Consider the following 69,549-nt stretch of genomic DNA (forward strand, 5'->3'; position numbering starts at 1 on the left):
GACAGCATCAGGCCCCCCATGGGTGAGCAGACACGGGCTGCACTGGAGTGAAGCCCACAGCCTCCGGTGGCTCACAGGAGCAAAAAAACATGCAGCACACTTCCTCATGGCGTGAAAGTGGCTCGTGGGATGAACACGGCTTGGGCAAGAAGCAGGCAAGATGAGAGGTAGGAAGGTAAGGTTGGGAGCTGGGGAAGGGCAGATGAAGAGGGCTGGTGGAGAGCAGGGAATGGATGTGGGGCCGAGCACCCTGCGCTTCGCATGGGATGTCCCGGTTCACAAATGCCCTCTGGTGGCACCGTGCACCCTGAATATTGGTGACAGACCCTGCATGCATGCACGCTCTGGACTCCAGCCTGTGCACTGTGCTGCGCAGCTACACTCACAGCTGCCTTAACAGAAATGCTGCTTCCAGGAGTGCCAGCAGGACAGACATATGCTCCCTCTCCAGTGGTGTGGTGTGGGGAACACCCTCTCTGAGGTCATTGCTCCCTTCAAGGTGTGCAAACCCCCAGGGATGTTCCCAGTGTCTTCCTCTCTCTCCCCTTCCCACCCCCCCAACTCTCCCCTACTGTGAGGCATGCTGAGCAGGTGGGTGGGTGAGCATCACTGGTGCATAGAACCGCACCATTCAGGCACATTTCTCTGTTTTTCTCCAGCTGTTGTTGCAGCAGTGTGGAGCAGTGTATTTCCACAGGGCAGGGTCCAGAGGCAAGGACATGGCTCTGTGCTGCCTGCAGGTCACCCTGCCGCAAAGCCATGAGGCTGAGTGTCCCAGCATGGCTCCCTACTCTCGGGATTTTGCTCTGCAAGGCCACTGCTTGCCACTGTGTGGGTTGCAGAGCTCTTCTGCCAAGGTGCTGCTTTAGGAGGAGGGTTGGGAAGGGCTGACCAGCTGGAGGGACAGGTAGCAGGCAAGGCAGACAGACAGCAGAGCAACAAGTGAAGGGAGGCAGAAAGCTCTGGAGATCCAATAGCAACATCAAGCTGCCCTTTGCTGAAAGTCCAGAAATCATGGACAGCACTGTCTCCATGGGAAGAAGTCTCATGAGAGATGAGGCAACAAGCTTTGTCTACAATTTGCAATGCTCATTGCTTGAAATAAAGGCTTGAAACTGGTCCAGCTTTGCAGAGTGCAAGACTCTCATTTGACATCATCTTACAAACCTAGAAGCCTTTTTGCACAGTTCCTCTTTACTTTCTGCTGCCAACACTGAATCGGTTTTGTGGGGTGGTCTTGCACAGTGCAGCAATTTGGGAAAGGTGCCGAGCAACCGGGAAATAACAGGTGCTGACATAGACAAGCTCCTGCTTACTTCCTTGCCTCCTGAGTGGTGACAGCAAGTCCTGCTGCAGAATGAGGGTGCCCCATACATGTGATGGGAAAGGTGCATAAACCTGTACCTCCTTATCAACCCTACGGGGCCGATTCCCCCTTTTATTTTGGTTGCAGCCAAATCTGTGACAAGTGCACATGTGCATCTTGTTGGGATGGTGCTAAGCTGTGTCTCAGGTCCCATTTTGTGTGCTTGCTCACCTTGGCAGAGAATTGAGAGTAATCCTCTGCAAGAGGCACACGGTCAGACCTGTCAGAGCACAGGGAGGTGCCTGCAAAGCTTTGGGGGTGTGTGGGTTGAGGAGTAAGAGAGGAAAAAAATAACTTCATCTGCACGGAAACTCTTCACCAGGCAAGAAGCCATATTATTCCTGCAGTTACATTCATCTATGTGAAGAGAAACTTCCAAACTTTCATTGTTACAGTCTTTGGCATTTTTAACCTGAATAGTTCCTTTATCTGTTTCGAAGGGTTTTTTTTGTTGTTGTTGCTACGTACATCATAGATCAGCCCAAGGTATGGTGCCATACACATTCCTTTCTATCCACCAAAATAAGGTTAAATAGGCCTTGCAAAAATTTGGCTCCAAAGCCAGCTCAGGTTGGCTCACTGATGCACTTACAGAGTTCCTTGTGAGGCTCACCTTCTGTTGGTTTGGGTGGCTCCTGTATGCCCCTATAGCATACAGCCTGAATCATGTGTTACAGCAATTTAAACACAAATCCATTACAAGGGTCTTCAGGCTTTGTACTTGTCATTATCAGCAGGGCATTTCTTCTTTATGCACTGCTTTGCCTCCTGGGACAGACAGCAGCAAGCATAGCATCTGTCCAGAGGTGCCAGGACCTGACTGGGCCCTTGAACAGTGTATTTTCCAGAGCAGAATCTCAGATGAAGGTTGCACCCAAAGGTGCAGTTTGGTGCCACTGTTGAGCTCATTTTGCTTGACAGGTTCACAAAGCAGAAACTTCACATTAGCGTCTGGCTACTCAAAAGTAAGCTGCTTGCAATACTTCTAGTTCTGCTCTGATCCACCAGTACAGTTTTAGATGGCCATAGTGTGAGAGTAAAAAAAACCCCAAAGATGTCAGTTAACTGAAAATATTGCTATCTCAACATAAATGAGATGTCTCGGGGACAATTTTGCTCTGCAAACTGCAAAGTTCACTCTGCAACTTTTATGAGGAATAGAAACCAAAATGGCCTGGAAGAAACAGGAAAGGTTCCACTGCGTGTGAGGGTGCCCTTCTCTTCAATATTTGTTGTGGCTCCCTCCTGGTGTTCATTTGTACATACCCAAGTAGTTAATAGGTCATTCGGAAAAAATGTTACCTGCACAGTAGGTGGGCTCTGAAGTCAGAAGTAGCAGGCAACCTCAAGGATACACAGTACTGCTTTTAGTATCTATGCCTAAGACCTGTTTTTTCGTTCTCTGGCAATTTAGCTAAAGGGAAAGTGCTGAGCAGTGTGTGTGCCTGCACATTCACTGTATAAACAGCACACTGGAGAGAATTTCATTCCTTGAGTTTTCTCCACATGGATGCTGCATCCCCCTGGACACATAGAAGAAAGTGGAGACAAGTGTGAATGTTACCAGCAGCAATGTGGAAAGTTGGCCAGGCATGACTGGGTGACCCTGCTGCCAAAGATCCATGCAAATACAGCCTCACTGAACAACACCCTCTCAATGCACAGTGAAACAGAAAAGTTTCCCTGATCCTCTTGTACCACATCCCTTTTTACATTAATTCATCCTGGGCTGGCTTTGGGGGCTTTAGCAACTGGCAGACTGGGAAGACCAGGCCTTTCCTGCAAAAGCCAAGACACCTCCTCCACAAATACTTGCCAAGAGTAGCTGTCATTTTGATGGGGAGAGCCGGCACATGTGCTACCTGCTTTACTCCAGTGTGGTGCTAAACACGGGATGATGAGCATTCAGTCCTACACAAGATGGAATTAGCAACACTCTTCTCAAAACACATAAAACACTGAGGTCCAGTGTTTTGCTCATCCAGATGAACGAAACATTCATACAGATTCGTTCATCCAGAAACAAACTCCAGGGAGAAAGAGACTCCAAAATCAGATTCTTTTGTAAATTACAGTGGGTGCAAGTTCCCAGATAAACAGTAGAGTAGACATTGGCATGCTTGGGACAGCCGATACACCTGCCCCTGCTGCCAGCATCCAGGTTAACTGTGTCAGCTCAGAGCAGGGGGGCACAGTCCCACAGCAGTCCCAGCCCAGTTGGCTCAGTTCTGCCCATCTAGCCCAGGCACACAGCCTCATCCCCTCCCTCGTGCCAGCACGGTGGCTTGGTTTACCCCATGCTGACCATTTAATGGCTAAAAAGTGAATCCATGGTTTTCTGCTGTTTTGTCTGCTGCAGTGGTGATTTGGATAGCTGTCTCTCATGTGGGAGCATGTGGAGAAAGCAAGGTCAGCACTATCCTTAAGCTGCCCAGAAGGTGCAGGGCATTTGAGGATCCCAGATGCATTCACAGTGTGTCTTGCAGTCCAGAGGTACGAACAGGCAGGGAAAAAAACAAGGGAGAGGAGAGGCAGGTGTCCTTGGGTTGGGGCAAGATGCAGCAACTTCTGCCCAGCTACAGTGACCCCAGCTGACAGTTAAAGCAGGGGAAAAAGGTAAGGAATGGGATGCTCCCCCTAGCCTGTTGCACGTCTGAGGTCCAGCACACAGCCTGGTTTGGTGGGAAGCTCTAATCTTCCCCAGAGCAATGATGTCTTAGCCCTGATGCTCTGCTGGTGGGAGTGTCAGTAGGCAGAAGGACTCATCCATGTACTCACTCTGTGTTCTGCTCTCATAGCTGTCGGTGTCACTGTGAAACTTTTGAACCATCAAAGAAATAATGAATGTTACTCACTGCCTGCCACGTGGGACTATTTACCCACAGTAACAAAGAGAGGAGGGAGGCAGCCAAAGGTGTGGTTTGGATCCAGAAAGTCCGGTGAAACTGCTAGGAAGTGGTGATGACTGGTCCCTGCCTCTGTTATGCAGGGAAACCTCCTCAGATATAAGGCTTTGGCTCCCCTATATATCCAAAGGAAAACTTCTCGACACCTGTATCTCTGGTTTTGTTTTTTTTTTTTGCATGCAAAGGAGAACAAATCAGTCCTTCTCCCTCCTACTTGTGGGAGACCTCAGGGTAAGCAAAGATGCAGAATAAGGACTATCATCGTCTCTGTAAACACCATCTGGAGGCAAGGAGGGAGCTAAGGATGAAAATGAGTGTGGTAATTGCCCCCTCGTGCAACAGAAGGATGAACCATGGACTCTGGGCTTGGGCTGCAGGAGCAAGGCAGCACTCTGCTTCTCTGGTACACTGCAGTGTTTGTCGGTCCTCGGTGTCTACTCGTATGCAAAAAGCCCTGGGAGGAGCAGCAGAACAGGAGTTAAAATATCGGGGCAAGTGCAGCAAGCCAGGAGGCCAAGAACAGCCATGAAGTCCAGGAAAGGCAACAGATAAAAGCAAAGAATCCGCAGGTGCTGGGTGGAGCAGTGACGACACCAAGGCCACACCACAGATAAGGCCACCAGGCAGACATGGAGCAAGAGCGATGTGATGCAATCCGGCTCAGCCTCCTGCCATCTGTTCCCAGCCAGACGGAAAACCTGCGAACAACACTGTGGTCACCCAGGAGGCAAAGGAGTGATAAAGGCTCATGATATGACAAGCGATGCTGGGTGGACGACATTGACATGGGTGGGTGGGTGCTGGTGAGTGTGTGGGAACCAGCACAAATGCAGGGTCAATGCCACGAGGGAACAAGCATGGGAATGGTTTTGGAAGAAAAATCTCCTTCCTTGTTGCCACCGTCTCCAGCAGAGTTTCTCTGCCTCACCACTGGTGACACTAAGTCTCCAGCTCTGCAGGCGAGCCTGGGACTTTCATACCTGTCTCTCCTGTGTGTCTTGCAGGACTGTGGCTAGTGAGAGTGTGAGGAGGAGGTGGCAGAGCCAGGACCCCCACCCCTGTCCTGGGAGAAGCCAGAGGGGAGTCTGAGGGCAGCCCCGGATGCAGGGGATGGGGAGCAGCACCCCTATGTGCTGCTGTAGCGCTGGGAGCCTGGGACCCACCAGGGACAACAGAGACCTCCATGATACCTCCAACACAGGGGAGGAAAGCCCAGACTCAAATGCATGAGTGTCTCAGATGTAGCTGGACCTGCGTGGCCAACATGAGGGTAAGCAGTGACCAGATCTGCTGTCCCACCTGAGGAAGAATTTCCCCACCTCTTCTTTGAGGGGGGTTGTAGGCAAGACTTTTGTCAAGGGCTGCAAGCCTCTGCTTGAAAGAAAAGCAGGAAAAGACAAAACCAGTTTGCAAGAGGTGATTTCCATTCATCACCTTTTAGCATGTCGTTTTAATTTGCTCTAAGGCAGTGCAATTTGAATACCATTGAGGAGCCAGGTTGAGGAAGATCAAGCCTCATACTGGCCAACAGCTTTTCCACAGCCCTGTATGACCTGCTGCCTCCGGCGCAGAGGGGATGCAGATGTTTCCTGCCACCCTCCACCCAGGGAGAGTGACCTGGAGTACACAACATGTCCCAGCTGCACAGCCTCAGCCTGTTGCTCCTTCACTGCTGCTGGCATGACTTAAAGAACCAGGCCATGCTCAGGACCAGCAGCACAGCATGGTTCTCTGCAGTGGTGACACTGGAGGCACTATGATTAGCTTTTGGGTGGCTTTTTTGGTAGTAAAAACATTGAAGAAGACTGTAAAGGCCCATGATAGCCCTTGCCCAGGGCTGTGCTGAGTGTTGATGTAGGAGCAGCCTGGAGGAGGTGACCTCATGTTGTCCATGTTGTTCAGTGTTGGCTGGGACCAGATTTGCAAGGTGGGTGCCTAAGGAAACACATCTGCACGTGCCAGAGGATGACAGCTGCTGTGACCCCAGGACACAGAGTGGTGGAGGCAGGGCCCTCCAGGGCTTGCTTACCAAACCTTGTGCACAGCAAAGCTTGGTCAGGGCATCTGTGGTTTTGTACGTGGCCCACTGGGGATAGAGATCTCCCACTTCCCTGCTGGTCTGGGTTGCTCACCCTCCAGGGTAGAGGTCTGTTTCCTAACTCCCAACCTGAACATCTCAGGGCTGTAGTTTGTGTGTTGCTTTTTATTCTGCCATCTGGCACTACCAAGAAGACGTTGGCTCCATCAACTGCCCAACCAGCTGTTGTAGACTGCTATCAGATCCCCCCTTGGCCACCCCTGTAATAGACTAAACAAGACCAACAGGCCCCCATGTGCCTCAGGAACAACTGCTAATGCAGTTAAATATTTACTTTAGTTGAGGGATTTCCAAAGTGGAATAATAATAAAAGCCAAAGGTTATTGAACTGTGTAAACTCCGTGAAGAGGGAACATAAAACATGTGCAGAGCCGTCTTGACAGTGTGGAGGAAAGTTTCTGCAAGGGGAACCCTGAATCAGTCACTTTCCCCCTTCCCAAAACCGACCAGACAGCCCTGCTGAGCTGGGTGCCAGAGCCTCCCAAGGGCAAGGATGGAAGCAGCCTCATGCAGGGCCCATATGCCTCTGGCCATGGGGAACGCTCACCAAGCCATTCCCTCTTGTCTCAGCCAGCTAGGGCCAGCGTGTACCCTCCTAAGCCTCAGGTAAGGCTGTGGGGAAGAAATGTCCTGAGCACAGTCATGGTCAGCTACTCAGCAAGTGCAAATGTGCATGCCGTGGGTGTCTAGAGCTCTCCCAGTCTGCTGGTAGTTTCTGTAGGACACCTACCCCCTGCCTGACCCTTGCACACACAGCACCTCCTACCTGGTCCCAGGGTGTAGGAGACCCCCTGTTACTTCTGACCCAGATGTCATCTCAGCAAGTCTGTACCAAAGGAGTTTTTAGTCAACACTGATCTTCAGCTACAATGCCGAGTCTCCACCCAGTGGTCCTCTTTTCCATCTTTCACTCTTCAACAATTGATATTGATTCACCAGAGGAAGGTGGGGATGGATGTTGAAAGTTCAGCTTCTCAGAAAGAGGTGATGGGGATGCTCACATGGAAAGATGGATATCAAGCGTCCAGTCTTGTAGGCAAAGCAGCTGGGAACTTCTGGGGTGGTGATGCTTGCTGAGAAGTCCTTCACTGAAGAGTTGGTTGTCTCTAACCACTGAGGATCCTTTCTGGCCTTGCTTTCCCCTCCTTGCTGTATGTGTCACCTCTATGTAAACTGGATATCCATGCATACAGCCCCCTACCATCACACTGAATTTTATGATAAAGATAGTTTTGCTCTGTTCATCTCAGCTGTGACCCATTCATGTAACCAAGCTGGTGAGCAAAAGCAAGGTATTAAACTGCCTATGCTGCGGGGTGGAGGAGCACAGACAGCAGCTGCACCTGCAGCTCCCTGCTCCCATTCAGCTGAGTTTAACTCCCTCCAGCCCCTCCGCATGCCCAGCCTGTCCCATCCCACCCAGCTATGGGGTGGGCTTGCTGCAGCAGAATGTCAGGCCTCCTCTGTGTTTGAGAGCCCCCTCCTGGGGTCCTGCCCAGTGCATCAGGCAGCTGAATATCTGCCTGGCTGGGTCTCACAGAATAATGCTCAGACCACAGTGCAGCCAAGAAATCAGCTTGAATTTCCTGGCTTTTCCATGTGAAGCCTCCCAACCCAAACGGGGGTATCTGCCACACATGAAGAATGGCAGCTGCAAATGGTTCAGGTGAGATACACGCAGATGTAAACCAGCTGGGTGGAGCAGAGAAGAGCAGCGTTGCCCAACCCAGACTGTAAAGCAGCCTCTAGTGCCAGCACTAGGAGCTGGCATATGGCATTGGGGTGGCTTATCAGTTGCATGAGAGCACCCAAGCGGTCTCTGGGTGCACAGTCCAGCTGTTCCCAGCGCAGATCAAATGCTGCTCAAAATGCTGCTTTTCCCAGCACTGATGAGATAAGCTGGTGCCCTCCTCTATAAAGCAGTCAGGAGTAGAGCGAGGTGCATGAGCGTGTGTGCCTGAACCAGCCATGCCTGCGAGGGAGCTGCTGGTTGTGGCGGTGGCACTGGTGACTCTTGTCACTGCCAGTGGTAAGCCTGCTCTGCTGCTGGCAGCCAGCTCTTTGGTGGTGGCTTGGGAATGACAGAGGGACCAAAAATGGGTGGGAGGGCAGAAAGACCCAGAAGTTCAGGTTTGGAGAGGAGGTGAGGAGGGCAAGCAAACACAGGGGCAATGTGGTGGGGAAGGACTGCAGCAAACACACTGTGCCCTATTAGCAGTTTGGGGCAAGGGTTGCAGCCTGGTTCATCAATGATATTGCATTCAGGAGAGGGATGGGATAGGGGACAGGCTGCAATTTGAATGAGAACTGAGATGTGGGAGGACAGCACATATACTGGGGCGGCAGCTACTGTTGTTCCTGTATCCATGAAGACCTGCAAGTCTGTGCAAGAGCACTATGTGCTCAGAATGTTCATGTGCGAAGCAGCTGTTTGTAGACTCTTAAAAAACGACGCTACCTAGGTGCATGTAGTAGTGGTACTGCAGCTGCCTGGGTGTGAGCCCTCATATTCCCAGGATATTCATGCACTGCACAGACAGACTGTGAACTGTTGCTGCCGCTCTGTCTAACAGCAGAAGAGGAGTCCACTGAATGCAGCCCTCCCTGGGCATGGCTGTTGACCAGCTGTGCAGTGCCACCCAGCATCAGGTCTCTGAGATACCCCACGTCCCCGTGCAGCACTGCTTCAGTTCACATTTCCTGGGACATGTTGGATGCTCCTGGTCCAGAAACTGGGAAAGAGGGCTGTTGAGAGAAGGATTGGGGTGGGAACAGGCATTCCCAGCTTTGTCCCAGCCAGCTCAGCTACAGATGGAGGCCGTGCTGCTGGCAGGGCGGCAGGGTGGCCTGCAGAAAACTGACCCCTACCTCACAAAACCCACACAGCTGATCCGGGTCCTGAGCAGACCCTGCACCACCTTGCCTTCCCTTTGGATGTGACCCTTTGTCGATGTTGCCTGCTCCTGCCACTGGTCACAGGTGTGCCACGCTCATGGGTCCCTGCTCTGTTTCAGGGGCAGAGGTGAATGAAGAGAAAGGCCTGAGAAGGGTAAGAGGTTTTTGGTTTTCCTTGTTCATGGCTTGAGGTAGGATTTAGTGCCTGGCATGCCTGGGAGAAAGGCTATTCCCAGCAATGATCCCCAGCCTCATGGGTACTGAAGCTCCAGCATCAAACCCACATCAAAGCCCAGGCTGTGAGTCCCACCGAGGGATATGGTGGCCTCTGCTCCCTGCTTTCCCACTGTGTGTGCATGCCCTGTCCTGTCCGGGATAGAGGGAACCAGGTTGCCAGTGCCACTTGCTCCTGCCTGGGTGCTGTGAGAGCAGGAGATGGGTGCTGTTGGCACTGAAATGTGTGCTGTGGTTTCTCCTTTCCAGCCGGTGTGTGGAGACATGGTCGAGCTGCAGGCCTGCCCCCTCCTGCATTTGCCTGTCTGTGGAACTGACGGGAACACCTATGCCAATGAATGCCAGCTCTGTGTACAGCAAATGTAAGCTCGTGCCCTTGGCAGAGACCTCCAGGAGTCTAATTTTGGCCCTCTGAAACTGGGTGCTTGTGAAATACTGTCATTCAGCCTCCCCTGTGCCTGGGAAAAGCCATGGCAGGTGGGAAGCACACGTGTTCCTGATAGTAAAGGGGAAGAGGACTTTTGTATGTCAGCTGAGCTGGGCAGTGGGCTGTGAAACCTGTGAGCTTCACTTCCCTGAGCTGGCAGATAGGTGCAGGGGTGCCCCCAGCCCTTGCCTGCCCCATCCTTGGCACTGCATTTAGTGACTACTGTGCAGTTGCAGGGTGGGGGACTTGGCTCATTGTGTTGGCAGGGGACTAATCCCACAGAAGAGCTGAATATTCATCTGTCGGATTGGCTTGCTAAATCAGACCACCTTGTGGCTGCATGATCAGCAGATCCAAAAGGTGAGGTCAGGAGTTCGTGGCCAGGACACCCTCCAACACAAGTGCCTGCAAGCTACCAACAAACCAGACACTCTCTGCAGAGGATGGGAGAAGGTCTCACTATCTGTGCTGCCTGCAATTAGAGAAGGGAGAGTGGAACATAGATGGGCAAAAAAGTCAACTAGGCATATAGCGTGGACAGTCAAATAGCACCGCTAAGCCCGTTAGAGGCGCCTCTGTGAATGCAGATGCCCTGTGATGTGCCTCTTGTGGCAGAACTTCAAACTGAAAGTACCACCATAAACTTGAGGGCTAGGGCAACAGGGACCCCATGAAAAGCACAAGGATTGCTTCGGGGCAGTGATTTTATGCAGGTTGGGAAGTGATTGTCTGAGTAGGGTTTCCTGCTAGAAAAGGACTGAGAGCAAAGATCAGGTTGAACACAGGTCAGCAGTGCACTTGCACAGAAAATAATACAAACTGTGTGCTGGCCTGCAGGAGGAGAGGCATGATCAGATTGTCAAGGGAAGCTGCAAGGAGGTATGGAGGAGCTGCATCTGGCTAGTCTGGGTGAGAGGAGGCTTGGGGGGACCTAGCAGCAGCCTACAGTTGCAAACAGGATGGAGCCACACTCTTCTTGGTGGTAGCAGGTGATGCAACACAGGGCAACAGCCACAAGCAGCAGCCTCAGGGGGTACAGGTTGGACACAGGGCAAACCCCTTCCCCAGAAGGATGGTGCATCGCAGAGGTAGAGGGGCTGTTCACCCTTGTGGGGTGGTGGGTAGGGCTCAGACAGAGCCGTGGCCACCATAACCCCACACTGGGGACAGTCCTGCTGTGAGCAGGTTGGGCTGGAGTTCCACCACTACTGCTGCATGCCTGGGGAGGGGACATCTGCGTGCCAGGATGGCTTGCAGTCACCTCAGCTTTTTAGACAGGAAAATGAGCAAGCCAATTTTATAATAGTCAGCTGTGTTCCATGGGCTGGACGGGAGCCAAAATGTGACTTGGGGAGTGTTTTTTTGAGCTCTTACTCTTTTTTTCCTATGTTATTCTAGGAAAACCAGGCAAGACATCCGGATTTTGAAAGATGGGGAGTGTCAAGATATCTGAGCTTTCTGGTAGCTTTCCTGAGCCTAGAAATAGTTGATTAATTGATACAGTGTGCTCTGTGCTGACTGCACACTCAAGTTAGCAATGGTGAATAATAAAATAACATGCACGATCTTATTTCAACAGTACAGTTTTATGCAAGGCTGAGGGAAAACAGCACAAGCCAGTCCCACAAAGGGCTGCTAAAAGCATACAATCAAAACATTAATTTCAAATCCACATCACAAACCAGAAATATTTCACCCACATTTCTGTGAGAAAGGCCACGTGGGAGCAGCAAGAAGCACATAGATTCCAGTGAAGAAGGTGCAGAAAAAATGTGAGTTTTTTCTATAGGAGGCAATTGAGTGAAGGGAAAGTGAAGTTTCTTCATCATGGGAAAAGGTAACTCCCTGGCTCCCTAGTAAATGCCACCACTTCCAAAGCTGATGTACATTGAAAATACATCGACACTTCTCATATTAGATGCTATTCAGTTTTTTATCCAAAAGCCTTTCAGAATGGGAATCAGCCCAGGCAACACATGGCAGCATGGAAACAGCCCAGGTGGAGACCCTGAATGCAAGGGACCATGGGTCTCTGCTCCAGTACTTGACAGCAACCTTCAAACTCTGAATTAATTACACAGAAATACTCTCAGGGAGCTGCAGGTTCCCAGCTGGTTGCCAAATTTCAGATCTAGGTCACTCCTGGGTTCAGGGTCATCTTTGGGACTATGGCAGGGCGCAGTCCAACAAAGGTAACAGTGTAAGTGTCCATCAGCAGCCCTGGAGGCTCCCTCTGCTCTTTTGTCTCCCACTTCTACCAGATGGGACACAACTCATCTTTCACGAAATACCTAGTAACAAGGTTGTATAACTTGGGTATGCAAGGGGTCCCCTTTTCTTACAGTGTCAGAGATTAGAGGGCACTGGCTAATCTGTGACATGCCTCCTGAATTCAGTTCAGTCCTGTACCAGATACATACTACAGAATGACTGGTTGAGGTTCCTGATCAGTTTTGAAAAGTGCTTTGGTGTGAATTGAAACCCTTCAAGGACAGGTCTGTGCTCACCCACAGGGGATCACGCTGCTCTGACTTGCTACTATACTCACATGACTCATTTGCAGGCATCTAGGTAAGGGTCCAGGGTGCATCATACAGTCAAGCAAGCTCCCTGAAGTCAGTGACTGCTCTGTGAGTCTGCGAGCTGTGCCAGTGTCATGGCTAATGTGCTTGGCCAGCTGGCCATATAATCCATCCCCTCACACCTCTTCCAGTTCTGCACCTTCCTGGGATCACCAGGTGGGACACCACAGCACCATAGTGCATGACAAAGCCATGGCTATTAGATTTAATGCTGCAGCTGGAAATAGCATTTAGGAGCATAAACCAGCCATGCTTGGTCAGATGGGAGATCCATCTGACCCAGCATTGACCATCTTCTGGCCCAGAGGTGGCTGCTGTTATTAAAGGCTTTTCTCATTAAAAGCTCTTCCGCAGGCTGAAAAGTCCTAGCCTGGCTAGTTGCTCAGAGCTGTCCAGAGCTTTGGTTGTCCCCATTTTCCTTCCCTGAACCCTTTCCACTTCTGCAGAGGAGGAGACACAGCTTCCCCACCTGTCCATGGCTACTGCTATTTCACCATCTGCTCATTTGTCCCAGGGCTCTGCAAGCCTGTTTCTCCCCTGCCACTCCTTGGGCAGCGAGGGGGAGGTGGTCTGGCTGCATGCTGCTGTCTGTGATGCCAGTCCTTCTGTGCAGACCTTCAGATGGTGTCTCCCCTGCACCATAGAGAAGGGCTTTGGAGGGGTTATCACTCCCAAAACATTTCCATGGTGAACAACACAAACACATTGCTCAGCTCCCCCCTGGGGTTTTCTGCTCCTGCCGCCACCAACACGGCTGCACAGGTGGGGTGTACGTGGGCAGCTCTCTCCCAGCTTTCTGCCAGGACTGAGGGGAAGGTTATGCTCACCCCACGGTGCATAACTGGTACCCATTGTCCCACCAGGACAGGGGCACTGGCATCTCAGCCCCACACAGTGGCTCAAGCCACACAGGCAGAGTGGCTGCAGCCCGTCACTGTGTATCCCCTGAGAACCTATATTTGTTTGCAGAGACTAGGAAAAACCAACACAATCTGGGGGCTCTTCTGAAAAGGGAAACTGCATGCCTCCAGCACAACACGGAGTGCTTATTCAGAAACTGCAAAGCTAAAGCACACACTTATGGGCCAGATCTGCAAGGTCAAAGTGTGGGCAGCCTCAGAACAGGGTCAGTGTTGACTCTATGTGCAGCAAATTCAGTTATCTGTCCTCCATGGGGAGACTGGTGGATTTACCTGTTCATGTCATATGGCTCAACAGCAAGTGGCAGACAGAGGGGAAGTGAAGGGAGTGATTTGACACCACCACAGACCTCAGGGGACAGTGCAGGACAGCTGGACCAAGCCTGGTGTGGAGAGCCTGACTCTGAAGCCTGATAGATCTGTCTGGCAAGGTCAGGCAAGATCCAGGAGGCAGCTGATGGACAGCAAGACAGCAGCAATGAACTGGTCTGTGGCAGGAGGTATGGATATGGCTTTGCACTTCTGCATACAGTTTTGCCTGTTGAAATTACCGGTTTCCCTTCTTTTCATGCTTCAGTTAAGGTAGGAGGAGGAAGGGATTATCTGCTCATAGGCACCATAGTTTGTCACACACAGCTACTGGTAGTCCTGCCTCCAGAGAAGCATGTTGCAACCAGGCAAGTTGCCCTCAAACCTGCCTCAAGACAAGCAGTGAAGGACAAGCTTGAAAATTGCTTCTCTGTTGTTGTCAAGCAAGACAAAACTGCAAGAAGTGCCCTGACACCCTGCTAGAGTGACAGCAGCATAGCTCCCCCAGCTGCCTGTGTTGTTATCCCCAGATAACCCTGGGTTCAGGGCTGCATCCATGACTGCAGGGAGGGATATGCAGGTCTCGGTATTGCCTTGCAGTAGCAATTCCACACGGGGGTAAACAGAGATACCACTGCGGCTTATAAATAGCTTTGACTTATACATAGATCCATAGCCTGGTGATGCTGTGTCTGTAGTGGCAGCGGTCCTGACAGTGCCAGGAGACAGGCCTGGTGGCAGAATCCAGCCCTAGGTCCAGCTGTCCCTTGGACAAAACATTTCCAGGGCTTTTGGGTAGTTAAAGCCATGTGGGGGACCAGCATGGTAAGAGGTACTCAAGGTTGGTGGTCCCCTATCGAGCAGCTCCAGTGACACTCGAGGAGTCTGTGACACTGGAGCTGCCCAGGTTGCTGGACAGCTGGCTGAGCACCTCCGCATCCTCACCTAGGAAACTGGATGCATCAGTGAAGAGGGCCCAGGGTTAGCTGAACTGAAATGTGGAGGGAGAGGGGAGGGAGGCAGCACCTGCAACACTGTAAAGCGTCCGGCTGCAACAGTTGATGCAACCAAGACTGGCCAGAAAATTTAACCTGCTTGCACAAATCCAACTATAGCAAAGGGACTGTAGGTTGTTGTACTGCTGTAGAACAAGAGTCTGCTGTGTTGCTGGTGCTGGTGGGGAACAACACTGGGCTCTAAAGGGAGCCCAGTGTCCCTGGCATTGTGGGTGAGTCTCTGCCCCTCAGTCCTTCCACTTCAGAGCAGAGACAATTCAAAACTAGGCAATGGAGTCTGTAATTTCCACACTGTTATCCATCACCAAAGCCTTCCCATGGGATAATAAAATCACTTCCTTGGGATTTAAAGTAATTCACACACAAAAGCCAAATCTCTAGAGATTTCAGTCCTGAGAGATGCAAGTGCAGGCTCTGTAAGATTTTAAAGCCCATATATTCCATTAAGCACCTCTAAAGACTGAGAGGACAGCAGCTTTTTCTTTTACAAATGTTCTTTACAAGTTTATTGGTTTCTAGCCAGCTAGAAGATGGCTGGAATGGAGAAATATTCACAGCACACCAGCTCTGCAGTGTCATATGGCAATGTTTTGCTGAGTCAAGAGTCATTTATCAGACCTCACCAGGCTTTGGAGTGACTGAGTCGATGCGGGGGGGTGTAAGAAGCTGAACTAGCCACAGCCTGAGCATGCACCCAGTCCCATGGAACACAGAAGCATCCAGGGGTTTTCACCTTTTCTTCCATGTTTTGTTTTGTATCACCTGCAAACAGCCCACAATATGTCAGGCTCTTTGTAACAGTGCTTCCAGATATAATGTCCTGCTGTGGCCAGGCATATAAAATTATAGAATAGAATCATTTAGGTTGGAAAAGACCTTTAAGGTCATCGAGTGAAGCCATTAACCCAGCACTGCCAAGGCCACCACTAAACTATGTCCCTAAGCACCACATCTTCACGTCTTTTAAACACCGCCAGGGATTGTGACTCAACCACCTCCCTGGGCAGCCTGTTTCAGTGCTTGACCACCCTTTCAGTGAATAAGTTTTTCCTAATATCCAATCTAAACCTCCCCCGGCACAAATTGAGGCTGTTTCCTCTTTCCTGTCGCTTCCTACTTTGGGAGAAGAGACCAACACCCACCTTGCTACAGCCTCCTGTCAGGTAGTTGTAGAGAGCAGTAAGGTCTCCTCTCAGCCTCCTTTTCTCCAGACTAAACAGCCCCAGTTCCCTCAGCTGTTCCTCACAGAACTTGTTCTCTAGGTCCTTCATCAGCTTCATTGCCTTTCTTTGGATGTGGTTCAGCACCTCAATGTCTTTTTTGTAGTGAGGGCCCCAGAACTGAACACGTTATTTGAGGTATGATACGTTTTCCTCCTCCCCAAGCACTGTCTTTGCATGGTAGAGTATCCTGCAAGATACAGTTTTTCAGGATGTCTGCATGAGGCAGGGTGACCCCAGGGCGCGTAGCATCACAGAGTGCTGGAACATGGACACCCTCACCAGCATGGAACACCTTGCCTTTGCTTGTGACTGAGCTAGAAGAAACTCCCCTGTGGATGACTTGGAAGCCTCACATCTCTTTATGCCATCCATGCTCCTGGCCCACCCTCCCATATCAAAGACTTCCCATATCTGCTCTGCTGCCACCACCCTGCTGCTTCTTTTGGAGCTGTTAAACCTGCCCCACCTCTCTGGAGGTACCATGTAATCTGCAGTGGACACAGGGGAGGAGCCCTGGAGTGAAGTGGTAGTTCAAGGGATAAGCAGAAAGGCAGCAGAGATGACCATGGACCTCCAGGTTACATCTCAAGCCCAAATGCATGAAATTTCAAGCTCTAGCTTCCATGGACCTAGAGACAGAACCTGAAAAGAGCAAAGGCTGTATGTTAACAAAAAAAAAAGGCCTGGCAAAGACTGGAGGCAGGTCAGCTCTGCTCATCTTGAGGAGCTGCTCTGCTCCAGGGCAAGTTCTGGGATTGCAGAAGGAGGTGGGATCATCCCTGCCATGAGAGGCAGGCAATTACAAGAGAACCTGGGAGTAGCCATATTGTTGGGTTCTTCCACCAATCTTGGAGCCACTTTGAATTCATTGGAGCATGGGATTAGGGGCACTAGCATCTCACCAGAGCATAAGCAGTTGAGTATCTCATGGAGAAAAGTGCTGGCAGAAGCTGAATCCCAAATACTCTGGCACTGAGTGTGTTAGAAACCAGCCAAAGTGGTGTCCCTAGTCCAGCAGAATTGTTATACACAGGTATAATCTTAAGCTTTTTGGTGCTACCCTGGTATGAGAAACTCCAAAGGCAGCTTGCAGAGGAGGCCAAGATTGCCACCTCATCTTACATGCAGGAAACTGAGGCAGACTGACCGTGGGCCCAGCCATGCAGACTGCGGGAGCCAGGAGCAGGATCTCAGGATCAAAGCCATTGCACCAAGCAAAAGCTTCCCTTTTTCAGCTATACTGGCCCAAAAGTAGTCACAGAGAGGCTGCATGAGCCTGCTCGCTGTGCAGGTCTGGAGCTGTGATGGGCAACAGAGAGTTAGGAGCAACCAGCAAGTGACCAGCTGGGTCTTCCCACTGGTTTTACTGGGGCTGTCCATTGCCATCCTGTTTCATAAGGGAAGTGCATTGCTCATAGCCTCGATCCACCACATATGGGACCAATGAGCCATTGGGAAGTCCTCAGCATGCACAGGCCCTTGGCTGGAGTCCAGGTATGGTTTCATTATTCTGTCTGAGATTTCCCAGGAAGGTGATACAGCCCTTGGACAGGTCACATGAATTTGGCATCCATCCTAGTCTCCACCCCTAGAGGCTTCCAAAGCATACAACACCACAGCTGCGCTGACCTCATGCAGTGGACAGTCCTGCTCTGAGGGGGGCTGGAGTGGAGGTGGAGGTCCCTTCCTGCCAGCATTGCTAGGGTCCTATGCAAATACCTTTCAAACAGCATACGTCCCACTTCAGACCTCGCAAGGGGTCTTCAAGGATGGACACCACCTCCCGGCATCTCATTCTGGAAACCAGCAGTGAGGCAGTGCCGCACCCTGCCCTACCATGCAGCTTTTCTCTACTGTAAAGGAGGGCATCTGAGTCACAGTTTAGCAGTAGTAATTGTAAATTTCCTATCTGAAGTGGAATTATTTACTGTATAAAAGCACTAACATGTTTTGCAATCCACACAGTAGATCCTAGGCAAAGACTCATACACCTTTGCACACTGATAAGGAGAATATTATTGCCCTACTAGTGGCCTGGCCCGATAAGAGGTTTTGGGCGGGCAGTCTGCATTTTTTTCAAGCTCTCATTATGCTGCACCAGTATCTCCAGATGCTGTTCCCAGGGGACTAAGCTACTTTCTATTTAAAACTGCAAAGAGCAATGGAGAGTTTAGGCAAAGACCATGCTTATTCGGACTCTTCCCTGCCACCCTCTGCAGCCCGCGAGGAGTATGCTGTGCCAGGTAATGATAAGACCCCTCCTAACCTGAGCTTTTGGAGAGAGGAGAGAATGATCTTTGTCACCAAAGGAGTTAATAATTACCAGTTTATGCCCGGGGGATAAAGGGTGCACATTTAACTGCAAATATATATGGCTTCTGCATCCTTTTTCAGATCACAAAGGTTACAAAGGCTTTTCAACTCAGACAAAGTCCCTCAGGCAGCATCCATATATTGTCTGTTTGCAGACTGGCAATACTGTTTCACTGTTCTCTTAGCTTGATGGACTTTTTTTCTTTCCATTTCATCTCTGTATCTTTGTGTCCTCTGCTAAATAATTTTTTTTCTTTGGGATGCAGATGTTTTACTGTGATCTTTCCTGCCTAGTTGCTAGCAGGTGACAGACAGCTTTGGAGCAGCTGTAGGAATGCACTCTTGGACCAATTAGAAATGTTTGCTACCTGTGCAAAACAATTTGCTTGGGATGGGCTGGGGAGGAAACTGATTGCAAGGAGCTAAAAATGCTTTTATGGCTCACAAGACATTTTGAAAGGCAAAGCAAGTTACCTGAGCTGCAAAGGGATGTGCAAGGGTTTATGTACTTCAGTAGTTAAACTGAAGCCCTGTGCAGATCCTTATACTTTTAACCTCATCTTCCCAGGCAGCTTCCTGCCTTTTGCTATGTGGATGGCAAAGTCATCTCCTGCTGGCTGTGCCCTGCTGTCTCTGATACCGCTTCACATCAGGGAACAGCCTCCCATTTGGGGAATGTCTACTTGGCTGTATGTTGTGCAGTCCAAGTGAGGCATTTTTCATGTCAGAGGCTGACACTGTCTCTTGTCATGCTGAGATGCCCCTGCCATGACTGAGATACTCCGGCATTGTCGTTGCATGTGGCCTTCACAGCTGTATTGCAGCCTGCTGTGCCTTTTCTTTTTGGTTTGATTAGGCTGGAATTTTTTTAGGAGGGGAGCCATCTTCTCCTGTATGGCTTCTCCTGTACAGTACAAGCTACTGTGCTTAGAGCAAAGGCGGCCCCTGGAACTACCATACAAAAAAGGGCAATAAAATAAAAGAAAAACTAATAGGCAACAAAAGAAAGTAGGATTATTTTTTATTCTGTGGTTGTGATGGTGGCTGTTGGGGCTAATAGTAGTTAGACAGCATGTGGAATTCCATGCCCAGATTTGCATGACTCAGCACAGGAAAGACAAAGGTAGACTGGGATGAGTCCAGTGCAGGGCCACCAAGACTGATAAAGGCTGGAGCAGGTGACATACAAGGGCAGGCTGAGGAAACCAGGCTTGTTCAGCCAGGAGAAGAGAATGCTGAAAAGGAGATCTCATCGTGGTCATCCTCTGCCTAACAGAGAAGGGAGAGCCAGGATCCTTTTAGGGATGCACAGGGAAAGGACAGGAGGCACCAGGTCCACATCGCAAATGTGGCTGGATAGAAAGGGGAAAAAATTCACAATGAGAGTGGTGCGGAGATCAGAGAGGTGGGCTTTCAGGTATTTCCACCTTCCCTGGAGAAGGTCCTGGACATCCTGATGTAATTTAAAGTTAGCCCTGCTTTGATGAGGACATTGGAACAGAGACCAACTGAAATCCTTTCCAAGCTAAATTTCTGCAAGATTATTATTAATCATCAGAAGTGTCTTGTGTAAGGATCTTTGGGTAGAGTTCGGCTCGTGCTGTCCGTTTTGGTTTTTTTCTGTCTTGAGCTGTTGTTTTTCTTGAATTTAACAGATGTCTGGGATACAAAAGCTGTAGTCCCAGCTCAGCCTCTAAAGTCCTTCTCACCTTGCCAGTTTTCCCAGCTGGACAAGGGAATGACAAAATGACCATTCTTCACTGATTTGACCTAATAATTTAGTGTGAGCTGAGGCTCATTGTGAAAGGAATTGGATCTGATTACATCTGGAAGGAGCAGGTCATAGTTTTTCTTTTTCATTGTGTGGGTTTTGTTGAACTATGAAAACCAGCACTTTTGTGACCTCTTCAGTGTACGCGTGGTAAGAGTCCCCTCTCCCTCCAGGCCCCAGGGAAGCTGCTGCTCCTGAACAATGCCCTTTGTCCCAAGGGAGCAGTCTCATGCTATTTGATCTAAGCCAGGTCTTTATTATCACAGCTTGGAGTCCAAGCTAGAAAATTCAGGGCTGGCTGGATCAGAAGCCACAAGACCTACTGCCACATCATCAGAGATGTTGTCTGTCAGGACAAAGACATGGGGAAGGAAGTTCAGTGCTGGCTTCAATGAAGTTAAGGAAATCATTCACCCAGGCGTAGATGGCAGAGATGTCTTTGCCTCAGGAAGGCAACTGGAGCCCTTTGCACCAGTAAAATGAACACAACTTACCTTGGACTAAGAAGGCATTGCACAGGGTGACAGGCATCTGCCTCATTCTCCTGGTGGCAGTAGGTAAACTGTCTTGCTCAAATGGTAAGTCAGCATTGGAGCTTTCTCACATGAGTCACCCTGTCTTCAGCCCTGCTGTGGTCTTCTTCATAGCTGCAAATCACCTTGGGGCTGCTTGTGTAGTCTTTTGGGACATGATCCTTACCCCCAGCAGTGTGCACTAGCCCTGTCCTGGTCTCTGACGGGGTCACCATCCCCTACAGGGTCTCAGCCTAATACACATGGGCATCTGTGCATGGGAAAGCCTGTGCCGTTCTAGGGCTGGCTGTTCTGCAGGGCACGGCTTTCTCCTTAGTTACTTAGCTAGATAATCATCTTAATCTCAGTGGTGGCCAGTTGCAGCTATCTGAGGAAAAGAGTAACAACGGAGCAAACACAATGAATTATCTTGCAGCCTGTAGTGATGTCTGGCCAAGGGATTTCATGGTGTCCTCACGGCATAGAAAGCCTGCCCTGTGCTTCTATCAGGCTCCAGGTCCCTACAGTGGTGAGTAGGTTGGACAAGAGTCACCCCAAGGCTGCAGCAGCAGGAAGAAAACTGCAACTAGAAATTTAGTGTAACTAAATTGGGAAGCTGGGGTCTTTGGGTGGTGTGTCACCAGGTCCTACCTACTGAGGCTGAGCTGGAAATACAGCACCCAAGCAGTTTCGTATCAAGACCTGCTTCATAACAAAACCAGCATGGCTTCTCGCATCAGTGCTCTTGTCAACAGGCAGGAGGGATCGAATTATCTCTTGGCCAGGATGTCATGTTAGTGTTCCATTTGTCCTTGTAGATGTCATCATCACCCGCCGCTTGAGAGACCGGGAGCTGCTCCGGAAAAGAAAAGCAGAAGCCCAGGAGAAAGACTCAGTTCAGTGGGTTCTGAGGTAAATCTTGCTCATGCTGTGAAGGCATTTTCTTGATGCCCTTAACCGGAGCCCAGGCATGGCAGCCCAGCCCCTTCATCTTCGTACAGGGTCAGAGCTGATCTGTGCCCCATCAGTCTTCAGCGGGGAAAAGTGACCTGCAGCTGGTAGCTGCTGAAGGCCTGGCCACAAGCTGAAGGGCAGAGGTGGATGCGAGGTGGATTATGTAGGTGGTGGGTTGGGTGGCAAGCAATCGCAATCCTCAACCACAGTGTGAGGCTGGGGAAAAATTTGGTGCCCAGGCTCCTGCCCCTTGGTGTGGCCACAGAAGGCTGCTGTGCGGGGCTGGGGGAGAGGAAGGCACAAGTGCAGCTCCTGCTGGGATGGACTGGTTGAGACCACAGCAGAGGACCTGTCAAAGTGGCCTCAGGGCAGGAGGGAAAGTCCTCTGCCCCATGCCCAACGCTTCACCCCTGTGAAATCTTCTGGCAGGGATCAGGAGAAGAGCAAACGGCAAAGGAGGGGCAGAGGAGCCGGGCGAGGACGGGGCCGCCAGCTGGTGATGCAGCCCAGCCTGGAGCCAGAAGTGGAGCCAGACCCGCAGCCCAACCCACAGGAGAAGGCTGAGCCAGCACCATCTGAGCTGGCACCACCTGAGCCAGTGTATCAAGAACAGCCACCCATGCCGACCATCCAGGGCCTGTTCAGTGGGATGCAACCAGGAGCAGTGGAGGGGAAGCTGGCATCCAGGAGTCAGGATCCCACGGGTGAGCTTCCGGAGAGCTGCTGTCCCTGAATGGGCTTGGGAGACAGTGCAGTGCTGTCTCTTGAGAACTGCCAGCCAAGGTTGCCCACCTTATCAACAACCAGCCTGCAGCACCACTAGGGCATGGGTTCTTACCCCACCAAATATGACTTGCGTAGCTGTGAAAGGGTGGGTGGGTGTGCTGGGGCTGTAGGAGCAGAGACCACTTTCCAAGTCATGGGAAGTGATGGAAAGCCCACTACTGTCAGCAGAGTCATTGGCACGGGGTCTGGGGTTCCTGGTCCTAAACAGCTCCTTGTCCTAAGGACACCTCTGCAGCTCTGTCAAGAGCCAGGTTAGGGCAGAGGTGCTGTGGAAAGAAGAGGTGGTCTCTTGAGGCCAGAGCTGGAGAGCCAAAGATCGGACACATTCTGTCCACAGTCCACCCAGTTCCAGGGCTGACACCAGGGCAGGTGGGGAGAGAAGGTGGCCACTAGGGTGAGAGGTGTGTGTCTGCAGGGGACTACACCTTTGAAACCTGCCAGGACTGAGGCACAGAGGTCACTAAACTGGTCTGAATGGCAGATTGCCATGAGGGCTCAGGAAATCCATTTACAGCTAATGCAGCTTGGGCCAGTCTGGCTTGGGAACCAGAAAGCACATTTACTTTAGTGGTCAGTGGGCCAAGCATGCAGGTTGCTTCAAAACCACGAAAACCCAGGATCTGCTTCAGAGGTGGTGAGCATCCTCTCACCCCAATAAATGCATCTCCAGCAATGTCTGTGCCAGGGGAGAAGAAGAGGCCTCTGACTGCAGAGCGTGCAATGCCCATGTGCCATGGAAAACAACAATTCTGCGTCTTGGGGACCGGGGCTGACTGCAGCACATCACAAGAGTCCAGCTCCCAGCCCTGAGATCTTGAAATGGGGCAAGCATCAGGGCCGTGTTTATTTGCCTCCTGCCTTTACCCACCCCCCCCCCCCCCAGGGCTTTACCCTCTCCAACTCCCCTCCACAACCCCTGGGACTGCCATGTGCTTTGAAAGGCAGGCAGGCCACCAGGAGCTACTTAATACCACAGGCAAGTGCAGGAGCTTGGCCACAGGGGATTTAGCATGGTATAGAGGGGTAACGCATGACAGCCTCCCAATATGAAATGATCCGTCTCTTACATGCCTTATAGGTGAAGAGGAGGTGGTGAAACCAGCAGAAGCAGAAATACCAGAAGCTTTGAATACTCCTTTGGAAAATGACCAGCAGGATAATGATTACAGCAAACATGTTCTATTTTAATCATCTCTTTTTTTTCCATGTTTTGACTCTTGCCTGACAAACTCTGATAAGTCCTGCTGAGTGATTTGAGCCAGCTCCTTCCTTGTGAACAATAAAGTTTACACTTTCCTGGTCACTCCACTTTCCATGCTTCTTTCAAGTTATGATGAGGAAGAATGTAGTTGCTTGCACAAAGGCAGTCCTTTGGGAGTGGAGTGCCGGCAGCTCCTGAGCCCCCCTGCCCTCTCTTGCCAGCAGGCTGTTTCACCTGGGTGGTGGTCTCACGGAGGGATGCATGGTGCCCCACCACACTGCAGTTTAAACATACAGACCAGCATCTCTCCATGTCTCTGAAAGGCATTTCTGATCTGCAGAAATGCAAGACTGCGAACCTGAAACCCACTGCCACTTTTGGCTCACTGGAGCTACCCAGCTTGGGGTTTTTCCTGTACCCGATAACCCCTATGAGCCCTTGCATTATTATCTTCAGTCCGAAGGGCTTTCTCACAGTCTGTTTTCCTCCCCAGCAAGCAGCTTGCTTTCCTAAAGCCTGGAAACCATTTAGTTTTCAATTTTGGGGCAGCCTCACTCCAACCTTGCTGAGCTGCAGCATTAGGCAAACAAAAGATGGTTGAAAACAGCCAAGTGTGACAGGCTGAAACTTGGCTGAACTTTTGTCAAGGGAATGCTATCTGGGGCAAAGACAGGAGCCACTCTGCACAGCTGCTGTGTCCCTGGCTGTCCCACCACGCACACAGGATTTCTCCTCAAGCCAGGAAGGAATGGGGTGCTGTCTCTCTCTTCGACATTTTGGGTCTTATGGCCTCCTCTCTTGTGCGTGGCACAGGGGGTGGCTCTCTTACATTCCTGTAATATCCTGACACAGAGGGTCTTTCTCTTCTTGGGGGGGAGGTCTCTATTGCCACTATCTGACTTACCAAGGGCCTTCTCCCAGAGCACAGGGCTGGCCAGGCCCTGAGGTCACCCTCAGTTTGGGGAATTCATGGATTTTTTTTGGCTCTGGAGATACTGCTGCCACTGCTGCTGTCCCAGAGCCCTGCAAGCTCTGTGTCTCAGCAGATGTAACATCTCGCTGACACCAGTAACAATGAGTCTCCAGATGCCTTTGGTGGCCGTGAAGTCCTGGAGTCACCCTGAAGGTACAGGTGGGTACCATGCAACCTGTCTCAGAGCTGCTGTCACTCTAATTGGCTTCTTTGGCAGCCAGTGAGAAAGGTGTGCCTGCAAGCAACAAATCTTATCACAAAATAACCAGGGGAAAGATAAAGCCCTCCTTATCAGCACTTTCATTTGCAACACAGCTTCTTTCTCTGACAAGAGTACAGATAACAGAGCTCTTGCTTATGTAGAAGGGGTTCAGGTGTAAAGTTGAACGCTGTGGAGGTCCATGTGCATTTCTGAGGTTGGTCCTGATGTCTGTATGGAGCTGGGGATGGGCTGGCAAGGGTGGCTGTGTCTAGGGGAGGGAGGCTGCTGTTCTGCAGATGCGATGCAACACCTCCCTCCCTTCCCTCCTCCTGGAGCCCCAGAGAGGTTTCTTTGCTCAGGGCCATTAACAGAGCATCCAATAAAGGAAAATTTCACCCTCTGGAATGACAGTATGGTCTGGGTCTGGTAGGAAGGGGAGGGCTGGGGGCAGTCAGAGACCTGCAAATTACTTTAGCCTTTTTGATGATGAAGAGCAGGTGATGAGTGCAGGGAGATGGCTTCTGAGGGATGGGGACAGCACAGGCAGCTGGCCAACACAATGCTCTCCTCCTTGCTGCACTGTACCAGTGAAAGGGCTGCGTGAGGCTCTTCCAGGATGCTCTGACCTGCTACCTGAGCCATGCAGACCAAGGCAGACATGTTGTGATATGCAGTGAGTATGACCACTATGATTGTCTCCTCACTTGTGAGACTCAGCTTTGTATTTGTTAATGTCAACTGGCCTGGGATGACCATGCTGCTGTGAGCTCATTGCAGGGCCGCAGGGCCACAAGTCCTGTCCCCATGTCCTGCAGAGTGTGGGGAGCCATATTGAGGGCTGACAGCCATGACAGGACAGCTAAGGAGAGGGCAGCTGACACCATATCCAGGAGGAGCAGACTCTTCTCTGTCCACTGCCAATTGCCTTTCAATATTCTTCCAGGAAACACAGCTCTGTGGGAGAAAAAAGGTGGTTCAGTTTGTGCACCCTGGCTTCCTGCTTCTCAAAAAGCTCTTGTGAAATGAGTATTCTACAAAGAAATGAGTATCTGACTGCAGAAAGTCAGGGATGATTTGTGGCAGGCTGTTGCTCATGGGTGATGCTTTGAGTCAGGAGGGTTTCCTGGTCCTTAGTAGAAATGAAGTATTCTAAGTCTGGGCAGAAAGAAGTGGGCAAGCAACTTAGAGCCAGAGGCCACCAGAGGTCAATGAAAAGCCATTCCAGCCCACAGGAGGCTGTTCTAGCAGAGATAAGAAAATTTTCTGGTCAAATTACCAATATTGACTTTAAGCAGTAAATCCTGGTGACAGCAAATACCCACTCCCTCTTTGGCCACCATTTCCTGCTCAGAGCGTGTTAGTTGTGACACTTCCTGTTCTGCATTTGCCATTTGAGTAAATACCTCTCCAATAGAACCAGGGCTGCCAGGCACGGCAACTGTGTGCCCAGCTGGGCTCAGCAATGCTCCACCAGCTGGCCTGTTCTCCTGTTTCAGCAGGAAACCATATAACTGTAGAAAAAGTAAAGGGGGAAGAGATCTCTGGAGATCTTGAATACAACACCTGCTCAAAGCATGGCTAACTCTGACCAGACTGCTTAGGGCTTTTTCCAGCCAAGTGTTGACCATCTCCAAGACTGGAGATCCTCCCTCCCTGGTCCCCATCCCAGCAGGGCTGCCACACTCTCAAGAGGAGTAGGTTTTTCCTTATGTCCAAACAGACTCCCCCTCATCCCTGCTTTTATTCCTTGCCTCTTGCCCCATCACAGCACACTTCAGAGAAGACCCCAGCTCCATATTCTCTGTAACCCTCCTTAGGAGTGCAAGTTAGACTCCACTCTCACCTTACCTTCTCCAGGTGAACAAGCCCAGTTCCCTCAGCCTGTCCTATGCTCCAGCTCCCTCTCTCAGTGGCCTCAGCTGGGCTCCAGTACAGTGATGCCTTCCTTGCACAGGATTACCCTAGCTGGGTGCAGCATTCCAGGTGTGGGCTTGTTCTCACCAAACAGGGGGGACACTTGCATCAGCCTACCGGCTGAAATGCAAAACCCACCTGGGTGCACCCGGGGCTCTGAGCACGGCTGTGCCTTGGTCTGCCTCAGACTGCCCGAAGTTTGCACTGACCAAACACAGAAAACGCAGAGCAAAGAGACCAAGGCACACCTTGTGCCGAATGTGATCTGACCTTTGCAGCCTTAATAATTACTGGTTTTTTTCAACCCTCTTCTGTACACACCATCTTCCGAGTAACTTGTAGAAGCACCAGACATGGCTTGAGCACAGCATGATGTAGTGGCCCTGGAAATTACTGCTTGTTTGTCAGAATGTTAGGTTGCGGGCTGACGGTGCAGCTCTGGTGCTGCGCTTTCACAGCTACCACTACACCCGGTGTCAGAACGGGCCACCGACGCTCAGGTGCCCAAAGCAGCAGCTCTGCACTTCCCAGTGGGAAACGCCGAGAGCCATGACCTGGGGACCGGCCCCGCGACCCAGCGGGCAGCTCCGGGGGCTGCACCGCCGCCTAAACCCCCCGCCCCGAGCCCCCGCCCCGAGCCCCCGCCCCGAACCCCCGCCCCGAGCCCCCGCCCCGAGCCCCGCCCCGCGGCCGGCCCGCCCGCGCTGCGCCGCCCCGCGCGGTGCGGCAGCGCTCTCTAGCGGCAGCACCGGCCGCGGGGACCCGCGGGAGGCGGCGGCTGCACCGGCCCCGGGGACACCCCTCCCCCGGGGGGTGCTGCGGCGGGGGGGCGCGGCGGCGGGGAGGTGCACCCCATCCCATACCCGGGCGGTGTCGGAGGGCGGCCGCCGGGCTCCGGGGACGGTGGGAGGTGCCTCAGGGGGCTGCGGAAGCGGCGGTGCCGCCCGGGGGACAGGGCATCCCGGCCCCGGCGGGGGGGGGGGGGGCGCTGGGTGGTGGCGCGTCACCGCCGGCAGCAGGGACCCGGGGTGCGGTGCCCGCGGCAGGTGGGGAAGGCGCATCGTTAGTACGAACGTGTTGCTCTGTTGGAAGCGCGGAGGTGAGAGTTTCGTTCCCAACAGCGTCGAACCGCAGCGCTACTGGTAGCGTTGGTGTGTTGAAGTCTCCCCCCTGCAGTGGCGGGGACATCTGCTCCGCTGGGAAGGCTGGTTGCTTCAAGCAGGGCTTGCTTTTGCCTTTTCTCTAGAAGGGAAGGGGTGGAGAAAACCTCCATGAAGACAAAATATGAAAGGGGTGACCTAAGAAGGAAAACTGTTTTTCACACGTGACTTTCCCCTCCCCCCGCCCCCAAATGAATGTTTCCTGCCAAGCCCAGAATCATTCTCACTTCCTCCATGAATAAAGCCACCAATATTACCAGTACTACTCCAGGCACAGCCTCTCGCACCATGGCAGAGTGGGGCCGCTCACTAGGCGTCTGTGGCCAGGAGAATGGAGCCCTGATGTGAGGTCAGCCTTCATAGAAAGCCCAGTGAGGACATGAGGAGAATATTGGGATTTTCATGTGACCACCAGGTCCACTTTCCTTTCGCCCAGCCAGCCTCCATCTGCTACAGGCCCCAGAGCCCCTTGAGGTGTTATGTGCACAGCAAAGGGCCAGGGCCTGGAGCGCTTTCTGTTGCATTTTTCTTGCATTTAGGGTAATTATCCCAGTCAATCTGAAGTGCCTTTGCTAAAATGCGTTGTTTCTCCAGTGCACAGCTCAGACTCCCCTGCACTGTTGACTGTGCTCAAGCAAATTAAGTTAGCTGTAGTTCACTTAGTGAAAGAAAAGGCCTGTCCCCCCACTCTGTGATTACACTTCAGCAACCACAAGCCCAGGAAGGTCTTGCAGGGAAATTTTGAATCGTCTCCCCTCTGCTTCTCCTTCCCACCACACTGGCGTTTAGTGCTGTCAGGATCCCACCCTGCTGGGAGCTCTCACATACAGGGCTGCATTCAGACCTCTCCCATTCATGTTTCCCCTTTTTAACAAAGTCACACATACCTGATTGCCGCTGGTCAGCAGAAGATCCACAGTGACAGCAGAGGTGCTGAGATTTCCGCTGCCTCTCCATGTTTCCCCAGCCTCCAGCCCTTCTCCCAGCCTCCATTTCACAGCAGGGACTCTAGGCTGGTGCCAGTGGACACAACCCCAGCAGAGGAACCCCCTCCCTCCGCTGCATCTGTCACACACCCCCAAGACCTGCCCAATACTGGCAGCACAGGAGACCAGGCCACTACAGATGTAGAGCTGCAACAGAAAGAAGAACAAACTTTGCACAACTCAAGAGACGGTCCTCTCTCAGCCCACTGCTGTGGGGTGTCTTGATTGTCACAGTAGATAGGACCTGGTCCTCAATGCAGCTTGCAAATATGTCGTTATTGAGAGGCCATGGCTTTATGTTGACCTTCCAGTGCAAAGGACTGGGACGTGTCTTGGCCTGAGCTGATTTTAGCTTGCTTATCTGTGACAGCAATCAGTGGTCAGATAACTAGCACCTACATTCGTTTTCATTTATACTGATAACGATTATTTATTCTGTGTGTCTTGAACTGCCTGTGACTCCAGTGCAACACCATGGGTCCCTGTTGCAGTGGCCAGTCACTCACCACTGCAGGAGTGCAAACCCATGTTATTCAAGTAAGGCAATTTCAGAGGAGACAAGGAAAACAGAACCCCACACACATTTTGGGAACCATTGAAAAACAACATACATACAGAAATTAACTCAGGCGAGACCCAGGACTGAGAAGGAAGAAATTGTCACCACCAACACCATGTGCCTCCTGATGAAGAGAAGGAAACCTTCACTGGCAACATCAAGATCTGCCTGTTGAAGGCATCAGGATGCTGGTAACTTGTTATAAGACCCCCTCCCACCACAGCCATCAACATGGGGACACAGGAAGGGTGAACATAATATCAAGAAGCAAAGAATTTTTTTCTCTGTGTGTATAGCAATCTGAACTGCATTACTGAGGTTTTTCTGTATCAAATTGGACTACGAGACTAATAGCTGAAAATATTATATTGTTAAAACTTCTGCAGGTAGTAACAGTAAACCCTTGGCTTCACTTACAGTGTTCCTTTTTCTGTTCATAACAAGATTTTGAGTGTTACACAGGAAGGGACAGAGGCAGGAGTTAGGAAGAGAATGAATTCACACTGGCACATCTATGCCTACATCCAATGGGCTGCTGCTTAAGCAACGAGACTGTGATCCATACCTCTACAGCATTCAAGCAAGGGGAATATTTGTGGAGCTAAATATTTTTTTCCAGAGTACAGCGTTGTGCTGTCACTTACACAACCCAGTAAATAGTGTGCCATTTTGCCACAGCTCTGGGCATCACCAGCGTGCTGAGATGAGGTGGCCAGATCATGATCTGCACAGCAAGATCTTCCAGTGGGCTCACCACCTCGTGCTGCTCCCATCACAGCAGACACCTTCATGGTTGCTACTTTTCAACTAGCCTATCCCAGACTCAGCATGATGAGTTGGGATGGGGTGGCCAGGAAGTCACTGTTTAACCGGCTAAATCTAGGACCAGCTCTGCAAGTGAGCACTAACTTGGTGACAGACTATGTGCTAAAACTTACGGGTGTAGAAGTGATATGAAGCCTGCGACACGGTTTGTTAACCTCAGAAGATGACAGCTTGGACTCATGTGTGCCTTTTCCAAGTGGAAGAGGTCAACATGAGGTGCAGATGGTTTCCTTGCAAGAGCCAGCCACAGGTGTGATTGACTCAGAGGGCTTCATGCACGAAGTGACCTGCGTCTCCACCATCAGACCAAGAGATGTGATGCTGGCTCAGGACTTGTCTGTGAACAAAAAGGTCAGAAGCTACTCATTAGCTCGTTTGTCAATTAAGATCTCTTTAGGTGTTTCACATCCAGACAACAGCTTTGCAAATTCATAACTGGCTAGCAAATCTGAGCTTCCTGGCATCAGAGAAAGAGAAGGGATAGCAGTGGCCTCAGTGCCAGCCCAAAGCTACCATTCTTGCTTGCTCCATGGCCACTTTCAGCTAGACATCTGGCCCTGAACATGCAACAACACTATGGACTTCACATCAGCAGAAGAGGCTAGGGTACAGCCTCCATTTTTCTTGGCCCAAGCAGTGTGGCTAGGGTACTTCATGCTCACTGCATTATTGCTTCCTACATGCCCCAGGGACCGCTAGCTGTGCCCTGTGCTTGAATACTGACAGAGGTGGGGAGTGTTCAGACTCGGGCAGCCCTCAGCTGGGGGTCCCCACCAAGATGTCCGTTCCCTCCCTCTCAGTCTGCCTGTGCAAGGAGGGGTTGGGGTGACTGCTCCAGCTCCAAAAGTAGCTCCGAGAAATAACCCCAGCTTCAAGGTATAGCTGATGCCACCATCTCCCACCTTGACTTCTTGGCCTCAGACAGGGAGAAGACATAAATTAGAACAGGAGGAGTGAGTTGATACATCTGCTTTGCTGTCTAGATGGTGCCTCCTATGAAACAGGCCTCCAGACCTATGCCAAGACAAGCATGTGAAGCTGTTCTTTGTGCAACATGGGCCAGCGTATCCCCACACACTTCTTTTCAGGTCAGCCCCCCAAGAGCATCAGCTTTCCTGTGCTTACATTGTTTCACATCCAGGCGCTGCACGAGTGGGACATCCTCTCTGATCACTAATGCTGGCATCGCAGCTCTAGATAATAGGTGCAGCTAAAGCCCACCTCCAGCAGCACAGACCGACCTCTAACTACAACTCACCAAGCTCTGGACTCCCTCCAATGTACCCCCTCCTGGCCAAATGGCAGCTGCCTCACCCACATACTCTTTCTCATAAATTTGATGCGCTTCTTGGCCTCTTCCAAAGGCAGATAAATCATAACTGGGAGTCCCAGAGCTGTTGAAGACCTTCCTATCTGCTCTTTGATAACCTGGCAGATTAAACTACGTGCTGCCACCTCATTCATAGCCCTCCCGCCAGCTCGGGCTGTTGACAGGACACCAGCTGCAGAGCTTGCTTTCCCTCAAAACCTCTTGGGAAGCTGGTGACCACCCTCTCAGCAGAAGGGGCAACATCTGCCATTATCTTGGACATGTGCAAGCCAGACTATTTGCCCTGAAGTGTGCAGTTGCCCCTGAAGGCCTGTTACACCTCCCATTAGCTACGGCTGTTGCTTCATGAATTGTTCCCACAGATGCTGCTGTTGCACAAGGTGAACACAGTGTCAGCCAACGGCTGTGGGAACTCCACCTCTGCAGCCAAAAAACCTCACTGGCCTGGGGTGCAGGAGGCAAGACCAAACATTTCTGGTGCTGCTGCCACAGGACAGGCAACATAATGTTGTCTCCAGCAGTAAAATCTTCTCCAGCTGGCCTGGCTCCACACTGGAGCAATCAGAGAGTAATGAACACCAAGCACAACTCCTTTGCCCACCTCTCAGGCTGTGTTCTTACCACAGGTAGTGCCTTGGCTTCCCTACCTGCCCCTTTTCAGCAGAGGCACCTGGCCGGGCTGGTGCTTCATGCATTGACGTCCAGGACACACTTATAGCCTGACAGGAGACCTTGAAAGCAGACTGGTGACTTGGGGCTGGGGGGTTTGCAGAAGTTTGGTAGAGCCATCTCTGCCCTGGCCTTGCCACCCCCTTACCCCCTCCAATGTCTTCAGCAATCCCACCAGACCAAGAAAAGCCAAGGTAAGACAGACACAGCAAAACGCAAGGAGCATCATCTAGTGCTCATCTTGCTCCGCATCATCGCTCTCCTGGCCTCAGGAATGCAGAGAAGGCTTGGAAAAACTGAGAGAGACACTCCATTACAAACAGGACAAAGATTTATTTCCATTACAAGTGAAGTAGAAGAGTAAATACAAAAAATCTCCAATACATAATAAAATGTTCTCCTGGGCTGTAACAATCCACCTCTTTCCCAGAGTCAGTGCAGCACCTGACTGTACCAGAACTTGGGCAGAGCAGGAATCAAGAGGCTCTGTCCTCTGAGGAATGAGCACTTTCAAGGCCTTTCTCTCTCCTCCTCTGTGCTTACACTTAAGTGTTTCCTACAGCACTATAACCTAAACCTATTAGACTCTTCTCCCAGAAAAAAAGAGACTAGTTTGAAAATTAAGACTAGCTTTGCTAAAAGGAGGCCCCTCAGATATTTACAATAAAGCTTCCAGAAATCAAAATTTTTCCTTATTCTGGATGGTGCCTGAGAACTACAAGCAAAGTGCCCAGCAAAAATACATTGAGATCCAAATGTTTAACATATCCCCATGGCACATGCATATATTTGAGATCCAACCATCTAATATATCCCCATGGCATATCCCCATATCCTCATGACCGGCCCAACCCCATGGCTCCCCAAGGATGCAACAACCTTGTCCTCCTCTGCCAGTGGTCACGCGTGAGACACAGGGCCAGCACATCCTGCTGCCACAAGGGACAGACCTGCAGTGTTCAGCACACCCTTTGCATCTGAGCCTGCACAACTCAGAGAGGTTGCAATAGCCACAAAACCATGACAGTGCTGGTGGGAAGGGATCTCTGAGTCTCCAGGCCTGCTGCAAGCAGGAGGTTGGAGTATTGCAAACATTAGCACTGGGCAGGTATAGCCTTGTCTATTTTCATCTCAAAAACCCCAAAGGGCAGAGACCCCACACAGACGTATTGTCCCTTGAAGGGTCTGTGTAGCTCTTCACTGAGCACGAAGCTCCTGCCCAGGTTTTCTAGCTGCTTGTGGCTGAAGGTGAAGCAGTTTGTGGCCATGTGCCTTGATGCAAAAGGCTCATCACTGCACCTGCTGCAGAAAGTATACTTTCTAGGTATGTCTGGTTTACCTAGCTTGTAGGTATAAAAGATCTGGAGAAAAGTAAGAACAAGCATCTAGACTTTATCTGCAAACAATATGCAACTGAACCTACCCAATTTGTGCCTTCTGAGTCATCAAGATCTATCATGGATATCCTCCAGACACTGCGTTTTGCTCCCTGAACTTGCTACCAAAGCTATCTGAGGTCAGGAATAGCTTACACAAGACCTGTATCATCACTGATGACCTTGTTTTTAGACTGAACCTTAGACTAGCACCAGGGTTGGAGGAGAGAAAAAAATCAGGTTGAAGTAATGGGGAACAAGGGCCAGAAGACCTCTAGGCTCAGGAAAATGATCTGATCCACACTGATAACTGCTCTTACAGGAAGAAGGAAGGCATTAGGAGGCAGGACAATTCCTCTCCCAGCTACCCCTAAACCAGAAAGAGGTCTGCATGACTTGCTAGCAAAGGGATGCAGTCCAGTCCTTGCAGCCAATAAAAGCAGAGAGCTAGCAGGCAGCTATCAAAAAACTAAGAGTGCAACCAAGTGTACGGCTTCTTTTCCAGCTGGTGAAGGGAGAAGTTGGGAGAGGATCTGGCGAGACCTGCCCCAGGCTGAGGCAGTCAAGATGCAGAGGCAGGGCTCTGCGCCTGCCAGGATGGAAGCAGTTTCTGGACACACCAGGAGCAGGAAGGACACAGAAAGAGACAACGCTGCTTTTCTGGAGGGAAAGCAGGGAAGGGAAAAAAATCTGATTCACCTGACCACACCAAAGATCCGAATGACACTTACACTTGCCCCCAGTGACAGCAACGAAACCACCCCAGCTCTGTGTGCAGGCAGCAGAGCTTCCTGACATACTACAAAAAGATCTGGATGGACAAGGGGCAGCAGCGCCAGGCCAGCCCCAGCCTCCCAGCCCATGAGGTACCTTGCCCACCACGTGCTGTCCTCACCATTCTGAGAGAGGGATGGGTGCTGTGAATCTAAAACTCATCTCCTACCTCAGAGCCCCATGGAACGCAGGTATACAACTTCTGTCCAGCTACTGCAGAGGGCTTTAGCCTCCTCCACCCAAACTGCGCTGTGGGGACATCCAGACACCTTCCTGCTCCATTCTGTTTTCTTCCTTGCATGTCCCACTTTGAATACCTGGACCTTAGTACCCACCCACAGAAGGCAAGGACCTGCCTCTACACAATTTTCATCCTGCTGAGGACCTCATCTAAAAAATCCTCCATGGACCAGAAGGTACAGGTGTCTTCATGGGATCAGAGCTCTTTGCAGCAGTGCATAGCAGCAGGACACAGGGCAGTAGACAGGAAATGAGACTAGGAAAGTGCTGAATGGATTGAAGGATAAACTCCCCCGTGAGGACAGTCAAGTTGCCCAAAACCACTGTGCCATCTCCATCCTTGGAGTCTGACAGGGCTCAACTAGGTAGGCCTGAGCAGCCTGGTCTGACTCAGAGCTGACCCTGCTTCTAGCACAAAATTGGAACAGAAACTTCCCAAGATCTCTTCCAACCCCAGTTATACTATGATCTGAATCTTTCTGTGGTGAGAGAGACCCTGGTGCACCCTCTCTGCTCTTCCAAAAGCTCCTGCTGAGGCTCTGGCTGCACTTTGCACCTACCTCTCCCCAAGCAAGGCTCCATCACATGGCAGTATCCCTCACCAACCTCCTCAGTCTTGGTAACACTGGCTCCCGCTCCACAAGAAAAAGTAGCTGGATAAGGAGATCTGGACAGCAGCAGGGTTATATCTGCTCCCACTCTGCTCATAGCCCCAGGCAGAGCCCTGAACATCCACCACCTCTCCAGGCCCTGATGGGATCTGTTGGGAGGGATTTCCTTGAGTTTCCCCATGGATCTATTTTCAAGCCTTTGCCGCTCACATCCATTCCTATCAGTTGCCCCCTCTATGTTTTCCTCTAGCCTTTCTTCCATCCTAGGGAAGCTTGAAAGGGGAGCAAACGAAGATGAAAAGGCACTATGTCCTGCCTCTCCAACTTGTTTCAGGATGGAAAGTTTGCCCCCATAAATGCTGATTTCTCTACGCTACAGACAGAGTTGGGCTGACCTTAGGATAAAAGTAATTTAGGTTGTAAGTACCTCCGTAGACCTCTGGACCAGGTGTCCACTCAAAGCAGGTCAAAATTCAACATTGGATCCAACTCCAAAGACAGATCAGGTCACTCAGGCTCTGTTCAATCAAGCCGGGAAGACCTCCAAGGGCAGAGATACTGCTGCCTCGCTGGGTCTCTTTTCCAGCAGCTGAGCGTGGTCACAGTAAAAGTTTTTGTACTTCCGATCCCACCATTCTCTTAATGCCTGCAGCACAGAGCATGAGCCCTGGAGGGATCTGACTTGCTGTGTTTGGCTGCAACCTCAGCATCTAAACCTCCTCCAGCCTGGGCTGCGTTGTTGGTGCAGTAACTGATGTGACAGCCCTGCACATCATGAGGGACACGCCACCACGTTAGTGCCATGCATCCCACTTTTACAGCTTTGGCTGCACGAGGCTGGGGAACGCTTCCTCCTGCCTCCCTCCTCCCCTGCCCCAGCAGATGTTTCGTTCTATACATAAAATTGTCAACAGTGGAGAGACTTAAAAGTGAGATCCTCCCGGGTAGACCTGGGGGCTCAGTTGGTTGTGCCAGGAGGGTGGGAGCCTGGCAGGAAGCTTTGAGCACCTGCCTCAGGAAAGGTGTAAGAGAGGGAAGGGCTGTTTGCCCCATTCAGGCACTTGGGAGCCCCTAGGGCTTCTCCAGTGAGAGCCAAAGGGGCTGGGCAGGCCCCCCTCAGCCGGCTGCGGCGCTCCTCGACGGGCAGCCCGGGCAGGTGGCAGGATGCGGAGGTGCAGCCCAAGGTCCTCCAGCATCTTCCTGGGCGGCCCTGGGTCCAGCTGCGTCGGGCGAGCCCCACAGCCCGGCCTCTCCCGGGCTCCAGTCCGCGCCGTCGGGCCGCCCGGCCTTCTTCCGGGCCGGGTCAGAGCGCCGGGACGAACCTGTCGGGGCCACCGGGGTAGGCGCCGTGCCGCGGGCCGGGCTCGGCGGCGCCCAGCTGCCCTCCGGCGCCGTAGGCGTGCGGCAGCGGCGGGTAGTGCGCGGGGGAGCGGCGGCCGTAGAGCCCGGCGGGGGCGGGCGGCGAGGCGGGCAGCACGAGGCGCCCCGACGGCGCGTACAGCTGCCCGGGGCCACCCGGCGCGTAGGGCCCGGGGGCGGTGGGCAGCGGGGCGTAGGCGTGGGGCAGAGCGGTGGCCGCGCAGCCCTGCGCGGGGAAGGCGGCGGCCGTGGCGAAGGCGCAGGAGGCGGCGGCGGCGGCGGGGGCCGGGGGCAGGTCGGCGGCGGGTGGCGGGGCGGGCAGCGGGAAGAGGCGGCAGGGCGCGGCGGGGCGCTCGGCGAGGAAGGCCGGGTAGGTGGAGAGGTCGCTGCGCTTGAAGCGCTTCCTGCGGCGGAGGAAGGAGCCGCTCTCGAACATGTCGCGGGCGTGGGGGTCCAGCATCCAGTAGTTGCCCTTGCCGGGACGGCCGGGCTCCCGCGGCACCTTGACGAAGCAGTCGTTGAGGGTGAGGTTGTGGCGGATGCTGTTCTGCCACTTGCGGGGGCTGTCGCGGTAGAAGGGGAAACGCTCGGTGATGAAGCGGTAGATGCCGCCCAGCGTCAGCCGCCGCTCGGGCGCTTGCCCGATGGCCATGGCGATGAGGGCGATGTAGCTGTAGGGCGGCTTGCCCCGCTCCGCCGGACGCTTGCGCCGCCGCCGCCCGCCCCGCGTCCCCGCCGCCGCCGCCGCCTCTTCCCCCGGCGGCGCCGCGTCCGTCTTCAGCGGCGGGGGCGGCGGCGGGGGGCCCGGCGGCAGCCGGCTCTCGGCGGTCATGCGGCCGTCGGGGCGGCCCCCAGCCGGGCCGAGCCGAGGAGGCGCAGCGCCGCTCCGCCGCGGCTTTTATGCGGCGGTGTCCAGCGGCTCCGCGCCCGGGCGGCCGGCACTCCCCCTGCAACGCCCCGCAGCCCGGGAGGCGCGGGCAGGGCCGGGCGTGCCGCCGCCGCCGCCGCGGTCAGGGGCAGCGCCCAGCCCCGGCAACCCCCCCTCTCCTCCCGCCACCCCCCCCGTGGTCCCCATCCCCAGCGCCGTCGGGACGCCGCCATCCCGCCGCCGTCGGGAGCGCACAGCGCCGGGAGAGCGGCGGGCACCGGGCGGAGCGAGGGCGTCTGCGGGGTCCCGGTGCGGGCGTCTGGGCACGGCTCGGCAGCTTTGGGGCCGCTTGGGCTGGCGGCCAGCGGGTGCGGGCGGTGTGGGGCCGCCGCTGTCGCAGGGGAGGCTGCTGCCGGTCCGCGGCGCGGAGCAGTCGGCTCTTGGCGGTGTCGCACCTGGAGCCCCATGCTCCTGCCCGGTAGAAACGAATGAAACGTGCAAAAACCCTCGGTGACTGATCGGCGTGGGGAGTGATGGTGAGTGCGGGCTCAGGCAGTGGGATTTGTGTGCGGAGCCGCTCGGTGAAATGCATGCAGACTGGGGCCCTCACCTCCGGTCCCCAGCAGCAGTTCGGCACAGAGCTGGGCTGCTGTGCCCCTGGTTTAACCATGATCTGACTCATTTGTCCCTGATCCTTGTGTCGCAGGACCTCCAGGTGCATGATGCTTCCTCCCAACCAGAAAGAACACTAGGCTCTCCACAGGCTGCCGTTGGGACATCCTTACCTGCCAGCACCCTCCTGCTTGCTCGGATACTTGGGGCTGAGGGTCAGACCCTGGGGCTGAGGGTCAGACCGCAGGTCTGCGGGTCAGAACAAGTGCCATGAGTGCATCCTGGTGAGGAACATGTGCCCAGGACTTGTACCCCTGTGGCACCCACCTGCAGGGCTGGGGGCAGCACAGCCTCCTCGCCTGCTGGCATGGTGATCCTTGGAAGCCAGAGGACAAAGCGGATGGCAGGAGGTGCTAGAAGTGGGATTGAAAGGGTCAGTGTGCGCGGGTGTGCAGAGAGGGATGTGTGGGCATGGCAGGCTGATCGTGCACAAGTACATGGGTGTGCAAGGGCACTGGGGCTGAGAGTTTGTGCGCAGGTTTGCGGGTGTGAACTGACATGCAAGTGTGTGTACAAACATGTGCTGGTGCGTACAGGTGTGTGTGGCTGGACCCAAGGCGTGAGTGTCCAAAGGTGTGTGGAATGGATATGGGCAGATGTGTGCAGAGGAGTGGGTGTGCAGGGAGGTGGATATGCTTAGGTGCGCAGGTACTGCGCATGGCTGTGCAGCTGATCCTGCCCGTGTCTTGGTGCCTCCTGCCAGTTCTCCCAGAACTCAGGTAACCAGTGCACTGCTGAGTCTTATCTCTGTGGGAAAAGCTTTCCCAAAGCCCTCTTGGCCATCGCACAAATGATGTTTAAGGGAGCGAGGGGAGGTGGGAGATGTTCATCCTAGTGAAACAGAGCTGCTTTGGAGGTTTCCAGCAAAGTTGTTTCTCTGCTTGGAGAAAAATCTATGTGTGTGAGGATCCATGCGCATGCAGCAAAGAAACCCCAGCCCTAATGTCTAGCTAAATAAGGGTATCCCAGAGTCTTTGGCCACCTGCTTATTTGTGCAGTTTTCCAGTGATCTGGGAATGAACTGTGGAGCTAGCAGAACAAACTGTGAAGTGGCTCTCTCTGAGGACCCATGTGTGTGGTCCCAGTAGCTGGATTGCAGATGTGTGGCCGTATTTCAAATCTCAAGCTGCAGAGTTTGTGCTGAAAGAAAAATCAGCCTCCCATACTGACACCTGTGTTCTTGAAGTACACAAAACACTAGGGTAGTATTACCCCAGAGGAACTAAGAAACTCACTCCTTCAGCGCCAAAGGAGAGCACTGAAGCTGCCACGCCTGCAGTGCTTTGCCGTCTGGCTCACGGGAAGCTGTAGCTGGGGTTGAATTTTCTTACCAGATTTTCCAAAAGGCAGTGTGGTACTTCAGTCACCTATGGGGCTGCGTGTCTCTCTGCGCCATGCCAATTTTGTGCCTCCAGAGGGCAAAATCAGATCACACTTCACTTTGCACTTGTAGAGGACAGGGAATGAAAGAGATGTGTGCTGAGGTGGGATGGTGTGGCTGAACAGCTGCTTTTGCCATCCCTGCTCATGATGAAAATCCTTTTCCAAGAAGGCACTTTCCTTGGCAGAGCCCAGCAAGTAAGCAGAGTGAAATGGATACCCAAACAGCATGTGCTGGCTGTTGTCCCTTCTCCTTCCCTCATCATGCAGGTTAAACTGTAGTGGCAGTATTTGTGAGTGGAGAGGGACTTGTATAGTGTGGTGGCCTGGAGACTATCCTCAATCTGTCATTATCATCAGCCTATTTAAAAACATGTTCAACTCTCCATGCTAGGAGCAGGTGTACATCCCATTTTAAGCACTGGTGTCTCTTTTGAGTACCAGTTCCTGTGGGGAGGCAACTGTGGGGAACATGGAACTCTGCTCACCCAGGTGGATCTTAGACTGCAGATTTCCGTCTGTAAATCAAAGCGGTGCTTGTTGCTGGAGCAGAAAAGTTGGTGCTTTTCATGCTCGTGAATATTTTGTTTTCTGTTTTGTTTCAGCTGTGTTGGAGGAGGCACAAAGGTAAGTAAAATGGAAAATGTCATGCATTGATTAAAAGTTTTGAGTTCTAATGCAATAGAAAATGTATGATATCTTCAGGAGTATTAGCCATACAAAAGCTATAGCTTGGACTTTCTTTTGGTCCTGGGACAAAGTTTAGCATCAGCACTTTTCTGTCTAAATTTCCTAAATCTAAATCTCACATCCTACCTACACTGAGATCTGCGGCCTTCAACTGGGCAAAGTCCTCCTTGATTTTGAGACTAGGCAGTGCAGAGTATACCCTGCACAAGGGCATCTTGCCTTGGCCTCTCAGGACTGGAGTCTGTTAGTACTAGTAGGTGCCAGGGAATTACCTCAGCCAAAATTCCATGTACTTGGAGCTCCTAGAACAATTTCCAGCCATGGAAAAAACCCAGTCCTTTAGGCTTCATTCCCCACTCAGTTGCTCCTGTATTACAAGCCACACTGTTGAGATCCCTCAGGAGTAAACTACTGGGAAGCCCTGCTCTCTGTTAGCCCTGTTACCTGAGTGGCTTCTCCCACCTCAACCAAACCAGAGGGAACTGGACATTAAATGTGTGGACAGCCCTTTCAGGTGCAGTGCACTCATAGTTTTGGTTCCACCATCAGAGTTCCTCTCTTCTTTGAAGGGAGGAAACGTTTTGTTTTGCCTGTGAGTCCCAGGAACAGCAGAGCTGTATTTAATGTGCTGCAAGTCAAGGGTCCAGCAGTGCCAAAATCCCAGATTGGATTGGCTGCACACAGATGAAGTGAGAGCACATACCCTCTGGCACAGCCAGCATCCCAAGCTCAGTTGCATCTGTGATGGGACAGAAAGTTTGGGTTTTTATTGGCTCTGTGTTTGGTGCAAGGAGTCTCCTTCTCTGGAGACATTCAAAACTCGCCTGGACGTGATTCTGTGGCGCCTGCTCTAGGTGACACTGCTTTAGCAGGGGGTGATGTTCAGAGGTCCCTTCCAACCCTGACCATTCTGTGATTCTGCAATTTTGCTGCTGAATTGTGGAGAGCATCACAGCCAGATGCTTCATGACACTTTGTGACAAAGGAGCCCTACTTGCAGCTCATGATTAAGATCTGAGAGGGAACCACAAGCCTGAGTCTTTTGGAGCAAGACAGGTGATGGGGCATCCTTCATTCACTTCCAGAGCATGTGTCTGCAAAGAAGTGTGAAGTGTCTGAAGTCAATGAGCTTTAGGTATCTTGCACCTGGCTGGAGTTAGTGGGAGATAAACACTTTATACCCAGAGTGTGGTATGGGGACCAAGATGAAACCTCTGAGGGAGAACTGATGTGCAGCTGTCATATGGAGTCCAGTTGCATGGCAGAAGAGGGACTGGAAAGCAACAGACTAGTGGGATGTGTCCATTGCATATTTGCATTAGATGTTCACATGTCTTGTGTTGTGGGAGCGAGGTTTCACTCTGCATCAGTGGCCTGGCTGTTTATCATCTGTCCTGTTTTTCCAAATTAATACTGCTGCTCATCCCCTGGTTGAGTTTTCTACGGGAACTTGGGACTGCAGGGAAAAGGAATTGCTTGCTGAGAGCATCACATGGATATAGCCAGGCTCATGAGGAAGGCTTGAGTTACCTGTTGTAGTTACTCTTCTGTAGAAAAACCCACAATCCGTGATGATTTTAAAACAGGCCATTTCTCAGGGCTGTGTGAGAGAAAATTTGTCTGGGGCAAGAGGCGTGGGGAGCCTCCATCTCCATCCAGCATGGTTCCACCTGAGCTGGTCGGGAAGGCAGCAAGAGGGGCCACCCAGCATGCTTGTCTGAAAGCCCAGCAGCTCCCCTGGCTCATGGAAGGCCAGCAGGCTCTGCAGAGGGTGTGCTGTGGTAGGTGAAGGTGCACATGAGCAGGGCAGGGCAGGCTCTTTTTTAGAGCAGAGCATCACCCTTGGGACCCCCTGCCCCACTGCAGGGGATTCGGTGTGAGTGCCATGGCAGAGGGTTGGCACAGAGCAAGGGTGATGCCCAGCAAAGAAAGAGTGCTGGTGGTGCACTGGGGCAGGATCCCTGTGCATTGGTGCCAGCTGGGAAGCGACTGGCAGAGGTGGAGCTGGGGAGAGGTGTGCATGAGGCTTAGCGTGGGCCAGGAATGACTCTTGTGGTGAATTAGGCACACTCCGTACTGGGTTTCATGAGAAGGAGCACGACTTCTCATGCAAACCTAGGTCTGTGCCAGCACTGCCTAAACAGTAGGTTAAACAAGAAACTTTCCTGTGCAAACTGGCAACAAGAGACTCATTTCGCTAAGGTACGGAGCCACAGACTGAAGCAGTTTGGAACACTATGTGTGACATAGGCAGCAAGGAGCAGACACCTTCTTGGTGGAAGTGCAGTGGGTCCAGCCTGAGCTGGGTGGGCCATGACACATTCATCCTCCTGCCAAAGCAGTTTTGAGAGCTGGTTTGCAAGAGAATGAGCTGCCCATTCTTGCCTTTGCACCACCAAGAAATCACTGGGAGTTGAGCACATCTGTCAGATGCTGTAAAGAGAGGGAGCTGACTCTTTCTGAGAACATGCAAAGAAGATCAGGCTCTCTTCTATAAGCTGAAAATCACTTGCTATGCTTTTTTTTCTGCAGGTGTTGTGAGGTTTGCATGGCTCTTGCTCCCCTGAAGCCTGTGCATTTCAGCACCTCATGAAAATCTTCCGGATGGGTATCTTTGAATAGCCATCAGGCTCTGTTGGCATGGAAATAAGTTCTTTCTGTTTTGCCTATCAAATGGCCTATTTGGCCAGTCATTCAACAGTTTTGAGAGGTTTAATCCCCTCTAAGGGTTGCCTATTGGCATTCACACTCCCCGTAGCAAGGTTCGACGTTCGCCTTTCCCCTCTGAGTCCTCCCTGTGCCTTGAAGCCTCCCATGGTCACTGCAGGCAGCTGTGTGCATGGCATGGTGTCAGTCAGCTTTGGGTATAGTTACCTCTATTTGTGTCCCAGTGTGACAGCAGAGTAAGGCTGTTGCAGGAGGCAGGGAAGCCAGCCAGCCAAAATAATTCTGCCTGTGGGGCCACCGTCATTAGCATTGCTCATGCCACTAACTTTGGTAGAACAGGTGAAGACCAAGCATGTAGGACAGTGGTGGCTCAGATCTTGTGGGGTGAACATTTACTCTGTGTTTGCCTGCTGGGACCTGTCTGCTCTGCTGGGTCACAGTTGGCATCACTGTCATCTGATGGGAGCTCCTGCAAGGGGCCCACAGGAACAGAAAGACCCTGAGGCATGTGGAAGGGAAGGGTGACTTGTCATCTGAAGCCAAGTTTTGCTTGCTGGAGTGCTAGTTCATCCCTCTCTGCAGCTAGTGGTAATATCTGATGCTTGATAGAAAACGATGGGACGCAGCAGTTTAGAGAGAATTGTTTATTGCTTGCTTTGGAAGCTGGGAATTTTATTTAAGAATAATTATTTAATTAATTGCCTTATGTGAACAAAATATCTTTGTAAATCTCCTGCTTTTACTTCAGTAAGTTACTTGGAAAGAAATGTTTATTTTCTTTTTCCTTTGTGGCATACAGAACCACATTGCCCTGGACATGGGCTTTTTCCAAAAGTAGCTCCCAGTTGAAGCTGAGGAGCCTCATTGGGCTCTTTCCTGGCCTTGGGCACACCAGCTGGATGCCCGCAGTGGGGAGTGCACATCAAGTCCTGACTGAGGCAAGGAAAATTGTTCTTGAAGTGGCACGTGTGCATGCACTGGTGTGTGCATGTGTGTGCCTGTGCAATACATAAAGCACCACTGAACAGTAAATTGCACCTTTGGGTGCTGTGGGGTGAATTGTGAGTACCACTGCCATTAGTGCATTCAGCTGTCAGATAGACACTGATGAGGGGCTGGTAAGACCCAGTGCTCCGAACTGCTGTAATTCTGTGCTGGAGGGATGTAAATAGCCTTTATTTAGCAAACAAAATGTTAGGTGGGGGTAGTTTGAGTTTATTGGCACTGGCAGACAAAATCTGAATACTTTTACAAAGAGCTCCTGTTTTTTTCCCTGGGCCTTTTTGTCCTCATTGCCACTCTCTGACCCTTTAGCAATCACCATGGTAATTACCAAGTAATGCCCTATTCACAAGTACCTAAAGAAATTTACTGGAGTTTTGTTTGAGCCTGTAGCAAAATGTCTAGCCCCAGATGAGGAAACATGTTATTTCTCAAATGCAAAACTTGGACTAGATGATCTTTAGAGGTCCCTTCCAGCCCAAACCATTCTATGACTCTGTAAGACTGCGAAGGCTATGAGTAGCTGGAGTCCTGCTGAAGTTAACAAACTTGCGGAGGTTTACACTAGATGAGGATCTGTGCAACGTTTGCCTGAGGCTGTACATGTTTCTAAAAGTGTGTAGGTCATGGTAATCTGGATAGAAAGAAATGTTTTTAAGTTTCATGCTGCTGTTCAAAATGTATGCTGTATTGTGTGTATTTCCAGGGACAGCATAAAGTTTCAGAAATCTCTCTTGATTTTGGACAGTCTGGACTTAATTGTTCTGTGCCACTGGGCAGGTTTTGCAGAGGGGCGGTGTAATCTCTGTCCTTGGGGCTTTTTAAAACTTGGCTGGTTGTGGCCCTAAGCAAGCTGATCTAACTTGGGGCATAACCCTGCTTTGAGCTTTTGCTGGACCAGAAACATTGTCATTTCTGCAGTGCTCTGTTACTGTGGGAGAAACATGATTTCCAGGAGTTTTGTCAAGTCAGCTCAAAGTGCTGTCAATGATACAGGAAAATGACCCATGGACAGAAGCAAAATGACTTCTCAAAATGCCAGGTGCTTGGATCTTACTTCTCCCAGCTGGCTCTGATAGTTTTGCCTATGCAGTTTTGGTCTTCACATGCAAATCACGTATTTGCCAGCATGCTGGACCATTATCAGAAAACAGATTTTCCAGAAACTATTTAAATAGTCACCTCCAGAATCATGTTTTGGACAGGGAAAGAGAATGGGAGTGGCATCATTCTGAAGCCTTTGAGTTTCCCTCCTCTTTGTTCTGCTGCAAGACAGTGCAGTTTTTGCTGTGTGGGAGTGTGCTGGTTTTGTCTGCGGTGGAGTTAATTTTCTTCACCGCAGATAGCATGGGGCCATGTTTTGAATTGGTGCTGGAAACAGCGCTGATAACACAGGGATGTCTTTGTTGCTGCTGAGAAACGCTTACACAGAGCCAAGGGCTTTCCTGCTTCTCCCCCCACCCCGCCAGCCAGCGAGGAGGCCGGGGGGGCACAAGGCGCTGGGAGGGGACACAGCCGGGACAGCTGACCCCAGCTGACCCAGGGGATGTGCCAGGCCACATGGCGTCATGCTCGGCCTATAAAGCTGGGGGAAGGAGGAAGGGGTGGGACATTTGGAGTTACAGCATTTGTTTTCCCAACTGATACACGTGATGGAGCCCTGCTTCCTGGCATGGCTGAACGCCTGCCTGCCGCTGGGAAGCAGTGAATGGATTGCTTGCTCTGCTTTGCTTGCGTGCGCGGCTTTTGCTTTGCCTATTAAACTGTCTTTATCGCAGCCCACGAGTTTTCTCACTTTTACTCTTCTGACTCTCTTGCCCATCCCACCAGGGAGGAGCAGTGAGTGGCTGTGTGGGGCTGAGCTGCCAGCAGGAGTGTAACCATGACAGTCCTTTTTGCCGCCCAACGTGGAGCTCAAAGAGCTCGAGATAACAGATTTGATTGGGATGTGCTAGATCGAATCTATAGCTGTTATTGCTGTTTAGTTATTAATCGGGAGGCTCCCCCCTTGCCACGGGGATTGCTTGCCTTGCTGTATATTAGAGTCTAGTGCTTGTTAGTGGCTGCTTCTTGCTTTTGCTGCTTGCTGTGCTGCTGCACTGCTTATCGTCTCGCTGTGCTGTGCCCGGAACATTCTGATAACAGCAGCAGCCACGCGCCGGGGCTGGCAGATGGCCAGGGCATCACTGCTGCTGCTGTGCCACTGTGCTGGACAGGCTGGGACTCCAGTGTGAACTCGAGTTGAAGGGGCTGTGGCCTGTGGATGAATCCATGTGGGAGCAGGACACCCCAAAGTGTCTGTGGCTGTGGATGAGTCCATGCCAGAGCAGGTACATCTCCAAGCATCTGTGGCCATGGTTATGTCTGTGCCACAGCAGGTTTACCTCTGAAGGAATTGCAGCCCAAGGACAAGTCCATGCTGGAGAAGGTACATCTCGAAGCATCTGTGGCTGTGGATAAGTCCATGCTGCAGCAGGTAGACTTTGAGGTATCAGTGGTTGTGCATGAGGTCATGCTGGAGAACCTCAAAGCATGTGGCCATGGACAATCAATCCCACCACAGAGCAGGTACAGACCTGGAGGGACTGCAGCCAGGGGTAAGGCCACGCTGGAGCAGGTCTATCTCTGAAGGCCTTGTGGCCCCAGGATAAGGCCATGGTAGCACAGGTGCACCTCAAAGCGACTGTGGCTGTGGATGAGTCTATGCCACGGCAGGTGTACCCCCGAGGAGACTGTGGCACATAGGTACGGCTCCACTTGGAGCAGGCACAACCCTAAGGGTCTGCAGCCTGTGGGTAAGCGCAAGCCGGAGCAGGGGCAAGGGCAGGAGTTCATTGCAATGTTAAAGCCTATAACCTGGCCCAAAGGGACCAGGGTGGAGACTGTAATGGAAATATCTGTAAATTGTTGTAACCTGGAATTTGAGTTGTGTGTTACAGGAATTTCTATGGCAGGAACCACCTGAACCGGTGGAGAACAAGCCTTACAAGAAGCAGTGCAAGTGCAGCAGTGACCTGATCCGAGCTGGCTTTGGTGCCCAGTAACTCCACACAACACAGCACCCCTCCTGTCCTGCATGACCACCATAGCAGACCGAGCCCAAAGTCATGGACTAAAGGAACCATTTTGTGGCTGATTATGTACATTTGATAGACATTTCACAGAGGTGGTCCATAGACTAAGGGAATGAGATCTGTGTATTATATCAAAGGATGGGAAGGGTGGTGGTGGGTAATGAGGATGTATGGCATAGTGTGGGACTTGATGTAAATGGTATGGAATAAGGAGTGGAGAATGTGTGGGTTTTGGCTGGGTTAGAGTTAATTTTCTTCATAGTAGCTAGTATGGAGCTATGTTTTGGATTTGTGCTGGAACAGTGCCGATAACTCAGGGATGTCTTTGTTGCTGCAGAGCAGCGCTTACGCAGAGCCAAGGGCTTTCCCGCTTCTCCCCCCACCCCGCCAGCGAGGAGGCCGGGGGGGCACAAGGTGCTGGGAGGGGACACAGCCGGGACAGCTGACCCCAGCTGACCCAGGGGATGTGCCAGGCCACATGGCGTCATGCTCAGCTTGTAACAGTTACACGTGACGGAGCCCGGCTTCCCTGGGGATGGCTGAACACCTGCCTGCCGCTGGGAAGCAGTGAATGAATTCCTTGCTCTGCTTTGCTTGCGTGCGTGGCTTTTGCTTTACCTATCAAACTGTTCTTGTCTCAACCTACAAGTTTTCTCACTTTTACCCTTCCAATTCTCTTCCCATCCCACAGTGGGGGGAGCAAGTGAGTGGCTGTGTGGGCCTCAGTGGCCAGCTGGGGTTAAACCATGACAGAGATTGGTTTTATTACTTTAAAAAATAAAGAACTAGGGAAAGGTGGAAAATGAAATATGAAAATACAAACAAAAAAAAAAAAGTGTTTTTTCCTGTAACAAGTGTTTATTTAGATGTGAACTTAAGAAAAGGTTTGTAGGGCAGGGACAGGTTGAGATCTGCTTCCAGCAAGTTGCAGAGCAGAATACTCTGTGGCCTGATCCATGTGCTAAACACATGAGGCATGGGACTGACACCAGCAGTCAGCAGAGAGAGTGGGTCTCCAGAAGGTACCTCCACTCCAAGGCAGGAGGCCCACAGGTGGGCTCAACCCAGCCCCCCAATACTCAGACAGCAGAAGCCAGCGCAGTGCACCCCATGGGCAGCACATGGTGCCCCTGATCCTTCTTGGAGGTCCTTGCAGGTGATCCTCAGGACCCCATGTCCAGGGTGAGGAGCAAGCCAACATCCCTATGTGCACCCCAGCAGAGGGGGGATGACACACAGGAGCGGGGCATTGGCGCACCCCTGTCGCTGCGGCTGCCAGCCTGTGGCTGTCAGCAACACTGAGCGCTGCAGGGGGCTCGGTTACCCTGGCGAGATGGGGTGGTCCTTGCTGGTTCAGTGTAAATAGCTGAGCACTGGAGGTAATTTCTTTCAGTCACTTGTTACACAGGTTCATTGAATGGGGAGTGTCGATTTTTTGTCTTCAGAACTAGTCTGGGCAGCACTGACAGAGGGGTTGAAAAATAAGAGCTAATCCTGCAGGAATGACTCATTCTGGCATAAGATTTGCGGATCGGGATGAGAAGTTCAGGTAAAACAAAGGGAAACAGGGGCCATAGTAAAACTCTGTGGTTTGGAGCACGACAGTTTAACTGCTATGGAGTCAAGTTGGAAACCCCCTCCCAACAAATTGCTGTACTCAAAACCTTGGCAATGTCTAAAGCAAGTCAATATTCAAGCACACTTGTTCCAGAAACAGAAGCTCTTTCCCATGGGAGCTGCAGATTGGATTGCTAATTACCATGAGACTGGAAAACAATTATTATTATTATTATTTTTAATTAAACACAAATAAAACAATGGCTGTCCCTTTAAAGTTTAACTTTGAAATATTTTCTGCATTTTTTAGCAGGGGTTACACTGGCCAAGTCCAATCAGAACAGCTCTGGAGTTTTGACAAAGGTTTAAGGTTATTTGCAACCAGATTTCTCTAGCAAGGACAACATAGTAGTTGTGGTGAAAGCACAAGTCCAGCCTAAATATCTGGGCTGGGGAAAGGGTGGTTGGATTTCTTGAAGCTATAGTAGACTTAGAAATAAATCATTTTTCTCTGCATCCTTTGGCAAGTCTTTTAACTACTTTAGCTTGCTTTCTTCACCTGAAATCTTTGCAGACACATCCAACTGGTCGCAGAGCAGTAGTTCATGAGAAGTCTCCTCCAGACTGTGGATTAAAGAAGGTAATTTTTCCATTATTGCTTAAAACATTTCATCTTGTGAGATAAAGGTGTTGCTGTGGTAACAGCAAAAAGCAAAAGCATCATGGAGTCAAAGAAAAGAAGACACTTTACTATCCCAGCCTTTCCCACAGCTGTTTATTGATAGAGATATGGCAACTGCAGAAAAGTTGTTTTCAGATGAGGTAATCACTTAAGAAAGATATGCTGTGAGGCATAAAACACTAAGAAGTTTTAAAGGAAGTTATTTGCAAAATGGCCAGAACATGAAAATTGCTGCAGCCTTTCAGTAGATGCGGGTCCCACTCTGCAAGCCAGGAGGGGAGAAAGCCAGTGGGCCTTTATGGATGAGCTAAGACCTGGTAGATATCTTGGTTCTTGCACCCGGCAGGATGAAATGCTGGAGTCCCTGTGCCAGACTGAGGCTCAGAGCTTACTTGTCCTGCTGCCTGATGGAGGCAGATCATGCTGCAGGATGGAGTCCCTGCAGCAGGACTTTGGCAGAGGCAATTGGTGATCTGCTGCTCTTTAGGCTTCCCTGTGGGCAGGTTTGAGCTGCAGAAGGGTCTCTGGCAGCAACAAATGGAACCAGGCTTGCTGGAGCTGTAAGGCTACCCAGCACGTGGTGGGGACTGTCTCAGGTCCCCCATGGGGCTCAGGCCAGGTGAGGCTGGGCGTGGGCTGCAGCTGCAGCCTCCAACCCCGCTGGAACAGGTAGGGCTGTGATGCATGTAGGCACGTTCCCCTGTGGATTAGCCCTGCAAGGAGTGTGGTGCTGGAGGAATGTCCTCCCGCTGCAACCTGAAACAGTCTGCTGCAGCCTGAAAAACAGGGTGGGTCAAGGCAGCTCCGGCAGCGCCGTGATTCCTTGGTCCTCGGTCAGGGCTCTGTCGTGGGGGATGCTCACTGGGTGTCCAGACTCGGGGGGATCTGACCAGAGTGGTGGCCTGGTATGCTGTGTAGCTGGGCTGGAAGGAGCATCTCCCAAGAATGAGGGACCCTGGGTGGGGGCACTTCTGGCAGGCTTGGAGTTGTCTCCCAGTACGCTCTGCGATGTCCGTGGCTCCAAGGCTCACTCACCACCACTACAGAGAGAGCTGGATGGCTGGTTTTGGGGAAATGGATCTTCATTTCAACACCCTGGGACATGAGGGTCCTCTCCCCTCCCTTTTATGTTCAGCTGCTTGGCACAGCTGTCATTATAGATGCTGACTTAGCTCTGGAGCCACCAACGCCCTCATCAGTGTAGCATCAAGAGGTGTGTGCTGCTGCGTGCCCTTTCTTACAACACCGCTTGGGCAAAGAGGCTCATTGCTGTGATCTTTGGCTCACATTGCTGTTTCAAGGCCAGCTAGCAAGTCCAAAATAAAACTTAGTCAATGTCTGATGCTCATCCCAACTCTTCCATCAGAGTTCAGCCTTGCCCCATGGTGCTCACTCAGGGGACTGACCACAGCTGGCTTTATGATCCCAAACCTTCACCTAGCCCCCTTCACAAGCAAGGTGCTGTGCAGCTTGCATTGCAGTCAGATGGTGCTGCCTCACCTCTCTACTGAGTGACGGGTGTTTCTGCACTGCATGAACCTCCAGGGCCGTGGCTGGGTGTGGAGGGAAGTGTACCTCGTGGGGCTGCAGCGCACAAAACTGTTTTCTGATGAGCTCACAGTGGGGTCAGCGCCAGAATGAGGGCAAATGGAGCGTAAAGAGGGTTTGCACCCACACGCTGGCCAGATGCAACCTGTATTTGGTAACTGGGATTTAGGTCCTAATCAAATTCCTGCCAGATTATTGCTCAATCTCCTTGCAGGGGCAGCAGCCGTGTGGGGTAGGTGAAGGTATTTGACCTGGTCCAGCTACCAGACAATATCTTCTTGGGCAGCAGCTGCTTTGGGGTCTGGAGGGGCTGCCAGACCCCACTGCTATGACTGGGGATCCTTTCCCCTTACGGGCAGTTCAGCAGGCCCATTCCTGGCAGCACCCAGCTTTGTAGGGGGTTAACCTGGCAGATGATAGCTTGTCTCACTGTGTAAAGCAGAGATGTAGGAGCTAGTCCAGTATTAAGTATGCTGGGGGCCTGAGGCTCAGAGCTTGCTTGTCCTCCTGCTTGATGGAGCTAGATGAGATCTGTCTTAGCTACCCAGCTCCTGTCTGGGCAGCTAAACAGCAAGGCAGAATCCCAGCTAATATTCTGAAGACCCTGTGGGATGGAAGGCTGCACAGCTGGCTTATGGTCTGGCTGAAACCATCTCCAGCTGTTTGTTCACTACAAAGACCTGGGGGCAGGTGAGCCTGCAGAGCTGTTCAGAAGGAGGTGGGAAAGGGAGGAAGGAGGCTCTGAAGGCACTGCAGAAAAGCCACAGTAGACCCAGTGAATGTGAATGCCTTTTCAATCATGGATTGATAGGAGGAACAGAGTGTGGTCCTCTTCCCCTCCCTGTAACACAGGACAACAGCTGTTGCCTGAATTTGGAGCACTCACTATCACAGGTGGCTCTGGGACCTGCTGGTGACAGGACTGGCTGGGGTGAAGTGCCCCCTGAAGTCCCTGGCCTCCAAGCCTGCCAAGCACTACTGAAGAGGAACGGAGGCTGGCTCATACTGATGTGCAGAGCAAAGCCTGGTAGGGCTGGGGGCATGGCCATGAAGAGGCTGAAGCAAGGGACCACAATGGTCCACAGGTGTGTGAACTTACCTCAGCCAGATCTTTTCTCAGCATTGCTCTTTCACTCTGCCCTTGTTCCTTCACCATTAGGAAATGGTTCTGCATCAAAAGCATGGTGTCACCTTCCCTTCTTCATCCTACCTTCCCTCTCCCATGAACCAACAGAACAGCAATGACTATAGGGTTGGGATGAATGGTTTTCCATCTCCTGCATCTTACGCCCCAGGGAGCCTCAAACCTGTGCATTTTAATCCCAGACCCTCAGCTGATTCCAGGCATTATCCTGGGCACATATTCTCTCTGTTCAGCTCCAGTTTCCTCTCTGTGAACCAGGGATAATGGTATTGCATGTCCTTTCCCAGCAAGGCCTGGCACATTTGGCAGGTACTGGGTAGGAATCATTTGAATCCAAACCTCAGCACTGACTCATTACCACTCAGGTGCTTAAAATGTTCCCGCGCAGCAAACTTTTCTCCCAGAACCTTTCCCAGCCTGCTAGGCACTGAGCAGAGATGGCACAGTGCCAGAGCAAGACACTGTGCCTTTCCTAAATGATGCCTGAGGTTCTTCTCCATTTTTTCGGTTTTCATCATACTCCATTTCTTTGATTTTTTTTAATTTGTTTGTTTTGGAAGCTAGAGACCTTTCAGGAGGGGTCACTTAGGGAGAGAGGCAGCAGAAAGACAGTTCTTTTGATTTTTATTCAAAGTCAGAGTAGGAGGTTTGGTGCACAGATATATGAAAGGTCTTGGGATCTAAGTCTGCTGCCCAAACACCTCTCTTGGCCCAGTGATGGAGGCACCTGAAGCTCATAGTCAAGTCACTTCTTCTGAGCCGTATCTGTACTACTATGCAGGGCAGTTCTTGGGCAAATGGAGAGCAAGTTACTAGTGCTTGCAGAACTGGAGCTGAGCTGGGAAAGACTTCTGCTCCCAGTGCTCATAACAAGTTCACTGGGGGTGCCTGGCAGCTGCACCACCCAGGCCTCCCACCCCAAGCCTGCAGGGACAAGGACAGCAAGACACTTGGTCTTCCAGGGCTCCTGGCCCCGTGCGTGGACTGTAGGTAGGTCAGCTGGTAGGTCCTGTGGTCCCTGGGGTCCGAGTGAACCCAGGGACAGGGAGGTGTCCAGATTAGCAGCAGCACCAGGAAATACACACCCCTGTGTGCAAGGATAAGCCCAGCAACATGTTCAGATTCTTGGCGCCGAGCAGGCGTCTGGGAGAGCAGCTAGCACTGCTCTGCGCACCCACTGACCGCAGTGGCACTGATGCCAGGTGCCAAGTCCCTTAGCCGGCTGGAGGGGTACAAGAATGATTCGCCTGGATTTGCCAGAGTCCTCTTCCTGACTGGTGCAAGGGTCCACCACAGAGGAGCAAGAGCCAGGGCATCCCATGGCAGGCTGTGCTAGACACTGCTCTGGGTTTGCAGCAGCTCCAGTCGCCAGCTGAAATAGTACAGAACTCTGGAGAGGGTCAGCTGGCAGTCATATTGCCCCTGCCAGAGGGGTCCGTTGTGCCTGTCCTGCTCCGAGGACTTCTGGAGTGCTGTTACATGAAAGAGCCAGTGCATAAAATATGTAAACACTCCTCTGAGCAGGGGCACAAATGTTGCTGACCCTTGTTCCCTCTTTCTGGCCCATTGATCTTTAAACAGCTTATCCTTGGTGGAAGGGGCTCAGGCACCTCCTCCACCCCATGCCCTCCCACTCACAGAACAGCATGTAGCCTGGAGGAGCCGGAATTGCTCTGTAGAGGGGGAGGGGTGACCCCTCGGGGTCTCCCTCAGGCAGAGAAGGGGTCAGCATGGGGACCCCAGCTTGCTGAGTGCTGGGCTTGGGAGGGAGAGTGCTCTGCACTCAGAATGCACAGCAAGGTGCCCTTATGACAGGGGTGTGTGTCGTTTCTGCGTGGCAGGGCACCCATTTCCAAGGCAGATGTGATCCCGGTACTGCCCATTGCCTGGCAGGAGCTGGGTCCGCACACCTCTGCTCACACCAAGAAGGGCCAAAGGTCCAGCACGCACATCAAGCACAATGTGACCTAGCAGCTCGAGGAAAAAAGGCCTGTTTTGGGGTCTGGGCTGGACCCTGGCAGGGGAACATATTCACAGATCAATGCCCAAGCGTCCTCGCTGTGTTTATGCTCCATTACCAGCAGGCTGCTGAGTAACTTCTGGGTAACAAGAAACAATATTCCCCAAATGTAGCCCTGCAGTGATTCATCAGAGGAACCCTTATCTTCATCTTTCAAAAGCTTTAGTCATTTTAATGAAGAAACAACTTCCTGCTGGCTGGACAGGCAATTACCCAACACAAACTGCAGATACTCAGAGAAGAGCCTGTGATCCATTAGTGGGCTAAGGGCTACTACTCTTCAGCCCGAGAGCCAGCATAATTCTAGGTGGGAACATCCGCAAAAGGGTCAGCTGTTAGAGGCATTTAAGTGCCTTTACACTGGTATCTAGAGACCTGCTGGGAAGCTGAACCCTATGGAAGACCTCCAGTGACCTTTTTCACAAGTCTTGGGGGTAGGTTTCTAAATCACTAAGGCATGTCTGAAGGCTTTGCTCTCTGTTTTCTCCATCACTGGGCTTTCACACAATTGCATCCTTGTCACACATTTGTCAAAGAGAAAGGGGGAGATGAAGAAAGAAATTTCAATAGTCTCAGGGTTTTGCTTACAGCTGTGTTAATGCTGAATAGCATGCGGAGGTGGAAGGGATATCCTGAACAATGTCTGGTCTCCGGACAGAATCTGTTTCCCATGACAGTGCCTTTCTGAAGCAGGAATGCCAGCATGAAGCAAAACTTGTTAAAGCAGTAAAAGAAGAGGTCTCTATTGTGTCCTGCGTGACAGAATAATCCTCCCTCAAGAACAGACTGCTGTCATTTTCCCTCCCGTCTGTGAATTTTGGCTTCAGTCAACTTCGTGATTTTCACAAAGTATAAAATTAAAGTCCTAACCCTTAAAAGCAACCCAGCCAACCTTGCAGGATCTTTCTGCAGGCATGTCCACAGCTGCAGATGTAGTTTTCCTATACAGACTCTAAAATGTCTGACTGCATCAAGCTGAAATAGGGTTCCCTGTTAGGAGATACACTTGAGAAAAAGAAACAACCATTTCTCACATCTCCATCTGTTCCACTGGCTAAACATCATTGTCCTTTTTCAAAGATTTATTCACAGGTTATCATTCTCTTCCTGATTTCTCTTTAAAGCTTTCCTTTCTGAAACCTCTGTGAAAACCCGCAGACAACAATTTAGACCTGTCAGGCAATCAATGCTGTCTTGCTGCTGTCTCTCTTTCTCCAACGCCTTGTGCCCTGTACTTGTTCCACCTTTTTCTTCTGTATTTGAACCCTGGACAGAGGTGCCTCAGCTCACAGCTCAAACTCTTAAGTGTTGTATTAGTAATTAATTACAAGCTTCATCAGTATTGTCAACTTCTCTATACATGAGCTGAACATACTAAATAAAAGTGAAACAAGGCCTTCCCTTAGCAGTAAAACAGGGCTGTTCCTTTTCTCCATTTCCATTCAAAAAGCTACTGACAGGTATGTCCCTTCCACTTACCTTTTTTTTGTAGGCACATAACTCCAACAATACTCAGAAGCAGCCCTGGGAGGGTTCGCCTGTGAGTGCAGCAGTTGAAGCTCAGCATGGACACCATTCAGAGCTTCTCCTTCCCACTCAGAAGCAGACTCTGAATGCAGTTTTTGAAGTTCCTTTGAGCTCTGAGGAACCCCAGAGCCGCTGGCTGCAGGCTCTTCATGAGCACTGGTAGCAGGACCGGGTCAGCCGGAGCACTGGATAGCACTGGGCAAAGCAGAGTCCCAACCAAAGTGATGCCAAAGCATGCCTTGATGCCACAGTCAGACAGGCAATCTCAGGGCCAAGGCACAGAGCGGTTCAGACAACAGGCTGTCACTGCCACAGCTGAGGGGTACCAACAAACTCTGCAAAGGCAAGGCACTGAGCATCCCACTGACACTTTGAGGTTAGCAGAAAGTTGTGCCACAGGCCTCAGATGGTTACCTCCCACGTAAATCTTCCTGTGAGTTGGTAACATAATATCTTAACAGGGCCAGCAAGCAGCTGTGTGAATGCTCTGTCTGCATATTTGTGTTCTTTTGACTCAAAATACGGTATTTTCCCAGTGGCAGATGATGCTTTGGTACCAGTGGAAGCAGGCATGGCAGGTTTTCTTCATACAGTTCGGCAGTTCACTCCTTGTCTACAGTGCCAGGTTCACCCTTGGCATGGCTCCTGTCCTTAGCAGGTTGGTCTCTCCTCCAGGTTCATGGGTGTTGTTTCCCTCTCCTGCTGCAACCATCATCAGCTGTGTGTCAGCCATTGCTGTGACTGCCTGAAGAAAACCAGTTGTAGGTAACAGGCTTTCTCCGAGCACACCCACCAGGATTCATATGGGCTCTGGGCAAACCCCATTCGTTGTGTTTTGGCTGGAAAAAAGATGAAATACTTGCTGCCTCTGCTGGCTATCAGCAGAGTAGTAAGCAGTAAGTTGCTATTTATAATGTGACTGTGATTCTGCCATTAAATCAAAACCAGTTTATTTTTTCTGGGGATGGAGAAAATGAGTCTGGTACTGCTCTCAAACTGTCTTCTCTGGGGCGGAGCATGTCTCCAGGTCCCCAACCACAAAGGAAAGGACATACATAGGGGAGGCCCATCTGGTGGGATCCATGCTCTCAGCTCAACAGACTGCATAAAGGACCCCAAACCAGGGATTTTTAACTTCACCACGGTGAAGAGGGTGTCAAAGACAGCCCTGGGACCTGGCCAGGCTCATGTGCAGTCCCTACCCAGGGACCACTGGGTAGGTGGGTGCTTCTGGTGTCCTCATGTTCCTGCCTTGTGAGATCAGGTAGGGGGTCTGGTGAAGTAGCCTGGCAAATGCAAAGGGAAGCTTCCATGTCGAACACCAATGCCAGTGCTGGTGGGACCTTTGCTTTGCTGGTAAATGCTATCCAGATTTGGCTCTGGCACTGGAGGCTTAAGTGAGTTGTTACCGCGTTTGCACACAAGCAATAGAATTCCTCATAACTTTCAAAGCTACACGTCTCCAAATCTGATGACAGCTCTTCACTGTTTAGTCAGGGTTTTCTTGCATTTCTGAGACAGAAGTCTGTCAGTGAGGAATCAGACCATGGATGACTTGGTTACTAGTTCATCAGTAATGTAAATATGCAGCCTTAAGATTCAGATTGCCTCTTTCTGGAAGATCTGCTCTAGCTGTAGTGGGTGGATTTGGTAAAGGTAATACTGTTCTGCAGTCAAAGCCTGTCTATGTAGTTTCATATATAAAGATGCTGCTATACCAACCATTTCGCTGTGCACAGGAGCACCATGATGGCAGACAAGGAGGGTCAGCACCGTGGCTGGAGTTTCCAGATGCATACTTTAGCCAGTAAGGGTGTGCTTTGGTGACAAACTAAATTATTTCTTGAATTTGATCCAGACTGACAAATAGCTTTAATTGAAAAGAGGGAAGTAAAAGCTCCTAAGAGCGGAAACAACGTGTTTTGACATTTTCCAGGAGAACTCCTTTGCTTTCTTGTTTCATGAGGAGCTTTGTATTTGAAACTCACTCTGAACTTTCTTTTCTTTTTTCTTTTATTTTTTCTTTTTCTTTTTTTTTTTTTTTTTTTTCTAAATTACTGATAACACTCTAAAAGGAAGAAAGAGGGAGGTTTCCCTCTGGTCCAGGTGAAATGGAATGAATGCTCTGGCTCATCTGCTGCCACACATGATCAGAAACTTGCTCTCCCTGGGCATTTTGCATGCTGTGAACAAGTCTTCACAGGGAGGACAGAGCTCAGGAGCAGCAGGGTGATGGGCACACCAACTCTCAGACAGGGTCTTGTAGAGATCTTTCCTTAAAAACCCTTTAACTGCTAATTTCTTCAAAGTGTGAAGGGATGCAGTTTCTGATGACAATCCCACAACTGTTGTAATATCATTACAAGTGGGCTGGTCTATCTGTACTAAAGAGCCAAACCACAATCCTCTTTTGATTAGAGCTGCATGGAGAAGACCACCCATTCCCATGGCTACCTGTGACACAAAAACTCTCCCAGCCATTGCTCCCCTGTGGGCTGCTCTGGTGGTTTCACTTGCATTTCAGCAAGTCCCCACTCTTTGAAAATTGCCGACAGTTGTGTATCCTCCATGTGTGGGAGAGGTGTGGCACCACACCATGTGTTTGCATAGGTACCACTCTGCTTGTGCCTCTATCAGCTGTAAACTTCACCAGAAACAGCATCTTCTCCTAGATCTTCAGCTACTTCACTTTGGAGCGATGTGCTGAGAACAGATGCCTGCTGGATCTATGTCAGGAATAGTCAGAAATAGGACTCTCCACAGAAAGTTATTTTTTATCAGTTGCTTGCTTTTTAATCCATGTGACAAGTACATCACAGATATTCAAGGGATATTAATGAGGCATCTAAAATGAGATTACGTGGAAGATGCTGGCAAAGGCATTTGTCTGCTATAATTACCATTCTCCTGTTTATGCTGTGTCTTTAGCTGGAGTATGTGCAGGACTGGTGAGAATCCCTGATCACTCACAGGTGTAAACCAGCATTAGTCACTCTGCCCTGGTTTCCTGCATGGCTGCTGCAGGTTTCAAATGGAAGCCAGGCAGAAGGGGGAGGAAGCTTAGCATTGCTTCCTCCAACATGAGCTCTTACACAGTCAAGATGTTTCAGCATTTTTTGGGGTGGTTCGTATGTCATTGGGGTTGTTGTTGTAGGTCTTTACACGTGATCTGCTGGCTGCCTTCGCTGCAGTATGTAATCCACAATTTCTTTTCAAAGGATGGGGAACCCATGCCCCTCTGAGGAGCATGCTATGGGAATGACCTCAGGTAGCACTTGCTTGGCTCAGTCTACATGAGTAAAACGTCACACATTACAATATAAGAGGTACCAAATACAATTTTCTTAACAGAGTTAGCCCACTCTGACAAAAATGTCAGGTGATATGACAGGGTGACAAGATGGAAAATGGGGTACTGAGACTTAATTATAGCTTCCAATTTCTCTTATGCTGAGACATAGTGTAGTTTAAAAGAGGCCGGGTCAAAATGCATGGATACAGTCCCCATGCTACCATCCTAAGGGTACTGTGTGAGGGCACAGCAACGAGATGCAGTTTGGAGACAGTTCTTAAAATCAGTGGACTTCCAGCACCTACCAGAACAGCACAAGACCAGTGCCAAACTCTACCTGGGCCCAGTTAGACCTGAGTTTAAAATAGATATACAAGCCTTCAAAATTTGTCCAGTGAAGTTTACAACTGGAAAGAGAGGCCTTGAGTGGAAAACCTGAGATGTCTGACAGCCTTTTACAGAGAGCGAGAGTATGTGAGCAAGCAGAAGGGATGACTGCACATGCATGGGGGTGTGTGTATAAATTTTCCATTTACATAAGGACTGTTGGCAAAGGCTGTCCGGGCTTTAAAAGGAGAGAGGCCCAAAAGCTCCGATGACGTACACTGGAGAGCAGAGGAAGGAGCTGGTGGGCAGTCCTCAGACACACGCAGTGTGTTTGGCTTGTCATCATCATTTCTGGGGAATTTCTGTTATGAGGGGAGAAATCTCGGGAAGCAGGAGAGAGCTTGTGCTTGTGAAAGCATGTAAAACTGAAAGCCAACTAGATGTACTGAAGTACTTACGGGTGGGTCGCCACCCTAACCTTTGCCTTGGGTACAAAAACTCTAAATTTAAAAAACACAAAAGAAGTGAAACAATCTATTTGATACACACTTTGTAGCAGCAAGGATTACTGTGTGTGCCACTGTGCTGAAGGAGCTGAAGAAGAGAAACTGGCAGCAAATCTGCAATGACCAGCCAGAGCAGCAACCTGGACTACAACTGCATCCTGCCCTGAGGAATCCATGTAAGCAGGCAAGGAGAACTTGAGGTTATTAATCTTCAGGAGAGGACTTATTATTCATTGTGTCTTGTTATTCATTGCATCCTGTCTCTCCGTTTTGCCTGCTTCCTTTGTCTCTTCTGGGACATGGTGCCATGAAGACTTTTGAGTTTGACTTCCCTAAGCCTCTGAGTGGAGACTGCAGCCAGCATACATCAACAGCCCTAAAGTCAGACATTTTCTGGTTTGCTGCAGTGAGTCAAGGGGAAGCACAGAGATGCCAGCTGCTGGGTGGTCCACTCATGAGGGCTTAGGGGCATCAGCTCACTTGAGGAAGGCACTGGATGCCTGGGAGTCATCTACCAGGACAAGCTCTGCTGCAAGACAGCATGTGCTGATCCACCCTGGCAAGGTGTCCAGATGTCCCATTCTCCACCTCCAGCGCTGTGGTATCTCCTCTGTTCGCCTCCCCCAGGAAACCACAAAATCATCCCCAAACTGCTTCCAGTTTCTGTCTCATGGGGCTGAGATCAGAATGTGTTTCAGCTTAACATCCTGCAGATCTGCCTGGCTTCTCTCCCTAGGAAAAGGGAAGGAACAGACATTCAGATAGGTCTAGGAAAGGCTCAGAGGGAAGGGGAGGAACCCATCACTTCGGTGAGAGGAGAGTTCCTCTCAAAAATGGCAAATCCTTTGTTAAAAGTGAGAAACTTTGGAGGGGTGGTTGTTTTTTTTGTTGAAAAAATAGTTGAGACATTTTGTGCTGTATATGTTAAAGTCTATTTATGGTTGAGAGATAGATGCTTAAAGACTAAGAAAAAAAGAAGAGATCCTCCACTGAAAAAACCTGAAGCTCAAACGCAGGCTTACACACCCACAGAGAGCTGTGTCCTGGTGGGCAGAGCTAGCTGCATGCAGGTACTGCCAGATGACATGCTGATGGAGCTGTGCTCCACAGCACACAGGGACACCTCACGCACACTTCTGCGTGGGGGGCACTCCTGCATGAGCTGTTCCTCCAGCTTGCTGGTGACTCACAGGCACACAAGGCAGATGTACTGAGAAATACGCTACCGGCGACAGCCCCATTTACCTCCAGACTATCTCCATAAGCCTCCAGAGCCTACCTATGCCATCCCAGCCATGCTTGGAGATCTCTCCCTTCCCCCTGTCTGCCTGCCTCCATCCTTCCAGAGGTGTGCAGCAATGGCACTGCTGGGCTGTCTGCTGCTAAAGCCCCATCCCTTTCATATCTGGTCCCCATGGGTCCTTCCAGGGAAGAGGACTTCACACAGTTCCCTTTTAAGGAGTGAGGGCAGGCCTGGCCCCTCCACCAGCTCCTCTCACACCACAAAAGCCCAGGAGGGGCTCACCTCTGCTCTCAAATAGTCTGTGGGCTCAAGGCCTTTTCAAATAGCAGAAGAACACAAGTACATGCCTACCACAGGGGTTTCCCATTCAACCAGTTAGCTTGGACAACAACTTCTATCTGTGCTCTCTGCAGCTGAGCCAAAACCTGCTTGGGCTTCCTGATATTTGTTTTCCTTCGTCCTCTCCGTGCAGCCCATAGCACAGCATCACACTGTAAGCTCAGCAGATCCTTCCCAAGTCTATGGACACTTCCAGCCAATCTGTGCTCAGCAACTTCATCACTGTATTTCCCGCTCTGCAGAGTCCCTGTCTGTCCCTGGTTTTCCTGTGTCTCTTCCCACCTGCTACAGACCATGCAGAAATTGCTGAGGTCTAAGGCTATTTTGGCCCTGACATGGCCATCCTCCAAAGATCAGTAATATGATGGGCTTTGCTCTGCAGAAACCAAACACCACTAGCATTCATGATGTAATTTTTTTACATATGACCATCAGGTATATGTGGTGAAAGATTTAGCATTGCTTTCTGAGGATGTGTAACAGTCTCCAGGGGCCAGTAGCTGGGAAGGACAGTGAAGAAGGGTTTTTTTCTTTTAAAACACAGTGTTGGGCACATTTCTTCTCAGTACAAGGCATGTGCATGCCTACATCCCTCATCTCCCCATAGCCCAGACTCTATTCTCATATAGGTACCCATGCAACATATTTTTGTTGAAGCTCATGGGCTTGAGAGAGGTCTCAGAAGGATGACTGCAGAGCTTCTCAAAGAATCGCAGAAAGGTTTATAGCTGATGGTCTTCAGCACAACCTCCTGCCTAAAGCGGGGCTCACCAAAGCTAGGTCAGGTTGCCCAGAGCCTTGTCCTGTCAGTCTGGAGAATCTCCAAGGACCGAGACCTCACTGCCTCTCTGGTGCCTGTCCCAGACCTGAACCACTCTTATAAAAGGAATTTTTTCTATATGTGCAACCAGAATTTTCCCTATTGAAAGCTGTGCCTCTTACTTCTTGTCTTTGTGGACCTATGAGAAGAGTCTGTCCCTCTCTCTTCTGTAACCTCATGAGGCAGTGGGTCACAGCAGCTAGGTACCCTTTGACCTTCTTTGCTCCAGCCTGAACAAGCCCAGTGCCCTTCTGCCATCATGGGCCACTCAAAATTTGATAGCCCAAAAGGACTACTTCTGACCACCTTCCACAAGAAAGTGAATCACCCTAAGGAATCAGCCCAGAGAACCAGCCAACATCCCACCATCAAGATCAGTAAAGACCTGCTCCAGAGCCATGCTAATACCAAGAGAAAGTCCATTTAACCTCCCCATTGCATCTCTTCTATGTTCTTTTATTTCTGCCCTTCCTGCACTCGCCTTGCCAGCACTTAGCTCTGAAGAGATGCTCTGCTTTCATGGCAGCAGGCTGTTACCTCCCTAAGAACACTTTGTCCCCAGCAGACCCTCTTTGCAGGCTCCACTTGGGTGAGCCGTTGAGTGGTTAAGTGTGGATTCAAGCCTCCTTGTCACAGCTCTGCTGGGCAGCATTTCACTGGCAACATCGTGTGCATCCTGCTAGAGAGGAGAAGGCCCTTGAACCAGCTGCAGCAGTGGAGCGTGCAGACCTCAGGGACCTCACTTTTCCACTGTGTTTTACTGCAAGATGTGCTGTGGCCTTAAGTGCACACAAACCTGTGACATCTCAGAAGGCAAGGAGAGACACAGCTCTTTCTCAGCCAGTAAAGTCAGGCACAGAACAGCTGTTAGGACTGTTTATCTGGAGCTACTTTTCCAGTATGAACCACAAAATATAACCTAGTTAGTTATTTAGTCCATACTTTTCCAGTATGAACCACAAAATATAACCTAGTTAGGGAATGGGAGGATTTAGCTGTTTCTGATGCTTGTGAGCAGTTCCAGTTTATGCTGAAATCATTGGAACCCCTGCTGTCACTCAGATCAGGCCTCCAGAGCCTGTGGTTCTCCAGGCTAAGATGCTATAACATACCAACCCGTTGCATACCAGCAGCCTGGCTACCAGGCCGCTGAAGGCTGCATGCCAAAAAATTCCAGGTACTTGCTGGTGCCACTCACATCCAAAAGCTGTCAGACACAACAGTGGAAAAACCTGAGAAAGACATTTTCATGTAGAAACCTACCCTTTCTCATCACCTTGGGATTTCTAGGCAGGTCACATACTGTGTTGTTTGGTTGTCCACAGAAAGAAAAGCATTGAACATTCCATGATGAGATCTAATGTGAGGAATGGCATTTTGGGGGTGCTTGAATAAACAAAATAGGGATGCAGAAATGCTCTGCAGCACGTTGCAGGTGTCTGAGAGGGCAGCTACAGCAGATTCCCTGCATGTGCTGCAGCGAAGGTGACGCAGGACTACAGCGCACTGCAGAGGGATACAGCTCTCCCGATTTCCCTGTTTCCTAGCTTCTATCCTCCTCTCCGTGCTTTTTGTTTTGTTACTGCAGGAAAAACGCTTTCTTTGAGGAGGACTTGAAAACTCAGAAATATGGATCTTTCCAAACTTTCCAGTTAAATATTTACTGTCCCAGACAGAAAACACTTCATTCATCAATCGCCTGAATGCCCCCACCTGGAAAAGAAGCACAGAGCCCCAGAGATCCTTCAGCAAACTAATTCCTGCTCATTACTGACTCTGTGGGCATGACTGCTCTCAGGAAACTTGAAAGTCAAGCTACTCAGAAGCGCTGCCCATACATGTTTACCTTGGACTCCAGCTTCCCTCTTCAGACTAAATCAGGTACTTTTTGTCTGGTTTGCCTAAACAAGTACAGCTGAAAAATGAACGCTGGAGCATTCCTGGGGGTACAGCCATACTAGCCCCAGGTTTCTGACACATTTCTGTGTGATTCCTGTAACCTCCAGGTTAACCAGCAACACCTCCATGCTCCTCAGCACCATGCACAGGTACCAGAAATGCTGGCATATATTTTTTTTTAAGCATACTTCACCTTAGTCTGACACTCTGCTTCAGGCTTATCCTTTTATGTGAAGCATGGCTGACTTCTGCAAAAAGCTGCTTTTAACCCAGGATCAGACTGCAGGCTGCCCTGTCTGTGCAAGCAGGTGTTTAAGGCCCTCGAATTTCAGCTGCATCTCTCTTAGAGGCCATCGGGTTGAGATGGAAGTTGCAGAGGCAGCTGTGAAGTGCAAAACATTCGCCCTGCAGCCTGGACTGCTCCTGCCAGAGCTTCACGGGAAGGAGCAAAACCCCACGGTGTTCTGCAGAGCTCCGGTCGTGATCCCTGAGCATAACAAATAGGCTGAAAGATGCAGCATTCAGCAGGAGTAAATAACTTTGCAGTGTGCTGGGTGGAGTACATGGCTGCAGTGTGGTGAGCTTATTTAAACTGTAATACGGAGTGTGGGAGCTGAAATCAGCACGTTAGGTTAAAACTATCCACACCCCAGCTAGTGAACCTGTGAGCAGTGAATGCGCTGTGATGAGCATAAAAAGCTTCATGAATAAGCAACAGTTTCAGTGAAATTTCAAGGACTGATACCAAATGTTTTTCTCTTGTAGCAATTCAGTGCACTTCATCCCTCAAACGCTAAGCGGTATTAACATATTTCAGAGTATCACAGAGAGAGTCCCTGTGTACTTTTGCTCAAGTGGTAATGCAGATTCATACCTGGTACGATGGCTGTACTGTTGGCATGGCTGGAGTAGCCCTTGGGAAAAATCTGGCCCACAGATTTTGCAGCATTGCTCAATAGTCATTGTCTGGACCTTGTACCTATACTGGAAAGCACCAGATACACAGCAATCCTGCAAGCAAACAGCCATTTGCCTGAGCCAGGCAGGTTTCTGTGTGGCTGAGCAAGTACTTGGAGCCAGAGCACCATGACCCCTGTAAGCCAATGCTCATTAAAGAAAGACATGCAAGACCATTTCGTCAGGAAAAAAAAAGTAAAGAAAAAAGAGAAAAAGCCAAACTAATAAAGGGGACAGCAGGACACAGTGTTATGAAATGTAGCATGCTTTATTTACACCTTTGTTCAGTAACGACATGGAAAGAGCCTGGGCTGTCAGCCAAAGATGATGCCCAAGTGCCAGGATGAAATCCTGCCTCTAAGCATCCGCTAACCTAAGCTGGAGCCCAGAGGACTGTCACGTGCTGTCCACGCTCCTGCTGCTTAACACCTTGCATGGCAAACAGCACCTCTTTCCTGTGCGGGCTGACACTGTTCCGTTCTCCAGTCTCACACGGGAGAAGACACAGGCTATGGCATCATTGTGGGCAACAACACCAGTCAGTACTGACAGAGTGGTACAGCCGTATGAGCATTTGTCTTCTCAGGGCAGCTGCAGTTCCTGTGCCTGTGTTGGGGGTGGAGGCAAACATCACTTGTCAGATTGGAGAGATCAGTGCAAGGCCATGGAGGTGGTCAGTGGGGCTGGAGCACCTGAGGTGTTGAGGAGAGATAAAGGGTTAGCCTGGGGAAGAGAGATCTCAGAGAAGGCCTAACTGCAGATGTCTGCTACCTCGCAGGTGACTACCAACCTCCTCTCAGAAGTGCACAGGGATGTCTTGTGTTAAAATGTCTGGTTATGTCCCTTGTTGTCAGGGACAAAAGGGACACATTGCAGCATGGGAAATTCTGGTTGCATTAGGAGAAAAATTCCTTCCCTTGAGAGTGGTGCTTCCCTGGGACAGGGCCAAGAAAAGGTGGTGGGATCTCCACTGTTGGACATGTTCAAAAATTAGCTGGACGAGGCCCTGACTGCCCTGACCCCACTTTGAAGCCATTGATCTTGGAGAGGTGGATCAGACCAAAGACCTCCAGCTGTGCCTCCCCACCTGAATGTTTCCATGATTCTGTGCATAAAGCCTGCAGCTCCCAGTCATGTGTTGATCATGTCTTAAAAATTAATTTCTGAGTAATCCTGAGGATTATTTATGTGACCCTGGGGCTTACTCACATGAGTACCAAGTGTAGGACTTGCTCTTAATTGAAGAGCTAAACGTAAGTCAGCAGCCCAACAGGATTATTCAGCCTGCAATAGTATCTGGCAGATGGGCATGCACCCTTTCCCTCCATTCTTTCTCAGATGTTCCTCTGATAACAACGTTTTCTCCAACATTGTGGAGCTATGTAGGAGAATGATTCAAACAGGCAGGCGATGATCCATGTGTTCCTGACAGGAAGAAAAGTCACGTTCTAAACCCAGACTGCCACTTTTGAGTGTCTTCAGGTCTATCTGTAGTGTGTGTTTTGGTTTCATTTCTCTCTGTCAGGTTGGAGAAGTGCTGGAAATGAGGAGCGCTTACATTGTTGAGCTCCTGTTGGTCTCTGTATTATCAAAAGGTGTGGAGGCACCCACAGCAATTCCTGTTCACCTTTACCAAGGACTTAGTGCTATGTGATTTCTTGGGAGTGGGTCTCCTCAGCACCTCTGCAACTGGTTGATCTGCCTTAGCCCTTCTGGAGTAGGAAAGCCACTTCAATTTTAAGCAAAGCTTGTTTCACTTGCTCTTAATCATTCACAGATTTCCCCTACCCCCTCACACCTATGTGTTCATGGCCATGGAGAGGTGTATACATGAGCAATCTGGCCAGGATCACTTGGGGTGACACAGTGGGTAAGGGATGCTAGGTATCAAGGTCTCATTGAGCCTCCTGGGCTTCTCTTCACTGATGATGGTAAGCCGGTTTTTGAGCAGGTCTTGTGTACTCTTTAGGATCTAGGGGTTACCAGGGTGATAGTTTTCCCTCAGAACTTTGCATACTTCAGCATCATTTCTCCTTGGTCTGGGTTTCAGAAGGTATCAGAAAGATATAGTTTTGAGGTATCAGAAAGAGGAAAGGCACAAGTGTGTTCCTGGACCTTGTTGCTATCCTGTTGTCAGAGCGTATGGTCTCCTGTTGGTAAGTCACCACCTAATCTCAGCACACGAAGCTGCATTCAGTCAAAACAAATACTCCATCTCATCTTTAGCCCTGCTACAAGAGTCCTGTGAAATGTAATTACAGGAGCTCAGAAGAGTTTAGATTGGAAGGCATATCTGGAGGTCCCTGTTCCAACCACCTGCTCCAAGCATGGCTCGCCACAAAGCTAGGTCAGGTTATCTCCAAGGGCGGAGATAACACCACCTCCCTGTGCCCTGTCCCAGGGCTGCACTATGCTTGTGGGGAAGCTTTTCTTCTGTTTTCTCAACACTTCTTTTAAACTGGATGTCCCAAAATTAGACTTAATTCTGGATACTGCCTGATAAGTGCCAGGTAGTAGTAGAGAAGCCCTTCCCTTACTGGCTTGCAAGGAACATCCAGGCCCTGGTCTCCATCACTGAGGCCACATGGCTTCTAGCTGATGTTTGTGTCCTTTGATGCACACCAGCACCTCCAAGCTGTTCTCCAGGCTGTGGGTATCATCCTGCACCACTGCTGGGCTTCTCCTGGCCATGAACAGGACACATTATTCGCCCAGGCTGTGCTCCAGAAGGTTCCTGACAGCCCATTTCTGCAGCCTTCTGAGGCTCCTCTGAAGGGCTGCACTCCCATCCAGCTGCTCCCCCTGTGGGGTACCATTCCCAGAGCTCTACATCCTCTCCTCTAGGTATGGTGATAAAGATGTTAAAAAATACTGACCTGGTATTGACCCCTGAGAAATGGCACTTAGAATCATAGAATCGTTCGGGTTGGAAAAGACCTTTAAGATCATCGAGTCCAGCTGTTAGCCCAGCACAGCCAAGCCCATCACTAAACCACATCCCTAAGCACCGCATCTACATGTTTTTTAAATACCTCCAGGGATGGTGATTCCACCACCTCCCTGGGCAGCCTGTTCCAGTGCTTCACCACACTTTCAGTGAAGAAAGTTTTCCTAATCTCCAATCTAAACCTCCCCTGGCGCAACTTGCAGCCGTTTCCTCTTGTCCTGTCACTTGTTACTTGGGAGAAGAGACCAACCCCCACCTGCCCACAGCCTCCTGTCAGGCAGCTGTAGAGAGCAGCAAGGTCCCCCCTGAGCCTCCAGACTAAACACCCGCAGCCCCCTCAGCGGCTCCCCACAAGACCTGTGCCCCAGCCCCTTCCCCAGCCCCGCTGCCCGTCTCTGGACACGCTGCAGCCCCTCTACGTCCCTCTTGCAGAGAGGGGCCCAGACCTGAACACAGGGTTCGAGGGGCGGCCTCAGCAGTGCCCAGTGCAGGGGGACGGTCACTGCCCTGGTCCTGCTGGCCACGCTGCTGGGGACACCAGCCAGGGTGCTGCTGGCCGCCTGGGCCCCCTGGGCACACTGCTGGCTCCTGCCCAGCCGGCCGTCACCCAGCACCCCCAGGCCCTTTCCCACCAGGCCCTTTCCAGCCGCTCTGCCCCAGCCTGTAGCGCTGCGTGGGGCTGGTGTGACCCAAGGGCAGGACCCGGCACTGAGCCCTGCTGAACCTCACACGACTGGCCTGGGCCCATCGCTCCAGCCTGCCCAGGTCCCTCTGCAGAGCCTCCTGCCCTCAGGCGGGTCAACACGCCCCTCAACTTGGTGTCATCTGCAAACTGACTGAGGGTGCACTCAATGTAACTGTCTGCTAGCTACTCTTTGGCCGATGGACCACTATCCTTGAACCTGACGGTTCACCCAATTCTCCACCCACTTTGCAGTTCACCTGTGAAATCCATAATTCCGTGGTTAGCTGCAAAAGTAATACTTGAAAATTAAAAACAAACTCTTGCAAAAAAAATTCCTTCCTAAAACATCATCATTTGCAGACAGAAACTTTTCTTTTTTATCAGTTTGATGCTTTGGTGTTGGCCGAACCTGGGAATCAGCATGTTGGTACTGTGCCTGCTGTTCTGAATACCCTGTTATTGTAACAAAGAACACCCACTCATAATTTCATACTGGCACCAGCAAAAAGGTTTTGTCATATATGAAAACTAGCAGGGAAATCCATCTTTTGTAAATCCCTAGAGTTAGAAAGTTCATGTATTGTTGACCAGACAATAAAACAGATAGCATGAAGGAAATGGACTGACAGTGCCTTGTAAACATAGTTTCACTAATTAGAAAAAAGGAGCATTGAAGCTTTTATTATCTTGGAACAAAAAGTAAGCTACTGGAATGAGTTACATGCAGCAAAGAAGCCTGGCTTTATCCGTAGGTTGGGTATGCTTTAATCTGACGTCCTGACAAAGCTGTATGGTGAGTAATACCTAGAGTAAGCCTGCCAAAGCTCTGCAGCCAAAGCACGACTCTACCTGTCACTCCAAAAAGGCCCAAATGAATAGCAGGACGCTAATCCCTAGGGCACCACATAGCCTGCTGCATCTGGCTGCTACGGTAGGGAGCAGATGATGCTTCCTTTCAGATTACTACAGGTGTGGAGCTCACACACACGCAGACAAATTGTGCGGCTGCTCTTTGTTCAGGGTTAGCTAAAGATCTGGTATAGAAACTAACATGCTCAGACTCCAAGGGCACTTGCAGTTCACTGCCCACCAGAGTTTCAGAACAAAAACTGACTTGCCTTTCTCAGGATGACCCCATACCTCCATGCATTTCAAAGTTTGTTTTGTCATGATGAAGTTTTAGGTTGGGAATTCTAGACATTGTTTCTCTAA

At 50.9% G+C, this 69,549-nt stretch overlaps 3 protein-coding genes and 1 long non-coding RNA gene across 5 annotated transcripts; 2 read left to right on the plus strand and 2 right to left on the minus strand.

The window, feature by feature from the left end:
• The first annotated feature begins 8,332 nt into the window (after window positions 1-8,332).
• On the plus strand, window positions 8,333-11,496 carry SPINK4 (serine peptidase inhibitor Kazal type 4). The gene is made up of 4 exons (XM_027782974.2): window positions 8,333-8,399; window positions 9,385-9,419; window positions 9,749-9,861; window positions 11,325-11,496. The coding sequence occupies exons 1-4, from the start codon at window positions 8,339-8,341 to the stop codon at window positions 11,377-11,379; spliced, it is 264 nt and encodes an 87-aa protein (XP_027638775.1). The 5' UTR covers window positions 8,333-8,338; the 3' UTR covers window positions 11,380-11,496.
• Window positions 11,497-18,040: 6,544 nt separating this feature from the next.
• HEMGN (hemogen) lies at window positions 18,041-23,615 on the plus strand. Its single transcript, XM_013297089.3, has 4 exons — window positions 18,041-18,219; window positions 21,391-21,484; window positions 21,956-22,230; window positions 23,391-23,615. Exons 1-4 carry the CDS (start codon window positions 18,138-18,140, stop codon window positions 23,498-23,500), a joined length of 561 nt encoding a protein of 186 aa, XP_013152543.1. The 5' UTR covers window positions 18,041-18,137; the 3' UTR covers window positions 23,501-23,615.
• Window positions 23,476-28,840, minus strand: LOC114011426 (uncharacterized). Of its 2 annotated transcripts, XR_008744869.1 has the most exons (3): window positions 28,650-28,840; window positions 27,677-27,844; window positions 23,476-25,642 (listed from the first exon to the last, which is right to left on the minus strand). It is a non-coding gene; the product is annotated as an uncharacterized LOC114011426 (long non-coding RNA). The 2 variants fall into 2 exon arrangements; XR_003553309.2 differs by lacking the exon at window positions 28,650-28,840 and having other exon boundaries at window positions 27,677-28,038.
• Window positions 28,841-32,450: 3,610 nt separating this feature from the next.
• FOXE1 (forkhead box E1) lies at window positions 32,451-38,206 on the minus strand. Its single transcript, XM_055791399.1, has one exon. The coding sequence runs from the start codon at window positions 37,321-37,323 to the stop codon at window positions 36,436-36,438; it is 888 nt and encodes a 295-aa protein (XP_055647374.1). The 5' UTR covers window positions 37,324-38,206; the 3' UTR covers window positions 32,451-36,435.
• Window positions 38,207-69,549: the final 31,343 nt, after the last annotated feature.

The sequence above is a fragment of the Falco peregrinus genome, chromosome Z (genome assembly GCF_023634155.1).
Source record: "Falco peregrinus isolate bFalPer1 chromosome Z, bFalPer1.pri, whole genome shotgun sequence".
NCBI lineage: Eukaryota > Metazoa > Chordata > Aves > Falconiformes > Falconidae > Falco > Falco peregrinus.

What these genes read in the sequence shown, in the direction of transcription:
- SPINK4 (XM_027782974.2), top strand. Translation starts at nt 8,339, where the DNA reads ATGCCTGCGAGGGAGCTGCTGGTTGTGGCGGTGGCACTGGTGACTCTT. An exon ending in GACTCTTGTCACTGCCAGTG is followed by an intron (nt 8,400 to 9,384) that starts GTAAGCCTGCTC and finishes GCTCTGTTTCAG; the next exon opens with GGGCAGAGGTGAATGAAGAG. An exon ending in AAGAGAAAGGCCTGAGAAGG is followed by an intron (nt 9,420 to 9,748) that starts GTAAGAGGTTTT and finishes TCTCCTTTCCAG; the next exon opens with CCGGTGTGTGGAGACATGGT.
- HEMGN (XM_013297089.3), top strand. Translation starts at nt 18,138, where the DNA reads ATGGAGAGTTTAGGCAAAGACCATGCTTATTCGGACTCTTCCCTGCCA. An exon ending in CGAGGAGTATGCTGTGCCAG is followed by an intron (nt 18,220 to 21,390) that starts GTAATGATAAGA and finishes TTGTCCTTGTAG; the next exon opens with ATGTCATCATCACCCGCCGC. An exon ending in TCAGTTCAGTGGGTTCTGAG is followed by an intron (nt 21,485 to 21,955) that starts GTAAATCTTGCT and finishes ATCTTCTGGCAG; the next exon opens with GGATCAGGAGAAGAGCAAAC.
- FOXE1 (XM_055791399.1), bottom strand. Translation starts at nt 37,323, where the DNA reads ATGACCGCCGAGAGCCGGCTGCCGCCGGGCCCCCCGCCGCCGCCCCCG.